General features: G+C 39.2%; 2 protein-coding genes and 1 long non-coding RNA gene across 8 annotated transcripts; 2 read left to right on the top strand and 1 right to left on the bottom strand.

The window, feature by feature from the left end:
• Positions 1–13,479: 13,479 nt before the first annotated feature.
• Positions 13,480–26,090, bottom strand: LOC104094716 (coatomer subunit alpha-1-like). Its single transcript, XM_009600694.4, has 3 exons — positions 25,631–26,090; positions 17,409–17,903; positions 13,480–16,681 (listed from the first exon to the last, which is right to left on the bottom strand). Exons 1-3 carry the CDS (start codon positions 25,836–25,838, stop codon positions 13,725–13,727), a joined length of 3,660 nt encoding a protein of 1,219 aa, XP_009598989.1. The 5' UTR covers positions 25,839–26,090; the 3' UTR covers positions 13,480–13,724.
• A 1,476-nt stretch (positions 26,091–27,566) lies between these two features.
• LOC104094717 (uncharacterized) lies at positions 27,567–33,045 on the top strand. Of its 6 annotated transcripts, none has more exons than XR_011412181.1 (5): positions 27,567–27,744; positions 30,934–31,079; positions 31,229–31,269; positions 32,434–32,677; positions 32,770–33,045. It is a non-coding gene; the product is annotated as an uncharacterized lncRNA (long non-coding RNA). The 6 variants fall into 6 exon arrangements; XR_011412179.1 differs by having other exon boundaries at positions 32,393–32,677; XR_011412182.1 differs by lacking the exon at positions 31,229–31,269.
• A 14,223-nt stretch (positions 33,046–47,268) lies between these two features.
• LOC138901581 (uncharacterized) lies at positions 47,269–48,994 on the top strand. The gene is made up of 2 exons (XM_070189354.1): positions 47,269–47,390; positions 48,658–48,994. Exons 1-2 carry the CDS (start codon positions 47,269–47,271, stop codon positions 48,992–48,994), a joined length of 459 nt encoding a protein of 152 aa, XP_070045455.1.
• The last annotated feature ends 23,095 nt before the right edge of the window (positions 48,995–72,089 follow it).

Raw genomic sequence — 72,089 nt, 5'->3', positions numbered from 1 at the left:
CACTGAATGTCCATAATAACCCTCTTCCTGATCACAAGGGTGAGGGAGTGAATGTGATAGAAACTGATGAAGAATAGGACCAATAAGGATCCATCAGGCTTATCCGAGAGGGAGACACTCCCAAAACATCTCCTATCACACTTTCGCCGATTGTGGTATAGACTAAGGCACCATTCGAGGTCGAGGTAGCTACGTCCTTTTGTCACACCCCAAACCTGGGGAAGCATGGCTGGCATCTGGTGTCGTACTGGCCTGAGCGAACCACTCTGTAACTCATGATTGTTCGACAAGAATGACTGCATAACTGATCAGTGTTAGCTGCCCAACCGGCCGTACCTCGGTGGTAAATGCATAACTGCCACACCGACCATAGCTCGGCGGTAAATACCTAACGTCCCAATCGGTCGTAGCTCGATGGTAAATACATGATTGCCTAACCGACCGTAGTTCGGTGGTAAATGCATGACTGCTCGATCGGCCGTAGCTCGGTGGTAAATGCATGACTGCCCGACCGGCTGTAGGTCGGTGGTAAAATATGTAACTGTCCAACCAGCCGTAGCTCAGTGGTAAATGCATGACTGTCTGACCGGCCGTAGCTCGTTGGTAAATGAAGATGCATGACTGCCTAACCGGCCGTAGCTCGGTGGTAAATAAAGATGCATATAACATTACACTATGAACATTAACATCTTTATCTTATGCCTCAATAGGGAATTAGAAACATACTTAGACATGCTTGAATATTATTTTACAGGAATGAATAATGTAGACATCCTTAACTTCTAAGAGTAGAACCACTTATAGAATAACATTACATTTTGTTACTTAGATCATGCCAAAAGAAGGAAGGATTAGCCTTAACATACCTTTATTATCAACTTCCTACTTGTATATGTGAACAATCTCCTATACGCCTCAATCTTGTATGCCAAAACTAGTCTTCTTCCACCTTACTTCACTACGAAGAAACCTCTAAATTGCTATCATCCGGAGGAAATCGATGTGGGTATAACATCTATGTCGTTCTTCACGTTTTGCTTCAGTGCAATGAGATATCTCTACCTCCACACCTTGTAGCTCAAATTTCTCAAGGGGACATGTTTCAAATCTATGTTGAGAAGAAGCAAATATGTATTTTCTCCATACTTGCTAAAATGTTGCTTGTGATAGCTATACATATATTTTCAAGACATAAGTGTATCCATCAAAAAGTAAATGTAATAGTTGTAGTTAGTGGACAGTGGGGTCCACCCTCATTTGCCACCACTTTGAAAATCATGATTTGTCCTATAGATGTCACCCCCTAATACATATTAGTCACCTAGTGCTTATGTTACCATTTCTGCGTTATGAACTGACACATTATGAATTATCATCTATTCCTTTAAGTAGGTTCCACATGAACGTAAGACTAATCTCTCTATTTGTAATTAGACACACTCCCTCCCGCGTAAATATTGTTAATTAATTACTTGTCCCTACACTACTTCAATATTAATCATTTTTAACACACATCCTTTACAAATTATCACCATCATATGGTATAACACTAGTCCATAAGCCCTGCACACCCCAGAATATTATTTTCAACCATCGTCGTCCCACTTTTAAGTCTAAAATCATTTCGGGACATTATATTCTTATACACCGTGCTCTTTATTTACATACTTGAATATGACCAAAATTCTTTGTGGCTCGGATCTTCTTACATATGTCGAGCGACTCAATCAATAGCCCGAAAGCATGGGGTATCATATTGACTTGATTTGTTGACCTCTAATCCTTACGACACTTCCTCAATACTTTCTAAACTTAGCATAACCATTTATAACCTCAAAAATAATCTTGTACTTGAATTTATGTCAATTATCTTAAGACAAATCCAACTTAGAAAAGTACGGGATCTAACACCTTCACTGTGATGGTAGCTTCACGTGAGTTATTCGTGCAATTATGAGGTTATTTTTAATTGTATTGGCACGTGTTGTCCGTGCAGTACGTGAGTTGTCCGTGCAGTTGTGATTGAAAGAGTAGGCACGAGATGCCATGTGATTATGATTCGTGATTTGGGACCTGTGATTTGTGATTATCGTATGTTAGTCTTGATACTTACAAGTTACCATTGTGGTGTACTAGTGATACGCTTCTACACATTTTTGTGCAGATCCAGGTACATTCGCCCGTGTCGGATGCCAGTGACAAACCAGCTATTTTGGAGACTTCAAGGCACACCTGCTTGATGCTCGCAGGCCTCAGGGTCACCTTCTGCTTTTAGCTGTATTACTGCTTATCTTGTGTTCAAAACATTATTGTATTTAGAGATTATTAGAGCACTCTCTGTAGTGCTTATGACTCGGTTCCACTAGGTTATGGGAAATTTTGACAGTTGTACTGTTTGGATTTTATTATGATAGATTAATAGTTTAATTTTATATCTAAGCTACACATCTTGTTAACTCTCATTGTATTGTTGGCTTACCTAGTCTTAAAGACTAGGTGGCATCACGACATCCTAAGGTGGGAATTCGGGGTCGTGACAGTTCTGTTACTACTGGATTTTGGGAGACTATGAGGTAGATGATATGCCGTCCGCAGACCTTGAAGTTCTCTTTTATTATTTCTACTATTGTTGTTTGCTATTTAGATAGTTGTATTGAGAATTTGTCCTTGTATTTTGATGCTCAATAGTGCTCATGTACTCGTCGACACTAGATCATTGGGATGGTTGTAGATGTATTGTTGTTGTTTTCATCAGTTATTTAGCATATTTCAGCTATTGAGTTTATTAAATTGTGTTTATTCAAACTCGTTCTTATTGTGTGATTGTTGGCTTGCTTAGCAAATAGTATTAGGCGCCGTAGTTGCTCCGCTGGGAGTTTGGTCAAGACAAGTTGGTATCAGAGCACTAGGTTGCTTAGGTCTCACGAGTCATGAGAAAGTTTAGCAGAGTCTTGCGGATTAGTACGGAGACGTCTGTATCTATCTTTCAGAGGCTATCAAATGAGCCGAAGAAGCCATAACCAACTCATAAAGGAGTCAAACTTGAACATAAACCAAGTCTGGACCAATACTGTGGAACGCGGACAGCGATAGAAAAGGGCGGCCACAAAATTATCATCGCTGAGACGGCCATTATCCCGCGGACCGCGAAATAGAGATTCAGAGAGGCTGTTTTGAGCACTAAAATTGAGCGCTGAGAGCGGCAGAAAGACGCGACCGCGAAGTGACTGGCGCGGCCACGGTTGGAATTTAGCGGACAGCATTTGTCGAGGTTCAGAGACTTTGCAAGATGGGCATAAATGAAGAAGGCGGTCCGCGTCCAAATTACGCAGCCGCGAATGAATCTCACGCGGACGCGGTGAACATTACGCAGTCCGCAAAACGAAGATCTACTCAGGCCCAGATATGAAGAAACGCGGACTGCGCTCACTATTACGCGGCCGCGAAAGCCCAAGCGCGGACACGGTCAGAATTACGCATCCGCGAAACCTCCATGGGGGCATTTTTGTCCGAAATTTTCGGCCTAGTATAAATAGATCCTTTTATCAATTTTAGGTTAAGTTTTGTTTAGTAGAGCATGTGAACGGCTGGTTTTTCCCTTTTTTGGGCAATTTTAGAATAGATTTATCTTCAAACTTAAGATTTTCATCTTGTACTTTAATATTATGGCTTATATTTTATCTTTATCTTTGATTTCTGGTGTTATTATGAGTAGCTAGACCCAATATCTAGGGTTGTGACCCAACCCTAGTGTGGGTATTTAATGGGTCTTAAATTTTAGGGCTTAATTGTTTATGGGTTAGTGATATTTAGCCTATTTCATGCTAAAATTATAAAATTAGTGGTTGCAAACACTAACTCATGCCTTTATGACTTAGGCTCTTCTTGAGAAAGAGGTACTAAGGCCTTATTTGTTTGCACTTAACGGAGGTCTGAATCTTAATCATTCAGATCTTACACATTAAGTGTGTTTGTTTTTAAAGCCTGAATCTTAATTATCCAGATCTTAATCATTAAGTGTGTTTGTTTTTTTAACTTCACAACCACTTAATGGATCTAAATAGGTTTGTATGATTAAGATCCATAATAGAGACTTAATTTCATTAAGAGGCTATCATCCATATTCATTATTAATTGTCGACACCGCCTACCATTATCAACTACCACCATGCCGCCACCACCATACTCAATTACCATCACCACCATCATCCTCAATCATAGCCTCCACCATAATCGACTACCACCACCCACCATCCGCACCACTCACACCACTATCATTCTCAACCACAAATACTCATCCACCTCAACTACCACAACTAACCACCCCATCAGCATCAACAATCATAACCAGCACTACCCATCATTATAAACTACCACCACCCACCACCTTCCTCAATCACAACTACCACCACCACCCGTCATTATTAACTATCACCACTCACCACTACCATCCTCAATCATAATCGCCACCACTACTAATCACCACTACCTACTACCCTGAACCACCACCATCAACCAAACCTACCACCAACTACCGCCTTTAGTCGGCATTCACAAGCACCACCGTTAGCCATCACTACCAACAACTACTATATTTTAAAGAAATTATATATTTATTGATAGAATATTAGATTATGTAGTATTTCATTTGAATTTTATGTTTATTAATTTTCAAATAAAGATAGATTTTATACATTCAGATATTAAAAATCAAATAGTTTTAATCATTTAGTATTCAGATCTTAATACACATCTTAATATTCAGATGTGTATTCAGATTTAGATGTCTTAATCTTAATACACATCTTGATATTCAAATGTGTATTCAGATTACGACGTCTTAATCTTTAAAAAAAACAAATGAGGCCTAAGTCTAGGAAAATTAGGCTAACAAGGAATTGGAGTGAACTCAAGAGATTGATAGCCCCAAGTAAAAGGTTAAACCTAGAGATAGTAATACCCGACTTGAGCCAATTTTACATGTATTGTATGAACACCCATTTAGGCTTGAGAAAGCCAAATCGGGCAAAGTCACTCAAACTACCAAGAGGTATAGAGTGAGCACTTATGTGTGATGGTTATATCACGACCCCAATCATAACAAGCTTGTCCTATATTCTTGATACCCATTAGATACTCACCTAGGCAGAAGTCACTTCCCTAGTGCCTTTTAACACTTGAAAGCTTTCACCAAAAATATTATACTTAGCTTACACTCAGCATACAATAGTATAAAATTAGAATAGAATCAATCACAACAATATTTGGAAGTGCAATTAGGAAGAACACGCACATCTAGATTAGTTAGATACCCAACTCCAAGCCAAATTAACTCCCTGTGGAAATCGATCCCGACCTCGTTGGGTAAAACTGCATCGACCATCCTCGCTGCTCTATAGTGGTGTAAGTTTGGCCTCGATCAAATCACACCCGGGTATGTACATGGTAAGGTTACACAGTGATTTGACGACTTTCGAACGACTCTTGGCATATTCGAGGACGAACGTATGTTTAAATGGGGGAGAATGTAACGACCCAATCGGTCGTTTTGAGCAGTTGCATTCCATTCAGCGGTTTGAAGTCTTTAGTAGCTTCATATGATATATTATGACTTGTAAATCGTCGGTTTTGGTTTTCAGGTGATTCGAGATTGATTTTGAAGAATGATTCTCAACTAAGAAGTTTTAAGTTGGAAGAGTTGGCCAAGTTTGATTTTTGTGTATTTGACCACAGATCGGAGTTTTGATGATTCTGTTAGGTTCGGATGGTGATTTTGGACTTGGGCGTATGCCCGAATTTACATTTGGATGTTTCTAGAAGGTTTCGGTACTATTTGGCGAAATTTGACAATTTGAAGTTTTGGAATGTTCATAAGTTTGACTGGGAGTTGACCTTGATGATATCGAATTTGGATTGTAGTTCCGGAAATTATAATAGCTTCGTTATGTCATTTGGGACTTTTGTGCAAAATTTGAGGTCATTCCGAGTTGATTTGATATGGTTCGGCACGAGTTTTTAAAGTTGAAAGTTCAAAAGTTCATTTAGTTTGATTTGAGGTGCGATTCATGGTTTTGATATTGTTATGTGTGATTTGAGGCCTCGAGTAGGTCCGTATTACGTTTTGAAACTTGTTGGTATGTTCGGACGGGGTCCTGAGGGGCTTGGGCGAGTTTCGGACGTGATTCGGATCAGTTCGGATGGTTTTGATATTGATGATTGCTGGTGTTTCTGTTGTTCTTCGCGATCGCGAAGTTGAGGACGCAATCGCGAAGTGACTCCTGGAGCTAGGTGTTTACTTCTTATTCGTGTTCACATCAGGATTAACGCGTTCGTGTAGAGTTAGGACTGATCTTCATCGCATTCGTATCTACTTCTATGCATTCACGTAGTGATTGGGCTGAGCTGGGCAAGATGATGGTTTCTTCTTCGCGTTCGCGACGTTGTTCCCGTGTTCGCATAGTTTTTTCAGCTTTGTGCATTGCGTTCGCGAGGATATTTCCGCGAACGCATAGTGTTAATTGCGGAAGCGTAATATTTGTGTATCGTGATCGCGAGGGTACTACGGCGATCGTGTAGAGTACCACTGGGCAGTGCATATAAGTACTCTATTTCGGACCTATGAGTTATTTTATCACATTTTGAGTTGGGGAGCTCGGATTTGGGCAATTATGGAGGTGATTTTCACCACATGGAATGAGGTAAATGTTTTATACTTGACTTTGGTTATATTTCGTGAGTCCATCTTCATTTTTGGCATTTAATTGATGATTTTAAAAGAGAAATTGGGGGGTTTTGTCTAAACTTTCCTAAAGTGAATTTTTGAGTTTTGAACATTGAGTCGGAGTCGGATTTGAGTGAAATTAGTTTGGTTGGACTCGTAATTGAATAGGTTTTCGGAATTTGTGAGTTTTGTCGGGTTCCGAGGTGTGAGCCCGGGTTTGACCTTTTGGTAGACTTTGAGTAAATGAGTAAAAATTCGACCTTTATCATTTGGGATTGTTTCCTTAGGAATTATTTGATATGTTTGAGATGCTTTTGGCTAGTTTCGATCCGTTCAGAGGTTGATACGCGCGGGATAGAATTTCTAGAGTGTTGTTTGGCTTTCTCGGTATTGGATTTGGTTTATTCAAGGTAAGTAACATATCTAAACTTGGAATTTAGGGTATGTTTCCTTGTGAAACGTGTTGTTTGTGTTGTGTTGGGGTGACACACATGCTAGGTGACGGGCGTGTGGGCGTGCACCGTGGTAAACATGAACCGGGTTGATTATTGTACCGAGCTGCTATCCGGTGTTGTTTTATCTGTGAAATTCCTACTTGTTAGAGTAATTGAGCTTTGATTCATGCTAAAAATCATGTTTAGGCTATGTGCTTATTTGGTTGAGACCTAATGAGGTTGTTTATGTTGTTTTGAGTTATCTACATTAACTGCAATTATATACTCAGTCATGGTTCAACATTTGCATATCATATCTCAGTCTCTATTTATCATTCATTATTACATCGTATGTTATCATTGTTTGGGCTGAGTGGTATGAGATTGTGAGCCCTTGAGAGTTGAGAGGTTGATGACTGAGGTAAGCCTGAGAGCCATGTTGTGAGTATTATTGTGGATCGGGCTGCACGCCGCAGCAGGCCTTAATGGCTTATTTATTATTGTGGATCGGGTTGCACGCTGCAGCAGGCCTATAGGCTTTTGATTAGCGCTTGGGCAGGATCCGCCCCTTCAAAGTCTGACATACCAGTAGTGAGCGCAGGCACGGTGATATATATATACACGTGCTTTGGTGAGGGGCTTATGAGCCAGGACCCGTACAGTGCTGAGTGATTGTGTGTGTGTGTGGTGAAGTGGGCATTTGAGATAGACAGCTTGAGTATGTTTGAGGGTGAGAGTACCCGGGAATATCATCGTGAAATCATTCATATGACATGCATACTTGGCATATAGGCATAGAGATGCATTTTTCTCATGTTATACGGTATTGTAACATTCATGATTTGACATGTAGGCATTGAGATGTATATTCCTCATCCTAGACAGTATATGGTAATTGATGACTTCACATGCATATTGACATGTAGGTATAGAGATGTACTTTCGTTATGCTTTCTAATAATGAAATATATTATCTGTTGTTGAAAGTTTGGGAAAATCACAGTTTTCTTATATACTCATATTTTGGTGATTCCGGTGAAAGATTTGGGTTTTACTGTTATACCTGACAAACGTATCTATTTTTCTATAACTGCGAATGAGCTGAGCATAATATCTTTTGAGTTATTACTTGTACTACTTTCATTATATTGTTACGAGTTATTTTTGGCTATTGGTGTTGGACTCTGACCATTTTTCGAGCTCGTCACTGCTTTCAACCTAAGGTTAGGTTTGTTACTTGTTGAGTGTATGGAGTCGGTTGTACTCATACTACTCTTCTGCACCTTGCATGCATATTTTGGAGCTAGTGTTGCTGTGTATGGCGGGAGTTGGCATTGAAGATGCACCTGTGCTCCGATATAGTTGCCTCTTGTTCTTAGTAGCTTTAGATTTATAAATCTATTTATGTATATTTCGAACAGATGATGTATTTATTTCATACTAGCTTTGTAAATTCTAAGTCTTAGAAGCTCATGACTTGTACTACCAATCCTTGGGATTTTGTATAGAAAGCTCAGTTATTTTATTTATTGATTCCTGTTATCCTATTCGAGTTGTGTTGTCTATCATTTGGCTTACCTAGCGGGTTGGGTTAGGTGCCATCGCGACTAGCTGGACTTTGGGTCGTGACAGTTATTGGTGTTGGAGTTGTAAAAGTCGTTTCACATTTGGGTGAAGTTGTTAATTGTTATGGTATCTTCCCTTGTTGAGTATCCCCCATTCATCTTGTTGCTATTGAGATTACTGTACATATTGTGACTGAGCCATGGGCTAATTGTTGTGAAAATATTGGTATTGTTAATTTTGGCAAGTCGTGGCATATGGGAACTCATGGTGCGAGTTGTTATTGTGTTGTGACATTGATACGCATGCGGTGGTATAAGGATAGGGGTTGATGCGCATGCAGTGAGAAAAGGTGGGAACTTATATGTGTGTTGTTAGTAAGGGAATTACTTGAAGTCACGTAGTGAGATAAGGGGGCTAAAACGCGTGTAGCTATTTCGAAAAAAATAATTTTCAAAACTAAATGTAAGGATCACGCGGTGATATAGGACAGATTGTGATTGAAGTCGTGGAATGTGGAAACGATGTGGTACCTCGATTGTGATTCTTGTTGTACACTCTATGTTAAAGAGGCTTGTTGGTTGCACTGTTTTGTTATTTCCTTATTTGTTTCACTTGTAATTGTCCGTATTGATTTCTTGATTTTCTTAACATGTGTTCATTCATTGTTACCTTTTTTGCTTTAGATTTCGTTGCTAGCTTACATTTCGGAACTACTTTATTGTCATTTATTTTCTCGACTTCGATTATTTGACTGTATACCTTGTTCATTGTCTTTTATCCTAGTAGGTGTCTTGACCTGGCCTCGTCACTACTCTACCGAGGTTAGGATTGATACTTACTGGGTGCCGTTGTGGTGTACTCATACTATGCTTCTGCATATTTTTGTGCAGATCCAGATACATCATCCCGTTCCAGACGCCAACGATTGATTAGCTACTTTCAGAGACTTCAAGGTATATTTGCTCGACGTTCGCAGGCCTCGAAATCACATTTTGTTTTTAGATGTTCTACTGTTTATTTCCTGTTCCAAAATAGTATTGTATTCGAGACTATTCGTACATCCTTGTAGAGCTTATGACTCGGTTCCACCAGGTTTTGGGGAGTTGTTGACAGTTGTACTGTTGAGTTTTATTGTAATAGTTTAATGGTTTTAATTGAGGTTTTATTATTGTTTCTGTTATTTCTCAATGTATGTTAGGCTTACCTAGTCTTAGAGACTAGGTGCCATCACGACATCCTAAGGTGAAAAATTGGGATCGTGACAACTAGTCTTGGATTTTCGATGAAAGATTTTTGTTCTCTGGTTAGAGGTTGTAATGAAGTGAAATCTGACGGTATTTTGTATGAGTTTTATATTATTGATATGGATTTTAAGCTATGGTCTGTATTCTTCCATAAAATAATTTTATGAGCCACATGTATCTTCACTCATAAATTGAGAATTTTGTGAGTAATAAATAGTTACCACTAAAGTGGTTTGTTTATTTGAACTCATGGTGTAATGACCCGGCCGGTCGTTTTGAGCATTTGCATTCCATTCAGTTGTTTGAAGTCTTGAGTAGCTCTGTATGATATATTATGACTTGTGTGAATCGTGGGTTTTGGTTTTCAAGTGATTCGGAATTGATTTGGAAGAATGAATCTCGTGTTAGAAGCTTTAAGTTGGAATAGTTGACCAAGTTTGACTTTTGTGTATTTGAGCCCGGATCAACGTTTTGATGGTTCTATTAGGTTTGGATGGTGATTTTAGACTTGGGCATATGCCCCAATTTGCATTTGGATGTTTCTTGAAGGTTTTGGCATTAATTGGCAAAAGTTGGCAATTTGAAGGTTTGAAAAGTTCATAGGTTTGATCGGGAGTTGACTTTGATGATATCGGGTTCTGATTGTAGTTTTGGGAATTGGAATGGCTTCGTTATGTCATATGGGACTTGTGTGCAAAATTTGAGGTCATTCTGGGTTGATTTGATATGGTCCGGCACGAGTTTTGGAAGTTGAAAGTTCAAAAGTTCATAAAGTTTGATTTGAGGTGTGATTCGTGATTAATGTTGTTATGTGTGATTTGAAGCCTCGAGTAGGTCTGTGTTATGTTTTGGAACTTGTTGGCATTTTTGGACGGGGTCCCGAGGGGCTCGGGTGAGTTTCGGATGGATTTCGGATCATTTCGGAGCTCCATGCATAGCTGGTTTACTGTTGTTATCTGGTGTCACAGTTATTCTTCGCGATCGCGAAGATATAGACGCGATCGGCGTAGGCTAAATCTGGAACTGGGCACTTTCTTCATCGCGTTCGCATCTAGGAGACTGCGTTTGCGTAAGTTGTGGGGACTTGAGAATCGCGTTTGCATCAGTGGAATCGCGGTCGCGTAGTATTGAGCTGGGCAGCTAGGAGCTGGTGAATCCTCTTTCGTGTTCGCGTGGAGTTGGTCACGTTCGCGGATCGGTGGCATCTGTGGGCATCGCGTTCGCATGAGTAGACTCGCAAACGCGTAGAGTGTATCAGGGTACTGTGAGTTTTTCTTCTTCGCGATCGTGATGGTATTTCCGCGATCGCGATTCATATATCTGAGCAGTGATTATAAGTGCTCTATTTCGGGCCCTTGAGTCATTTTATCATATTTTGAGCTATAGAGCTCAGATTTGGACGATTTTGGAGGCGATTTTCACCACATGGATTGGGGTAAGTGTTTAGTATTCGGTTTTGATTTTATTCCATGATTTCATCTTCGATTTTGGCATTTGATTGATGATTTCAAAAGAAAAATTGGGAGTTTTTGTCTAAACTCTCCTAAAGTGAATTTTTGGGTTTTGAACATCTATTCGGAGTCGGATTTGAGTGAAATTGGTATGGTTGGACTCGTAATTGAATAGGTTATCGAAATTTGTAAGTTTTATCAGGTTTTGAAGTGCGGGTCCTAGTTTGACTTTTTAGTTGACTTTGAGTAATTGATTAAAGATTCGATCTTTATTGTTTGGGTTTGTCTCCTATGGCATTATATGATGTTTTTCAGTTGCTTTTGGCTAGTTTCGGGCCGTTCGGAGGTCGATTTGTGCGGGATGGAGCTTATAGAGTATTGTTTGGCTTGCTCGGCATTTGATTTGGCTTGTGTGAGGTAAGTATCTTATCTAAACTTGGTTAAGGCACTAGTTGCCTGAATTATTTGTGATAGCTACGTGCTATGGGTGCGCATACGTGTGGGGTTTGAGCCCATGTGCGAGCACCGGGGTAATTATTCATGCTCAGGATAGTGCTTAGGCTATGATATCCCTAGAGTTGACTGTTAAGCTTTAAGCTGTAATGTTTATCATATTTGTATCATTTTTGTGAACTATTTGAGCTATGTTTGAGATCACAAGTGGCAAGCAATTAGTAGCTACAGAATGTAATTAGCTAAATTATAACTACGACTTGCAATAAGCGATCAAACAATAGTCATTTCTGAAAACTCTCCATCTTACAATAATTAGAACTTGAAGGTTAATTAGCAATTCAAGTTTGAAAGTGGGTCATGTGGCCAAACATCCCAAGTAACAATATAGCAAAGGGGCCTTGGTGATGGAGCACCTTTGCACGAGAGAGGGCGAAACATAAGCTAGAATGCTCCAGGAGCCCATATGTATAAGCTTGATTCATCTAACAAAATTGCCAAATTTTGTATAGAAACAAAACTAGAATGCATATGAATGAACATTGATAACTGAAAAAGGAAATTCAAATTCTTAAGAACCTTCACATTTATCTGATATCTTCATTTAAATTTCAGGCCAAAATAACAATGGCAATCAAAAAGTATTCCAGCTTCTAGGGGGGCATAATACCGGCCGAATCGAAAATTTCGATTTTTCGGTTTCGGTTATTCGGTCGGTATACGGTTTTAAAATTATTAAATTTCGATTTTCGGTACGGTTTACGGTTTTGGTGTTTCGGCCAAAGTTATGAGACACGAGTTGAGAAAATCAGAAATATGGCTCATACTCACAGGATATTAATATATTAAGTTTGAACATACCTTTGCACTTTCAACCATCTTCATCCGAATCAGCTGGTTAACGTTAATTAAAACTAAATCAGTAGCATATATTACATCTCACAATTTAATTTGGCTATGTTTTACCTGTTTCTTAAGAACATCCAAGCTCTTAGTATGCATAGGGGACTGTGGCAAGACACCATTTGAAGGAGGCAATCCAATCAAACCACATAGCAAAGTCTAAGGAGAAGTTTCAACACATGTCAATATTATTGCTCTTGATTATTAAAAGTTAAAACAGCAACAGAAAATGACGGATGATAGAGGATCCAATAATTAGCTGCTGCCTACTGAGGCGTAGAGTATGCAAGATTTCCAATGTTACAATGTAACAGAAAAGCAAGCAGTCTATGAGTCAACACATAAAAATTTTACACCGTAAATAACCGAAAAATTAAATCAAAAATAACCGAACCGAACTTTGAAAAAACCGCACCGAACCGTAAATACTTTGGTTTGGTTTGGTTATTAATATTATAAAACCGAAAAACGATAAACCGAACCCGAACCGTAAATACTTTGGTTTGGTTTGGTTATTAATATTATAAAACCGAAAACCGATAAACCTAACCGTACTTTCATATTAACTGACCGAACCGACCGACGCCCACCCCTACCAGCTTCTACCTGTGAAGGAAACCTGGAGCACGGGGCTATGGAAACATATAATGACTTGGTCAGCGTTCAGGTTTTGCAATTTATATACCTAGCATACTTGGTCACCACACTTCAAAAAATTGGTTGAAGTCAAAACCTTACATGTTTATTACAATAAAAAAATTTAGCCACAAAATAACTAAATAACGAAGGCAAAAGTCTGTAAAAACTGATTGCAAAACTATCGAAACAAATATAAACCACAGATACAATCGCATAGAAAGCATGTCCTTGATCACTCATGCCTAAACTTCTAAGACGTAGATTTGGAATCATCTAATGACATGGCCGAATATAACTGCACGAGAAGCTGAAATCACCTTATCTGTGCTGGCGAGCAAAGCAAGCCAGACGCATCTGCTCCAACAACTGCAAGATCACAAACAGTACAAAGCTGCCCTTGCTGGGACGGTACAAAATGAGTACCACAGTAAGGACAAGTGACATCCTTCTGGCCCCGGTATATCGGGACATATGTTGCCCCACAGACGACAAAAGGATTTCTGAAATCATAATTTAACTGTGAAATATCTCGCATATTCTTCTCAGCTGCCTGCAGAACCTGGCGGGCTGTTCTGGCTTGGCTTTCATTGGTTGGATTTGTCTCCAAGAGTCTCCTAGCAAAGTTGGAGGCTGAGCTAAGATTTCCTGCCTTGTAGCAGATAGACATAGCATTCTGTAATGCGAGTCTCAAGTGAGGAATCTGCAGATTACAGTGTGTGAAATAGGCAGCCAGCTCCTGCTGACGAATGGGATTATCTTTCAATTCCTTTCTCTTAAGCTCCATTTGCAAACCCAAAACATACTCCTTCACTATGACAATCAGTTCCTTGACCTCATCCACTTCCCGCCTCGACTCAACCACAATCAGAGGAATGGTGTGAAGGATGCTCAGGAATAGTCTAAGAGCATCAGAAAATTTCCCACCAGTTGTCGCCTTATAAGCAGCTTTAAGTTTTTCCTCCAACTGAGAAAAATTGAATATAAGAGCAGGTGGACCTCGAACATTAGGACTAGCTGACTCGCTCCAGCCTCTCTCAATCGCCACAGAGATGACTGGCATTGAGGAGAAGGCAAGCAGATGAGTGTGGCTTCCCACATGAAGATCAATAAACGATGCTTTTAAAGGTGAGAAATTCCTAATCCCTAGTTGTCGGCTCAGCAACCGCATAGCAGTGTCAAAATTGCCAGCAGCTGCATGTTCAGCAGCTAGAGATGATTTTTGGACCCAAATCTGGCTCACAGGCATGCCAGGTGTTGGGGTGACAAACACAGAAGAGCGAGCATTGGAAGTAGTCTTTGGTGTGTCGGTATCAGGTGGCAGATCCAGATCCTCAAGATCCCATCCTACCTCCTCATCATCATTTCCTTCTTGCCCTTCCTCATCACCAAGCACCATACTGATGTCCCCATTCTGAAGATTTTCCACCTCACCAATGTCCAATGACTCACCCCAGTCTGCATCTGCAGCCTCTTCATATTCCTCTTGTCCTCCCCTGCCTGCAATGTCCAGACCACCTTCAAATATCCCTTTCGTCACCATCAACAAGGGCCAGTCACCACCACCCAAGATGGGAGTTGGGGGCAGCAATAGTGAAGCTTTCTTCCCCTTTGGCAATGATGGAACATTATCTCCCAGTTCCTCTGCAAGATGCTCAGCAGTATCATTGAGCCCGTGGGCAGTAGCTGTGATGTATGCAAGGGGCAGATGACCAGCATTTTCCAAAATTTTAACACGCTCACGGACATCACCAAGGTACAAGGCATCATGGAACTGACCCATTACTTCATTTTTTACCTCAGCAATTTTCATCATTTTAGATAACTTTTCCAAGTTTCCTGTTATTAGATATAGGAAAGACAACCTCTCAAAATTTTTCGTCTTCTGGTAGGCATATTCAACAATACCTGCATTACCCTGCCGAAGGGCTTCCACGCCAAGCCTATACCAATGATCTTTTTCATCAATCTTTTTGGCAGATTCAAGAGCTATCTCAATATTCCCACTTTCAAGTGCTAAGTTGAAACGAGTGCGCTCATCCTTCACAAAATGAAGAGCAACTTCTGGAAAACCCTTCTGCTGCAAATATGCAATCATGGCTTGACCGCAGAGCTCCGAGTTCCTTATCATACTCATAACTTGGTCGTATCTCTTTCTAAGCAGACACAACTTGAAAACATATTCAGTTGAATCAATAATAATAGGACAGTTTTTGCCATCTCGATCCAAGCAAAAGATAGTGTTCCCATATATTTTTGTAATATAGACAGGGACATCCAGGGTTTTGATGATTCCACAATCCCCGTTGGGAAGGCAGTACTTAATGTGGGTAAGTGTTGTATATATGAATACACCATTGTCATCCCAGCCACCGCTCTTGACACGAATAGTCTCATGAAGGGTGCAGCGGTGCACAAGCGTCTTATCAGCTATAACTATGGAATGCTTGCTAAGCAAAGCGACACTTTCCATATCAGGTGACCAAACAACATACCTGACAAAAGAAGTCTGAAGTTCCCCAAGAATAATTCTCTGCTGGAGATCAAAAATGACAACTCTATCCTCTGCCCTGCATAGTAAGTTTCCGGTGCCAGCATAAAATATTGCATCAGTAGCCATAGGAAGAAGGCTTTTCTTGACAATTTCATTTTTGAGATTCTTGACCAGCACTTGATTAGTGCTCTTCTCAAGCACCGCAAACCTGTTTCGGGCAACAAATACAGCTGACCCTCCGCTTCCTCTTTTTGCATCTTGAACAGTATCACCCCTACCATAACTATCTTTAGGTACAACATAAAGTTCATAGGAACCGCCATCCGTGTCTGAACATATCAAGATAGCATTTTCTGTAGGACTGTATGAAAGTGTTCGTGGACCTTGGTTCACACTGTTTGAACCGGGCCTTCTAATTGGTATCAACTGTGTGTCCTTCTGAGTTGAATACTCATACACTCGGAGAAAGCGATCCTTTACATAAAACAAAGAATCACTACTCACAGAAAAAGCAGGACGTTCTCTCTCCAACTTGAATACTATCATCCCACTATCATGACCAGCCGCTAGAAGATTCATCTCAGGATGACATGCAAGGATCCAAAACCTATCATGCTCCCTGCGGAAAGTCTGAAGACCAGTCCTTTTTGTAGCATCCCATACTCGAATGCTCTTATCCTCTGAATTTGAAACAATAATATCTTGCCTTGGATGAAACAAAACACATGAAACATTGTTCATGTGGCCTCTCAATGTGTCCACCTCCCAAGCCTTTGTATCTAGGAACAACAAGGCACACTAGCAATCAGAAAACACTTAAAATGTAAGATTCCTTCAACAAAATAAGCAGTCTTTCAACCAGCAAGACTCTGTTCAACAATTCTGCTACCAAGAATAAATAGTTTTACAAGCTGAACCAGCAACTTTAATCCAGTTATTGCTTCAAGGTGGAAAAAAACCATTCTTGCTCTGAAGAAGTATTTAAAGTTAAAAATATGGTTCTTCCGGGGATAGGGAAACTTTTGCCTCATTATAGATAGTAAGACACTGAACTGCAGTACAACGCAAATCAGCTTCAGAAAGGTTTTACCCCCCCCCCCCAAACCCAAAAAAAGAGGGGGGGGGGGCGATGAACAGAATGCAGCTTTTCATTGTAACATCTTCAGATGTACACAGTATAGAAAGATGCAGGTAACAGCATTTATATACTATAGTAGTGATATCACCGTCTCAGATTTTCAAGATAACAACCAATTTCCAGTGATTAGGAGATCCTAATGGATGATTTCTGAATATAAGCTGAATGGAAGACATAACATACTCCTACTTCTAAGGGACAAATGAACAGCACAAAAGCCTGTCTTGCAGCTAGACTGATGTATAACTGAAAAATATGCAAATAGCATGAATTTTGCAAAGTATCGTTTGACAGGACACGAAAACTGAATGTGGAATAAAGCAAAGTAAAGATGGCAATCAAGTACATCAAGAATTTCAGGAGCATACCATTCATGCGCCAAATTTTCACTTGGCGATCATCTGCACCAGAAACTATAAGGGGGAGTGTAGGATGAAACGATGCCCAGTTAACCCCTCTATCATGACCCTCCAAGACATACTTCACCACAGCATCCACTCCACCAAAGAAATCAGTATTCATCTGACTTAACCGCAAGATATCATCAGCAGGAGAAACGGTTTTCTTTCTTAGAGCACCAATATCCCAGACACGAACAGTCTGATCCAAAGAAGCAGAGACAACCAAGTCCTCTTTGTGATGAAATGAGGCGCACATTACATAATGATTGTGGCCAGTCAAGACGGATATACAAGTACGAGACTGCCAGTTCCATATCCGGATGGTCTGGTCGTCACTTGCACTAACAATCCAGGGATATTCATGGTGAAATTGAACAGTTCGGATATAATCAAGATGTCCTAGTAGGGTAAACAGGCAGCGATGCAGCTTATAGTTCCAAACCTTAATCTTGTAATCATCTCCTGCAGTAACAAGAATTTAAATACACAAAAGGAAACAGTTCTTAGTCGATTTGCATTATGCATGCGTAAAGCAACATATACTCTAAGAAATGTTACCAGTAAACCAAGACAATAAAGTGTCGCAATAATGGACTATAGGAAAGCAGCCTTCATAGTTTAGAAATTAAAAAAACAGATAACATAACAGAAACTACCCATTATATTTGCCATGATCGTGCAAAGTTAACAAATATGTGTCCCCAAAAGTACGTTATTTAGACACCAAAACTGAGGCTTCTGATAATGCAATATTAGCAATATGCCCTGATTTCTATAATAAATTCAATAATGGACAAATTAAAGAAGAAACTACACTAAATTAAAGAAGAAATATGCCCCCCAGCCCCAACCCCCCTTGGTCTAGTGGTAAGAGTGCAGCGCATGTGTGGGCTAGGCACATGTCACGGGTTTGAATCCTACTGCAGATGAGCAATATCTTAAGTGGAGAAGGGTAGAGGGGCAGGCACATTATCCAAGGAGTTCTGAACCATGCGCCACTGGCCTCATGGATTTCGTGTTTATCAAAAAAAAAGAAAAAATCACACTACATTAATCTACGAATCAAAACTCACTCAACAGATCTTTGATAAACTATCAAAAAGAGAACGAAAACATGAGTAGAATCATACCCATGCTTCAAAGCTTCGGAGGCAAAGAGAAATAACGGAAACCACAGCTAACAAAGTGCATCAACAATTATAGAGAACCAACAAAGTTAAAAGGGGAAAAAGAGGTTTTAGTCCCTAATTTATTGTTTTATTCCATTTGTCCCTATGTTATTCAATTTAACACATTTAATTTCAATAAAACCAAACATTCAATTATGTTCCAATTGCATTGTTGCACATATTAACTGGAACTATCATTCAGAAGATGAATAACAAAAGTAACTTCACAAATTCATGGATCACACATATACTCATCCACATACTTTAGCAGATTCAGAATACATCACACTGTGTGGACAAGAGTGGGTTGCTCTAGTGGTGAGCACCCTCCACTTCCAACCAAGAGGTTGTGAGTTCGAGCCACCCCAAGAGCAAGGTGGGAGTTCTTGGAGGGAGGGAGCCGAGGATCTATCGGAAACAGCCTCTCTACCCCAGGGTAGGGGTAAGGTCTGCGTACACACTTGACACTACCCTCCCCAGACCCCACTAGTGGGATTATACTAGGTTGTTGTTGTTGTTGTTGTTGTTGTTGTAGAATACATCACACTGCGATGCAAATAGAATTTTAGTCCCTAAATAATCTTCTATTAAGGTTTTGGTTCCTCCAATATTCAACATAGCACATTTAAGTATTTCAACTTCAGTTAAAACAACTATGTTCTTATGTTTGAATTACCCATACAAAGTGAGACTATCATTCAGAAGATAAAAGCGAAAGTACTTCCTAAATTCACAGATCACACAAAGCCTCATCCATTGTTTACGCCAAGGAATTTAAGATTTTGTGACGCCGAGGTAGACTAATGTGCACGAAGGTTGTAGAGCTCGCCGCGGCACGAACTTTTTGTGGTTGAAGAATGCATGGAGGAGTTGGTGGAAATTTTTGGCAGAAGAAGGCAATTATGCGGTCAGTTTCGTGACCGCAGATCTGTTCCGCGGGCCGCATATCCATCGCGGAGTTGAGCAGAAAATAGTTGAATTTTTAAGGTTGTTTTGCGGTCCATTATGCGAACGCATACCTGTTTCGCGGTCCGCACTTCTGTCGCAGAGTTAGCATGAGGAATTTCGTTGGGCCATTCTACGGTCCATTCTGCGGCCGCATAAGTGGTATGCGGACCGCAGACCGGTCCAGGCCATCCTAGTTTTTGGCATCGCTTTCGCGGTCCATTTTGCAGGCCGCATATCTGTTCTGCGATCCATTCTGCGACCGCAGACTTGAGTTCGGAGGGTCCATTTTTCTATTTTTATAACCCGACCCTATTTTGATAAATAACCTTTGGGGCTCATTTTGAAGCGAACGTCTGATGCTTTTAGAGAAAAGTAAGAGTATTTTAGAGAGAGAAGGAGAAGACCTAGCATTCTAATCACCCATTCTTGCACCAATCTTAAAGAATTATAGAAGTCACTCAGTAGACCACCATCTATCCGGGTAAGTTCTTGTCCTACATCACTCATGCAAGTTTGTTTAGTGTCTCTAAGTAGATTGTGGAGTTGGAGATAGGTCATGCATGTGCCAATAGGTGGTAGAATGTGAGGTTGTTGAACTATTTTGGGTAGTATCTTGTTGAAATTGGTTGGGGGAGGAAGGGATTACCATTGTAGAGCTTTGTAATCGATTTTGCGTATTAGGTGTGACAAGATTCCTAAGAGAGTTACACAATGAGAACCCTTCTAATTATTGTCGTGTTTCCGCTATCTTGCTATAGATTAATATTTCTAGAAGTGTTGGGACGTTGTAGTAACTTAAAGAAAGCTCAAACAAGGTATGAAGGCTAACCTCTTTTTCTAGTATCGGAATTCCCGTATTCTTACAAAGCTCCATCACGTGTTGTTCAAACTTGAAACGCTACTGATGTGGGATATTCAAGCTAGTAAATTGATCCCCGAATTGCATAACGTGTCAGAACCCTCATGTGTTAATGATTCTCTATTTTGACTTAATTATGTTATAACCCTTTGGCCCCTTTTGGGAAGAAAGTTTTGTACGAAATCAATGTGATCAAATTCTTATTTCTCATATGATTGAAATCTTATGAACTTATATTTGTTAAGGCCAAGGGTGCCAAAGGGTTTGATTTGAAAGGAAATCTTTTGTACAAAATATTCTCGTTTGGAGAATCCATATTGTGGCATTGTGATTACACCTCCACCCGCACACATTGGGATGAGGTGGCGGGGCCACTTTGTGTAGAGGTGGCTACAGAGGATCCCCAACTTGAAATTTATAAATGTTATTGAAAGCTTTTAATGAATTTGCTATGGTTTTAACGGCTATTTAAGCTCTTTTATTGCTTCCATGATTCGTCACATTCATGTTGTAATTCCAATTCTTGAAGGGGTGTTTGGTTTTCATACTAGTACTATTCCATATGTACTAACGTCCCTTTTGTCGGGGGCGCTGCATCTTCACTGCATGCAGGTGGTTCGTCAGCGGGCAGCTTTGGTCCTTGTTAGCAATTACTCTCTATTCAGCAGGTTTTGGTGAGCCCTACTCTGTTCCGGGCCTGATTTCACTTGATGTTGTACTTTGTGTTTTGAGGTATAGCCGGGGCCTTGTCGTCGGCACTTCCATATTACTCTTCCGTTGTATTTAGAGTCTCCGTAGACAGGTTGTGGGTAGTGTTTGATGTTGGGAATTAAACTAAAAGTGTTGGTATTGGACAAATATGTTTTTTATCATATCTATAAACTAGTAATATTTTGAAAATCATAAATGATTATCCTTTGAGTAATGGAAAAAGAATGTGGAACACACCTTTCTCATGTCTATCACTTGTACTGATTCTTATATTGTTAATAGACAAGGCTGGGTAGAAGGCATCTAGCAGACTTGCTAAACCGGGGTATCTCGGTTGAGCGCCAGTCGCGCTCCCCGAGGTCGGGGCGTGACATCCATATTATTATTAGATCCACGCTCTGTCATACTGTTATACAAATGGCAACTTAGTCCCTGAATTATTGCTTAATTCCATTTTTGGTCCCTGTATTATTCAACTTAGCACTTTTTTTTTGAGAAGGTAACATTTGTTGTATATATATTAACTGCACCAAAGCTAGTGCAATCATTCATAGTTACAAAAGGTGGAACAAAAGGGTATTAAACCTTAACCTACTTACAATGATCCTAAAACATCAACAAAAGACTCTAGATCTTCCATGTATTAATATTATTGCTTACACCAAAAATAGAAAAGGGATAAACATTGCATTTTCAACTTAGCACATTTAAACTTCAATAAAACAAATAACTATTATTATGGTCCAATCACGCATACAAACTAGAAATATCATTCAGAAGATTTTTTCCTTTTTTATATAGGATTCAGAGACCCTTTTTTCTATAAAAGCGCTAAGATAAAAAACAATAAAAGCAGCCTTCTCAAGTAATAGACCACACACATGCTCATCCACATACACCAGTAGATCCAATTCCAATACTCATCCCAACAGACCAGTATATTCATATTCCATCATATTTTGATGCAAATAGCATTTTGGTCCCTGAATTATCATTTTATTTCGGGTTTTGTTCCTTCTATTATTCAAATTAACACATTTAACCAAATGTGCGTTTGTGGTCCAATTGAATATACAAACTGGAACTATCATTCAGAAGATAAGCTAGATCATCCTTCTCAAAATAAGCCTTTGTCATATCAAGTAAATGAATCCTATAGCAAGGGGGCCTTCACTCGGCAAAGCTAGATCATCCTCCTCAAAGTAAGCCTTTGTCATATCTGGTAGATGCTCTAGAGCAAAGAGCTTTTAAAAAAACCAACAAAAAAATTAAAATACTGAAATAAAAAGAGTCGTACAAAGCATAAATAACAATTACTTACCTGGATCAGCAAATGACTCAGATTTGTGCCTCCCTCCTTTTGCAACCCAAATAGAGAGTAGGTTCAAACTGCTGACCCCCATGCAAAATCATTTACTTTTCTATATCCTCCAATGCATATAAAAAATCTACCATTACAGCATCATTTGAGGACACGGGGCAGATTACAATGCCTAGGATGTAGAGGTAGTACGCCTTAATAAATGGGTCTAAATTATCGCAAGGTTTAGATACCAAAGAGAAATTTTCATATAACCAGTCTAAACTTAAAAAAGTACTCACAAAGTTCTCATCACCATCTGAGTTATCCGATAGTCGAACTCGGTGTAACAAATCTCGACATTTCTGAAAAGAAATTGTTGGTTACTACCTATTCAAAGTCGGCGAAACCAACAAAATTGTTCAAAAATGCCGAGATTTGTTACACCGAGTTCAGCTACCTAATAACTCAGATGGTGATGAGAACTTAGTGAGTACTTTTTTAAGTTTAGATTAGTTATATGAAAATGTCGGAACCGTGTCATTTATTAGGGCATACTATCTCTACATCCTAGGCATTGTAATATGTCCCGTGTCCTCAAAAGATGTTGTAATGACAGATTTTTTATATGCGTTAGAGGATATAGAAAAAGTAAATGATTTTGTGTGGGGGTCATCAGTTTGGACCCTCTCTATTTGGTTTGCAAAAGGAGGGAGGCACTAATCTTAGTCATTTGCTGGTCAAGGTAAGAAATTGTTTTTTATGCTTTATATGTCTCATTTTTGTTTCAATGTTTTAACTTTTTTATTGGCTTTTCTTTACCGTTCTTTGTTCTAGAGAATCTACCAGATATGAAAATTTATTTTTATTGTGGTCCAATCACGCTTACAAACTGGAACTATCATTCAAAAGATCTTTTTCCTAATTATATAGGAGAGACTCTTTTTGTATAAATGTATTAAGGTAAAATAATAAAAGCAGCCTTCTCAAGTAATAGACCACACACATACTCATACACATACACCAGTAGATCCAATTCCAATACTCATCCACATAGACCAGTATATCCATATTTCATCACATTTTGATGCAAATAGCATTTTAGTCCCTAAATTATTATTTTAATTCAGGTTTTAATCCTTCTATTATTCAAATTAACACATTTCACCTTCACTAGAACCAAAAGTGCAATTGTGGTCCAACTGAATATACAAATTGGAACTATCATTCAGAAGATAAGCTAGATCGCTCTTCTCAAATAAGCCTTTGTCATATTAGATAGATGAATCCTATAGCAAGGGGGCTTCACTCGACAAAGCTAGATCATCCTTCGCAAAATAAGCCTTTGTCACATTTGGTAGATGCTCTAGAGCAAAGAGCTTTAAAGAAAAACCAACAAAAAAGTTAAAATATTGAAATAAAAAAGAGACGTACAAAGCATAAAAAATAATTTCTTACATAGGGTGCAAATGACTAAGATTACTGTCTCCATCCTTTTGCAATCTAAATAGAGAGTGGGCTCAAACTGCTGACCCCATGCAAAATCATTTATTTTTTTTATATACTCCAATGCATATAAGAAATCTGTCATTACATCAATCTTTTGAAGACACGGGGCAGACTATAATACTTAGGATGTAGAGGTAGTACGCCTTAATAAATATGTCTAAATTATCGCAAGGTTCAGGGACCAGAGAGATATTTTCATACAACCAGTCTAAACTTTAAAAAGTACTCACTAAATTCTCATCACCATCTGAGTAATCTTTTAGTTGAACTCAATGTAATAAATTTCAGCATTTCTAACAATTTTGTCAATTCTGCCGACTACTAGTTTAACCTTAATAGGTAGTCATGTTAGACTAGTAGTCAGCAAAAATTTCTATTAAGGGTAAACTAGTCGGCAAGATCGAAAAAATTGTTCAGAAATACTGAGATTTGTTACACCGAGTACCAGTACCGGTAACTCGAATGGTGATGATAACTTAGTGAATACTTTTTTAAGTTTAGACTTGTTGTATGAAAATTTCACTTTGGTCCCTGAATCTTGCGATAATTTAGACTTATTTATTAGGGTGTACTACTTCGACACCCTATGCACTGTAATCTGCCCCGTATCCTAAAAAGATGTTGTAATGGCAGTTTTTTTATATGCATTGGAGGATGTAGTAAAAGTAAATAATTTTGCGTGGGGGTTAACAGTTTTGGCCCACACTCTATTTGGTTTGCAAAAGGAGGGCGGCACTAATCTTAGTCATTTGTTGATCCAGGTAAGAAATTGTTTCTTATGCTTTTTATATCTCTTTTTTAAAGCTCTTTGCTCTAGAGCATCTACCAAATATGTCAAATTTTATTATAGCCCACTCACGCATACAAACTGGAACTATCATTATTCAAAAGATTTTTTTCTTTTTATATAGGATTCAAAGACCCTTTTTCTATAAAAGGGTAAGATAAAATAATAAAAGCAGCCTTCTCAAGTAATTGACCGCACACATACTCATCCATATACACCAGTAGATCCAATTCCAATACTCAACCACATAGACCAGTATATCCATATTTCATCACATTTTGATGCAAATAGCATTTTAGTGCCTCAATTATCATTTTAATTTGGGTTTTGATACCTTCTATTTTCAAATTAACAAGTTTAACCTTCAATTGAACCAAATGTGCGGTTGTGGTCCAATTGAATACAAACTAGAACTATCATTAGAAGATAAACTAGCAAAAGTACTTGTAACTTTCTAAATCATGGGTCACAACACATACTCATCCAGACACATCAGTAGATCCACACTCCATAACATTGATATAAATAGAATTTAGTCCCTATATTGCTGTTTTCTTCGAGTTCTGACAATGTATTATTAAAGTTCGCTCATTTAACCTCATAAAACTGATTTTCCCATTCAGAAGCATGGATCACACATATAGTCATCAACATACATCAATAGATCCACGTTCCATCACATTGTGATGCAAATAGAGTTTTACCCCCTGAATTATCATTTTATTCTGGTTTAGTCCCTACTGTTAATTTAAAACAAATGTGCCGCTACAGTCCAATCACACTTAAATGAAACAAAAGTAAATGTAAAGCCATGGATCACACACATACACTCACCCAGATACATCAATAGATCCACACTCCATTACCACAAATTCTTATACCAAACAAAGGAGAAGAAGATCGAACCTCCGGAAACAAAGAGAGGCTGAGATTTATGAAAATGGACGCCGCGAACGGGGCCATCGTGCTCATCAAATCGATCAATGAGAGTTCCCATACGGTAATCCCACAGCTGGATCACGCCGCTGTGTAGACTGGCTAAGATCCATGGCCTTTTGCTGTGAAAACTCAAACCTTTCACTCTATTACTCTTCGTCTCAAACTTTGTCAACATCTTATCTATGCACACACACTACAGAGAGTGAGTAAAAAAAATTTGATTGGAATCTGAAACCCTTAATGGATTGTGAGATCGATTTTGAATCAGATCTGAGATGGAATGTGCATTTTTTTAAAGATTGAAGGAAAGCGGTGAGTGGGGTGCGTAGGTTAAGCGCAAAGTGTGTGCGCAAAAATAGATTGAGCTTTGAGAGAGAGAGAGAGAGAGAGAGAGAGAGAGATAATGGGAATTAGAAAGAGAAGAGCTGCTGCTGCTGTTTTCTGGATCAACTTGATATGTAATTGGAGAGACGAACCCGACTTCATATTAAGACCCGTTTTTATTAATTCAAAGAAGATACTACAACCCTTTGCAGATTTTATTATCTTGACTTCCATGCTACCTAAGATAGGGTTGTGCGAATTACCATATCGAAATTGAATTTGGTATATATTTTTTTTTGATGATCGAGAAATTCATTTGGGGCCAATTCTTTGGACTAAACGTAATCTTCGAAACTAGATGGATAATGGACTCGTCCCTCTACCCTTCTCCACTTAAATACCAGGCTTTGCTTTGCATGGTGTGGGGGCTTGAACGTGTGACCTAAGACACAAATCCACCACCATTTGCCACTTGAGCTAGGCCCTAGTGGCAACGAATTTAGTATATAGTATTCATATTTTGATATTTGGTATGGTATTTGATTTAAATTTTTAAAATAATTTGGTATTAGGTATGATATTTGGTATTTAAAAAAATAGTACCGAAATATATACTAAATTACACGTTACAGATATTATTGATTAACATACTAAGTTACACAATACTTTTCTTTGGCATTCATGTTGAGGTTGGTAGTGAAGCTCATGTACTTTTTTAGGAAAATAGAGTAACAAGGTAGGATGCAGATTTTAATTCTTACTCTATAGGTTGTCAGGCAGTAACGTAATATTTCAACGATTTTGGGGTGTTTCTTACTCCGTTACTCTTGTATTATTGTTGCATATGTTGGATTAGTCCTTGTCGTATTCTCTAATTTCAACAACTAACTTTAAACAAGTAACATGATATTTTCAATGATTAAATGTATTCCTTTATGTACCTTTTTTCTCTTAGTTGATACTTGATGGTTTTGGACAAAACTTTTGTCAACACTTAGGTGAGTTTGTTTAGAACGTTTTCATTGAGTACTTTAATTAAGAATATTACAGTTTTTGGCTATATGGACTAGTTAATATTCAAGTCGAATAAACCGAAATTATCGAACCAAATAAACCGAAACCGGAAGGAGAAAAACTGAACCATAGCGAATGTAATTAGGTATGGTATTGGTATAGCATTTAAGAAATCGAATACCAAAAATACCAAATTGAAATGACTAAATATTATACCGTATCGTACCGACGGACGAACACTCCTAGCCTAAGGCCCTCCCTCTCTTTTTTTCCTTATTTTTTATTTTTTTCACCTTTTTTTGTCTTTTTCATTTTCTTTTATTTTTTCCATTTTATTATTATTTTTCACTTTATTTTTTCTTTCTAATTAAGCACATGTATGTTGTTCCTTATTTATAGCAACTAAAAAGATTATGAGTAAATCTATTATATTCCTACTATTAATAAGCGGGAATGAGACATGCATCCGGTTAAAAAAATGGTTAGAAAACAAGTCAGGAAGGTTTATTGTAATTTAATCAAAATAACTAATGTTGTAGTTCGACACGTGCTGTTCCAGGTTTGACACGTTGTTACCTAGCAAGATGTGAAATTATTCTCATCGGCTTCTTCTGTTTTGTTTGTGCAAAACTTTGATAATTTTTCATGTTCCTTCTCTTCTTTGCTCCGTCTTTCAGTTTGTCGTTGCACATATGTGCACTAGCTATTCCAAGTTTTTGCTATTTGGCTCATACACAGTAAAGGTATGAATACCACCATTATTTAGATTTAAGATTCAGATGGGTTTTAATCTGAACAATATTTTCTTCTCATGTTTTGAATACGGGTTTGCATTAGAAGTGTCTGTGAAATTGCCCGAAAGAAACTACGATTGACCTAAATTTTTTTTAATTTGCTGTTTCGAGAAATCTTGACTCACACCTTCAAATGTTTTAAACGTGTGTTTTACCTTTACAAAATCAGCTTTTCCTGTCAGTTCTTGCGATCAATTTGATAACCCTATTTCTTTAAAATTTAAACTTTTTGCTTTTTGGGTCTTTCTTTTTTGGTTGAAGTAGCTTTATGTCAAAACTAATTAATTGGTGCATGAATATTGATTGACGAGTGTCTGAAACCATGAAGACAAATAGCATATGAATATTTGATATTCCATTAATAGAGTATAATTTAGTTGATGATAAGTGATTAGTTGGCAATCGCATGGAATTGTTTACATGTTCCCCCCTGATCTTCAATGGGGTTGAGTTCGTTGTTTGCAAGAAAATTATGTGTTTGAAACATCTCTGATATATGTGTGTATGGACTATGGAACGAGAATGTGACTTGTTCATTCAAGGAAGAATTTTATGTAGTTAGCCATAATATGTTTTTGTTCATCATGTTTAATCTAAATTAGAAGGATAAACGAGCGAAAGAGAGACAGAGTTTGTGACTATAGGTATCTATATATTTCTGTGTGTGTAATTATACTTCCCAGACCCCACTTGTGGGATTACAGTGGGTTTGTTGTTGTTGTTGTTGTTGTTGTTATTGTAATTACAAAATTGTTCCTTTACAACAAGGATTCCATAAGCATCTTCTACAATATTTGGATGCTTATGCAATACAAGACAAGAGTTGTACTATCTTCATTGGCAAGAGACAACATTCACAAGTGTGCTCCTTGATCTGATCAAGCACCTAAAGATATTGTCCAGGCCATCCTCAATGCATTCAGAATGAGCTTGCAGATTTTTCAATCTGTTCTGTGCAAACTGGATTGAAGATTTAGATTACTTTTGTCTAAAATATTAAGTTAAATGGTGATATTAGTAGAAGTGTTTGCAAAAGATATCCAGAGCAGTAACATCAAATTTTGATATCCTTTAAAATATTTCGAATATCGACATCATGCTAAAAAAGTGTTCAATATTGTGAAAAGTTCACATTAGAATGTGGTTCAAGGGATAAAACTTATTGCAAGTTTTAACTATTAAATGGAAGAAGTAGGATAAAAGGGAATTGGAGATGAGATTTGAATCCTTTTTAATAATTATGAAGCAATTCCCTAACTTTTTTTAAAATTTGTTGAATGAGGATTTTCAATATAGGCTGTGTTAAGCATACTTCTTTGACAGAAATATAAAGGAGAAGACTGGCCTTGTAAATTGCTAATTAGCTTAGAATGTTATTCCTGATACCCTTGTAGCTCTTCTCTAATGATGAAGAGTACCTAAATTTTTATTTACTATCATTTTTAGATGCAAATTATGAAATTTTCTAGGTATATGTTGAATGCTTTCGGAATATATATAACACAACAAGAAAGACTAAGAATTAAAACGGAGATGATGGTAATTTGGAAGTTCTAGATAGTAAAATCGATTCAAGAATTTTTGTCATACAATAAATTTTTACCGGTGAAAATAATATTTCCCTTCCACTTTCTGACTATTGTTTCCTTAAACTTCAGAAGACATCTATGGGATTATTTATCTTTGCAAGATAATTACTTATGTCTAATTCTCACTACTTAACAGACACACAATCACTCTGTCTCTGATGTTAGTTCATTCGTTAATTTGTATTTGACCACTGCGCACCATTGGTTAAAGCAGCTTATTAGATAGACAACTCTTTTGAATTACATGGCTTGGTATACGTTGATATCTTCATTTACGCTCAGTTGTTGTTTGTACTATGATATCCTATTTTACAATGTAAAATAGCTCTGCTTTCACTGATTGTTACTTAATTGTTGCTTCCTCAGCATCTTTTTCTATTTGGCAAAGAAAATTTAATTGTAATGTTGCAGAAAAACGTGTAGGCCCCTAGAGTATTGACATTGTGAAAAAATACATTAATGAATAGTCGACAGTCAAAAAAAGGTCCTCGCTCGGTGTAGGAAGTTGATGATAAAAATGCCAAAGGAGGAGAGGCACTTGAAATATAATTGCTATTCTTTTCTAAGGCTTGGCGTACATAGAAATCACGATATTTAGACGCACTTACCCCAAAATAAAAATAGAGACATTCATATGGATCTTTAGCTTTCCTATGACGTGGTGTCGATTAAACGAAAAATTTAATAGTTTACCTGTTATTCGACATCAATAGTTATTGCAAAGGAGAAATAGGTGAATTTTTTCAGTTGTTCTAGGTAAAATGATATTTTGTTTAGAGCTCAACTAACTAAATTCTTGTAGGGATTGAGTGTAGGATATTTATTACCAAGGACAAGAGCTGAAGGACTGTCCAACCCCAGTTGGGTATCAGTTTTTCCTGGAGTGTTATGTAGACATATTTTTTACATTATCATCGTATAATTAGAAAGCTTTATCTACTATTTGACATTATAGCACTGGAGGTGCTCACTATAGTAGCAAGATAGTTTTCTTCGCCAAAATTTTATTTAAAAGAGCAAGCCAGAGAAAAGAAGCGTTTAGATAATACCTTTTATCCTACTCTTATCTATTGAAAAAGGGAGCCCATTGATCACCTGAAGAGATTTTTAGGCAGAATTGGCATAATTATTTCTGTGAGGATTGAGCTGCCAAAAGAGATTATCCTCCTTTGGGCTGGAAGAGAAGATTTATGCAGTCCATAGAAAAATAAAAAGAATAAAGTATTCTGAAGCCAAATGCTCTTGGATGGGTAGTTTCTTGGATGGGTAGTTGAATAGGAAAAAAGGCGCAAAATATGGGTAGTACGTATTTCACCGTTGAGCTTCCTTTAAATGATTCCTACATGTATTTAAGGAAGTTTATATTGGGGGAATTATTTAGTTTACAAATATTCGTTGAAGCTTTAGATTAATTCAGTTTTATTTAAGCATTTAATCAAAATATGGGTAGTACGTATTTCGCTGTTGAGTTTTGGATTGAGGCACAATTTAATGATTTGATTGATTCCTGATATTGTGTATATTAACAATTTCACCTCTTAATCTCTAGGCAGGAGTAGCTGCAGTAGGAAGGACTGAATTAACGCAGATACATCGGAGTCGAGAAGTTAGTCAATCATATGTTACCTCCATTGGACGACATTTATTGCTTTGGCGCATGCGTTCTGGTTGATGATCAAGATTAGACTCAAAGTGGTAAAAAACAAACTTAGTTCATATTACTTTCTCGGAAACCCCCTCTCCCAACACAACTTTTTTGCATCTCCAGATTCTTTTTTCCTTTTAAGATCCTGCTTAACTTATTTATATATTTTTGATATCCCATATCTTGTGCAACGGCCCAGGAACATGTACTCCAATATGTCTAATTGCCTTCTTTTTTAAGGTTCGTATTTTAGGGAGTGATATTTCTGTTTTCCTTTTTCGATTTGCCTCAGTATGACTGAATTGCATGATAAAAAATGCTTGATCCAAATCCCAATAAGTTTGAGGTTACACATGGATCATATCTGTTACTATATTTCTGATTTGGGATATCAGCTCATCAGAGCTTGATTCAGAATGCATCTCACTTAGCTTTTAATTGTACAGAGGCGATAAAAGTGTGCATTAATCGTTGGACCATTTCTATATTTCTTTTGGGGCATTATGGTAGGTGCTATTAGGAACTCTATTTACCAATAGTCGAGCTTATTTTAAGAATCCTATCATATTCCTACACCATTGGCCCTTCCTTCAAATTAAAATTAATAATAAAAGAAAACTAAATAAGAACAAATAGATGAAAAAGGAGAGAAAAAAGTTAATAAACTTAGCGAGAAATAAGATTTGGTAAAGCTACTTGATTTTTTTATGTGGAAAGCATTTTAAGAATCACGACACTTTCTTTGAGTGGTTTGCTTCTTTACAAGCTACGCATGGTTGATCAGTTATTTGTCCAATGGCCACTCATTGTGTGGGTTCTCTTATGTAAATAGAGTCGTTTCCAAGGCACCACTCATAGTCAACCTCCTTTGTGCGATCGGAGGAACTTAATAGTATAATATTAGGCCCTACTTCTCTTAGATATTGCTGATATGCGCAAGATTTGCTGGGTGGTGTTGTATTTACCATAGGTATAATTGATATAGTGGTTTTGCCAATTAACATGGGTACACACACTATACCTGATGTAACCTTATGTTCTCATAGCCAAAGGAACCTATATTTATAATTATCATTCACTTTTAAACTTTTACATTTAATGTTGCAATGATTTATGTCACCCTTTCTTTAAATGAAAATCACATTTGTTCAAGAACTTTTAGAAAAACTTAAAACAGATCAAAAGCTCAAAGGTGAACTGCAATGGTCCATAGGTAAGGGAGATATCCTATTGACTGCCAAAATCGACTTAATATTGTAAATTCTTGGCCGCCTAACCGAATTATATTAGTGATGTAGAATGGGGTTGATGATAACTAATGTGTATATTTTTGTTTTGATACAAACTTCTTTGGTGGGTTGAGGGCACGAGTATATGATTTTGAGATGACGAAATGAGGTTCAGGAACTGGAATTGAAGCTATTGGGAACAAACTTCTGAACTCTTTCGACGGACCCCCGATTTTTGAGCAACCAAAAATGACTATTGAGAAGCTCCTTGAGTATGGTAACATGCTCAAGAACAAGAGAATGTGAAGAGAATTCAGTTGGCAGACATGCATCTTAAAGAGGAGCACTTAGAGATGCAAATGTTGATAGCATTAATACTGAAAACTTATAATGTCATCAATCTAAAGTCTAAATAAGAGGTTTTGATTTCCTATTTCAAAAGCTTTGATTAATAATAAGTTTGATGATTAGAAAAGAATTTTGAAAATTTTGCATTACTGTATGGATGCAGGGAAGAAAGGACAACAATCTAATTGTCCTGTTGCTGAAGTTTCTATTGAATCAAGTACTAAAAAACTTGATTCAACTTTCAAGAGTGATGATAAAACTTATATCTTCAGTTCTTTGAGATATTTTGCGAGGGTAGCTATAGAATGTGACTATAACTTTGTAATATATAAAATCAGTTGCATTCCATTCATATCCGAGTACAAACTCCAAATAATCTTTTGATTCAGTTACAATCGAAAGGATAACAGTGTATAATAAAACAATATACCTTTATTCATGTTGACCCCGGGCTAAGCCCGGGCTACCCCCACTAGTACCTTATATATATATATATATATATTCAGCTCTTTTTATGGAATTTTTTCTTTTCCAAAAAGTTATGCACATAAGCACACATATTTTCTCCTTATTTATAGCAACATAAAGATTTTGAGAAAATATATTATATACTTTATATATATATATATATATGGATGGTTGCACCTTACATATAGTTCATTGCAAACAAAATCTTTATCAAACTTACTCTAAGGCCGAAAAGGCTACACACGTTAATTATATCAGCGATATTGGGTACCAAAATGAGTTGGAATTTGAAGGTTTGAATTGTGAGATTATATCACGTTCCAGAACATGAAAAACCAAACAACATTTTCTCACCTGAATTACTTATTCAAGATGAAAAGGTTAATGTTCTTTTATGTACTATTATTCTTTTCGGTATTTCGGCTAAAATCTTCTTCTTTTTATTTGTACTAGGGATTTGGAGGTTCAAGTTGTATTGTATTTTCATCAAATAATGCGTGTGTGCAAGTGTTTTTGTGTTGGAAATAGAACTAAAAGAGCTTTACTGGGTTTTCACGTTTTTTCCTTTTAGTTCAAAACAAAAAAATAGTTTAAAAAAAATTTAACAAGAAGAGTTAACGGATAAATAAATAACATACATACTGATTGGGCATGGGAAGAGAAAGATATCAAGATGTATTAAAACCATCACACAAATAGAAAGGTTTGTGTGATGGAGTCAATCAATACATGTATGGTTTTACTAAATCATAGTGCTTAATTTTTTATGGACTACAAGCTGATGTAAAAAATAAGGAGAATGAATACGGCAATGATCTGTTGATGCTTAGGCTTCGAACTTGCTGTATATATATTTGTGAAGCAGTTTTTTATAGTGTAATAGATTTTGTGCTCCTTTAATCTTGTGTTCTTATATTATGGGGTTTTCCTTCAATTTATGTGTTTTCTATTCCGTATATTTCAAATGATAATTTTATTTATTTATTTATTGAGTGATAAAAGCTAATTTGTGATACACTTGACCATGCAGAGTTATTCCTGGTGTTGCTAAAAAAGCAGGACCTGAGTATATGATTTAAAGACCCGTATCAAGAGGAGTAGATCGTATAATGGAGCATCAATGTCACGACTCACATCTCCCACTTTAGGATGTCGTGATAATACATAATCTCTAAAACTAGGTAATCCTAACATACATTGAAAAACAATAGAAATAATAAAACCTCAATTTAACCATTAAACTATCACAATAAAACTCAACAGTACAGTTGTCAACAACTTCTCAAAACCTGGCGGAACAGAGTCATAAGCTCTACAGGAATGTACTAATAGTCTCGGAATACAACACCGTTTCGAAACAAGAAATAAATAGTAGAATATCCAAAAACAGAAGGTGACTTAGAGGCTTGCGAATGTCGGGCAAGTATACCTTGAAGTCTCCAAAAGTAGCTAATCAATCACTAGCGTCCAGCACGGGCAGATGCATCTGGATCTGCACAAAAATGTGCAGAAGTGTAGTATGAGTACACCACAACGGTACTCAGTAAGTATCAAGCCTAACCTCGGTAGAGTAGTGACGAGGTCACGTCAAGACACTTACTAGGAGAAAAGAAACTACGCAGAGTATAACATAATCTAAATATGGGAAACGAGGAAGTAAATAATAAGTAAACAGTTCAATAATGTGAGCTAACAACGGAATTTAAGCAGTAAAGGAAACTAGGAGTAAACACATGATGAAACAACAAGAAGACAAATACGGATAATTACAAGTAAAACAATGAAGAAATAACAAAAACTGTTCAACCAACAAACCCTTTTCAACATGGAATGTATAACAAGAATCACAACCGAGGTACCGCCTCGTATTCACATTTCACGATTTTAATCACAATCTTTCCTTATATCACCGTGTGAGCCTTGCATTTAGTTTTAAAAATTATTTTTCCGAAATAGCTACACGCATTTTAGCCCATCTTATCTTACTACGTGGCTTCAAGTAATTCTCTTACTAGCAACATGCATATCAACCCCATATTATCTCACCGCATGCGTATCAACCCCTATCCTTATACCACCGCATGCGTATCAATTTTTTAACACAATAACAACTCGCACCACAAGTGCTCGTATACCGCAACTTGCCAAATCAATAATACCAATATTTCCACAACAATAAGCCCACGGCTAAATCGCAATATGTATAAGAATCTCAATAATGACAAAATGAATGAGAAATGCTCAACAAGGAAAGATATCTCAAAATCAACAACTTCAACCTCAATGTGATAATAGCTTTCACAACTTCAACGTCAATAATCCAACAAGAAGATAAATCCCACGAAATAATAACTACAAGTAAGAGTAATGCAACAATAAGGAAGTAACAAGACAATAAGTAAGGTAGCAATTTCAACTAAAGCATATGAGAGCAAATATAACAAGTAAGAGATAGAACAAGTGCTAACAATCAATAAAGCATGTCAGAGTAGATTAACACATGTAAGAGTAGATTAACAATGAAAGATATAACATGTTATGACAATTCAATTAAAGGCATGGAAAGAGTCTAAATAACCTAAACCGGTCAAAAACCACATATAGCCTGTGTACGCACTCGTCACCTCGTGTACACGTCTTTCACATAACACAAATAGCACGATCAACCCAAATCCTATGGGGTAGTTCCCCCACACAAAGTTAGACAAGATACTTATCTCAACTAGGCCAAATCAACCCTCAAAAATAGCTTTTCCACTAAAGTTCACCTACACACGGCTCAAATCTAATAAAAATGACTTAATATCATCAAATAATGCAAGGAAAATCAATTATAATAGATAAAGTTATGATATTTACACTTTTTCCAAAAAGTTAACAAAAGTCAACCCGGGATCCGCCTAGTCAAAATTCGGATCCAAGGGTAGATTCCGACTACTCATAACCCCACGAGTCTATATATGTGTTTTGTTTTCAAATCCGAGCCCAAATAGACTCTCAAAACTCAAATCTTCATTTTTCAAAACATTGACAAAAATTTCCAATTTTCCTCTTTGATTCTCATAAATTTGATGTTAAATCTAAGATATAATCATGAAATATTGTTGGAAATTGATTAGAATCACTTACCCAAAGTTTGTAGGTGAAAACTCCCTCTTCAAATCACCTCCTACCGAGTCTAGGATTCTAAAATGAGAGAAAATGAAAAATCCCGACTCCCAACCCCTTTGTTCAGTTGCAGATGCCGCATTTGCGATACTAGGTTCGCATTTGCGAAACCTCGCAAATGCGGAATAGGGATCGCAATTGCGAACCCTGACAAACTCTTCAGAAGTAGCAATTGCGACAAAGGCTTTGCAATTGCGAAGCTGACATCCCTCGCAAAAGCGATCAAGTGATCGCAAATGCAACCCTAGTCCAGGCCTACTGACTTCACAAATGTGAAGGGAAAAAGTCGCATTTGAGACATCTGACCATCCCTGCCCACTTCACAATTGTGAGGATGTTGCTCGTAATTGCGACATCAGAGCGCCAGCACACCAGCAATCCTATTTTAGTCCAAAACCATTTACGACACGTCTGAAACTCATCCGAGCCCCCGGGACTCCAAACCAAATATCCACACAAGTCCAAAAATATCATACGAACTCTTTCGCATGATTAAAACACAAAAATAATATCTAGAACTAATGAATCAGACATCAAAACACATGGATTTTAAAGAAAAGTTCAAGAACCTCTAGAATTGCGACCAAGCATCCGAATCATATCAAATCAACACCAATTGACACTAAATTTTGCAGACAAGTTCTAAATAGCATAACAGACCTATTCCAAGTCCCAAAACCAAATTCTGAACCCGATAGTCAAAAGTCAACCTACGATCAAACTTCTAAACCTCAAATTGACAATTTCGGCAAAATAACACAAATCAACCTACGGACCTCCGAATTCGATTCCGGGCATACGCCCAAGTCTAAAATCACAATACGAACCTATCAGAACCATCAAAACACCATTCCGAGGTTGTTTTTACAAAATTGGTCAACATAATCAACTTAGGCTTCTAAGCCAAGAATCAAAGGGTCCAAATCAACCCGAAATCTTTCCGGAACGAAACTAACCAATCCCGCAAGTCATAAAACTATGCACATGTGTGAAGAATCAAAAGGGAAAACAGGGTGCAAATACACAAAACGGTCGGTCTGGTCGTCACATTCTCCCCCTTTTAAAATAAAAGTTCATCCTCGAACGTGCATAGAGACATACCTGAAGTGATGAAAAGGTGAGGATAACGACTCCGTATGTCGTACTCGGTCTCCTAGGTCGCCTCCTAGACCGGATGACCCCTTCATTGAACCTTCACTGAAGCGATGTTCTTTGATCTCAACTTCCGGACCTATCTGTCCAACATAGCCACCGGCTCCTTAACATAAGTCAAATCCTTATCCAATTGGACTGAGCTGAAATGTAATACATGGGACGGGTCACCATAATACTTCCGGAGCATGGAAACATGGAACACCAGGTGAACTGCCGATAAGTTGGGTGACAATCCAAGCTTATAGGCCACCTCACAAACTCTCTCAAGGATCTCAAAAGGATCAATGTACCTAGGGATCAACTTGCCCTTCTTTCCGAACCTTATCACACCTTCATAGGTGAAACCTTGAGCAAAAACCTCTCTCCAACCATAAATGCTACATCACGGACCCTCCGATTAACATAACTCTTCTGCCTAGACTGGGCTGTACGAAACCGATCCTGAATCAACTTGACTTTCTCCAAGGCATCTCGAATCAAATCCGTGCCCAACGATCTAGCCTCACCCGGCTCAAACCAACCAATTGGAGAACTACACCATCTCCCATATAGGGCCTCATAAAGAGCCATCTGAATACTCGATTGGTAGTTGTTATTATAGGCAAACTCTGCGAGTGGCAAGAACTGATCCCAAGAACCCCGAAGTCCATAACGCATGCACGTAGCATATCCTCTAAGATCTGAATAGTGTGCTCGGACTGTCCATCCCTCTGGGGGTGAAATGTTGTACTCAACTGCACCCATATGCCTAACTCATGCTTCACGGCTCTCCAGAAATGCGATATGAACTGTGTGCCTCGATCAGAGATAATGGACACCGACATACCATGGAGACGAACAATCTCACGGATATAGATCTAAGCCAATTGCTCGGAAGAATAGGTAGTTTCCACTTGAATGAAATGTGCCGACTTGGTCAGCCTATCCACAATCACCCATACTACGTCAAATTTCTTCAAAGTCCATAGGAGCCCAACAACGAGATCCATGGTAACACGTTCCCATTTCCACTCGGGAATCTCAAGTCTCTAAAGTAGCCCGCTCAGCCTCTGATGCTCGTACTTCACCTGCTGACAGTCCAGGCACCAAGCCACATACTCCACTATATCTTTCTTCATTCTACTCCACCAATAGTGCTGCCTCAAATCCTGGTACATCTTAGCGGCACCCGGATGAATGGAGTACCGCGAACTATGGGCCTCATCAAGAATCAACTCACACAACCTATCTACATTGGGCGAACATATCCGTCCTTGTATCCACAACACCCTGTCATCTCCAATAGAAACCTCCTTGGCATCGTCGTGCCGTACTGTGTCCTTAAGGACAAAAAAATGGGGGTCGTCATACTAACGCTCTTTGATGCTCTCAAACAAGGAACACCGAGAAACCATGCAGGCAAGAACTTGGCTGGGCTCCAAAACATCCAATCTCACGAACTGGTTGACCAAGGCCTGAACATTCATGGCTAGTGGCCTCTCTGCTGCCGGTAGATATGCCAAACTGCCCATACTCTCCACTTTTATACTCAAGGCATCGGCCACCACATTGGACTTCCCGAGATGATACATAATAGTGACATCATAGTCTTTCAGCAACTCTAACCATCTCCGCTGCCGCAAGTTAATATCTTTCTACTTGAACAGATGCTGGAGACTCCGGTGGTCGGTATAGACCTCACATGGGACACCGTACAAATAATGCCTCCAAATCTTCAATGCACGAACAATAGCTGCCAATTCCAAGTCGTGGACAGAATAATTTTTCTCATAAATCTTCAGCTGCCATGACGCGTAGGCAATTACCTTACTGTCTTGCATCAATACCGTTCCAAGCCCAATATGCGATGTGTTACAATACACAGTGTAAGACCCCGAACCCGTAGGCGATACTAACACTGGGGCTATAGTCAAAGCAGTCTTGAGCTTTTGAAAGCTCGCCTCACACTCCTTGGACCATCTGAAAGGAGCACCCTTCTGGGTCAATCTAGTCAAAGGTGTAGCAATTGATGAGAAACCCTCTATGAAACGGTGATAATACCCGACCAAACAAAGGAAACTCAGAATCTCAGTAGCTGAAGACGGTCTGGCTAACTCTGAACTGCTTCAATCTTCTTTGGATCTACCTTAATCCCCTCACTCGACACCACATGACCCAAAAATGCCGTGGAATCAAGCCAGAATTCACACTTGGAGAACTTTGATATAACTTCTTCTCCCTCAATGTCTGAAGCACGATCCTCAAATGTTGCTCATGATCCTCTCGACTGTGGGAGTACACCAAGATGTCGTCAATAAACACAATGACAAATGAGTCAAGATATGGCTGGAATACACTGTTCATCAGATGCATAAATACTGTTGGGGCATTGGTCTACCCAAATGACATCATTAGAAACTCGTAGTGACCATATCGAGTCCTGAAAGCAGTCTTAAGAATATCCGGATCCTGAATCTTCAGTTGATGATATCCTAACCTCAAATCAATCTTCGAGAACACTCTGGCACCCTGAAGCTGGTCGAATAAGTCATCAATATGCGGTAATGGGTACCTGTTCTTCACTGTAATATTGTTCAGCTGTCTATAATCAATACGCATCTGCATGGAACCACCCTTCTTCTTCATAAACAAAACTGGAGCACCTCACGACGAAACATTCGGCCGGATGAAACCCTTATCAAGCAACTCCTAAAGTTTTTCCTTTAACTCCTTCAACTCCGTTGGTGCCATACGATATGGTGGAATAGAAATGGGCTGAGTGCTCGACAACAAGTCAATACCAAAATCGATATCTTTATCGGGTGGCATGCCCGGAAGATCCGCTGGGAATACATCTAGGAAGTCTCTCACTACAGGAACTGACTTAACGGTAGGAGTATCAGCACTGGCATCTCTCACAAAGTCTGGATATGCTTCGCACCCTTTCTAAACCATCCGTTGCGCCTTCAAAAAGGACACAACTCTATTAGAAATATAATCCAATGTACCCCTCCACTCCAAACGTGGCATAGCAATGCCACAGTCTTGGAGTGATAATCCAGAATAGCATGATAGGGTGACAACCAGTTCATGCCCAAGATCACATCAAAGTCTACCATATTGAGTAGCAATAGATCAACTTTGGTCTCAAAACCACCAATAATAACAACTAAACATGACCAATACACACAGTCTATAACAATAGAATCTCCCACAGGCGTGGACACATGTTGATACCCAATTTTGCCCTCATATTTTATAATGTATTCCGTATACTTTCAAAATATCATTTTTGCACTTACAAGGGTCATATAAGTATTTTCTATAATTTTTCATAATTTTTAAAAGGTTTTAAAATTGATTTTCTTACACTCAAATTGTTCAAATATTTATTAATTACTCTTTAAAATTATTTTGTGGTGACTTAATCATCCGAATTTATTGTTTATACCAGTATATATGCCTTATAATATTTTACTTCATTTTATATAATTATATTTGCATTTTTATGCTAATTGCATAATTTTGCAATAATAGCCTATACTTTTCAATTAATTGTATTTGTCATTTATTTAAGGTCAAAATAATTTTTTTATAATCTTCAATTAATGTTTTAAGCATTAAGTTTCATAAATAACATTTTTATATTTTTATTTAACTATTTTATTAAATTATTTTCCCTTAATTCCTTGTATTTAAAATATAGCCCAAGTTATGCCAATTTTCTGACCACATCAGTGGCCCCAAACACCCCAAATCCCTGGCCCAATTTTTCCAGCACAAACCAGACGACCCCTTTAATTTTTAACCCGGCCGGGACTCATTTTCCAACTCGCCCCGCCTCTCATTCAATCCTGGCCGTTGATCTCAAAGGATCAACGGCCCATAGCCTCTCCCTCACTTTTAATTACTCCAACCCATGAAACCTTAACCCATTTCCCCTCAAATGGCCGCCCCAAAACACTCTCAACTCCCACTTTCTTTAAAGAAACCCTAGCAGCCGCCTCTCCTAATTCCCTCCCTTATTCCCGTTGATAATGGGATTCCCTAGCAGCCGCCTCTCCTAATTCCCTCCCTTATTCCCGTTGATAATGGGATTCCACTATTATTTGCTTACCATATCAATGTTTCTTCGCAACTGGTCATACGTTTATGGTATTACTTAGGTACTTGCTCAATTATGGCAAGTGCGATCTCTATATCAAGCTGGAATCAACCTCAATCTTGGAGATTTGAACAATATTCCGTCCATATACATGAAGGAAGACCTGATTCTTTATACCAATTGGCCGAGTTTTGAGTACCGAACCCTAACTAGGATTTGGAGTTTGATTTCTTTCCTTTTCGGTTACTCTACTGATTGCATGTGACTTTTTACTCGTTCTTGTTTGTGTTTGCTTGATTTATTTCCTTATTTACTCCCTAGATTCAACACTATATAAACCCCATCCTCTAATTCCTTTGATAGAATTTTACAATCACTGCATTATTCTCTCATTCTCACTTATTATACTCTAAAACTTGAGACCTTGGTCGGCTGAAAGCCAAGGCCATTCGAATTCAATTGTGTTCTTTCTCAGTGCGAGCACTGCCCGGGGTTTATTTGAAACCCTTGGGAACTCTGACGCACTGAGATTTTGGGGATTCTAATGTTCTTTGCTACTGCTAATCGAATTGCTGCTGGAAACTGTTCTTCTCATTTGTTTGTTCGTTAATTTGTAACTGGTAAGTGCATTTGACTCTCGCAATTTCATTTTCGATGAACCAATATGCTACTATATTGTCTCTGTTTGTAGTCCTCTTTGCTTTGAAGTTATCCTGTAGCCTTGTGCTCCCTAGCATCAGAACTTGCCTAAAGCTCTAAAATTTTGATGCACGCCCATGACCTCTGACTATCTTAAACTGACTTAGCCTAATGTATTTATGTATGGCTGAATACTATCCTGCTGCTTGTCAGGAGTTTATCTCCCTGCTTGTTTTAGATTCTTGTGATAGATTAATTCACGCCCAGAATTTGTACTAATGCATTACTTCCTATTGAGTCATTCCTGTACAACTTGTTAACTTCTTTATGGTTGATCTATGCATGTAACTTCCAAATGCTAGTGTTGCCTGAACTCTTGAACCAACATGACATGTTTTCTTGCTACTTGTAAAGTATAATGTATGCTCCTCATTTGTTCAAGTCTGTGTTCTTCAAATATTCCTAAGATTTCAGTACATAGCCTTTTCTTCTATGTTTAATTGGTCTAAGTCTTGATGCCTACCTATCCTGTTAATCTTGGTAATGTCCCTGAACTTTGGTATTATGATCGATGCCCAGCATGTTAAGTTTTCTCATGTTCAACTAGGTGATTGCTTGTCAACTATTGTAGACTATGCCCACTAGCCTATTTGTCATGCTCGTATCATCACTAGGCTCCCATTTGTTCCTATCCTTGATTCTGCTAGACCCTCATGTCAAAACTTTAATGTCTAAAGTCCTTTAGGCTAATTCTGGATCATGCTTACTTTGCAATTCTCTTTGGAATGGTTCATTATCCTATAGTGGTCAATCCTGTCGCTCTTAAACTTTCTCTCTGGAATTACAAGCCTCAACTTGCCTCATATGTATCTTGTGTTCCTTAACTAGATATGTTGTTAGCTATAGCTTTAAGAATTAAGTGTTTAAGCTGTCTAGTTAAATTCTATAAATAGTTTGTCACTTCTATGGCTGAATTTGGCATCCATTTGGGTAAGTAAGTCATTCGTTTGGGCATGGTATGTTGGACCTGCTATGGTACGGAAGTCTAGAATGCACTGTTCGCCTTGGAGTTTGGGCATGCGGTCCATATGAAGTCCTAAGCCTATTTGAAGGACCAGATGTGTTACTGGGTTATTCTGTATTCGTATTTGGGTCTATAATCATTCAATATGGTCTGTAATAATTTGTAATAACGAATGATGGGGAGATTAATGAAAGGGGCTGGGGTATTCTAATACTAGAATGAAAGGGTAGAAAACATGCATATAAGGTCTATGTGTTCTATTTGCTATTACGTCTAGCATGCCTTATTTGTTATTTTGTTTAGTGTGTGTTGCATACTAATAAGAACCATGCCTATATGAATCATGCACACACTTCACTTAACCTGTCAAAAATATGTCGACTCAAGTAATTACTACTCTGTTTCCAGGTCTACTACTCAGCGCTTTTAGATAATATGCCTATAGGATACAATAATGCCATGCCTTTGCTAATCTAGATATCATGACTATAAGGTTTTAATGATTGATCAACTGCTTTCTGTTACTTTTTACTGCCACACTTAGATGACATGCCTATAGGGATAAAGTGTTATAAAATCAAGTCAAATTGTCAACTATTAGAAATCCTGCCTATAGGATATTTATCGACGCTGCTAATCCTGTGTTTTCAAGCAACTTCACTGCCTTGTTATGCAACTATTAGAAATTATGCCTATAGGATATTATCACCTGCCTAAGATGCATATCTATAAAAATCAGTACTGGTAATTCAGAGTTCTGGGTTTGTTTTCACTACCTTATCACGCAAACAAATTAGAAATCATGCCTATGGGACTTGTAACGCTTTGATCCACCTATACGTTAGTCCAGAAATTGTAGCACTGCCTGTATAATACTGGAATCATATAGAAAGCATTCCTATAGGACTTAATGATTCAAATACTCCTTAAATATTCTACCGCATAACCAGAAATCTAATCGCATGCTTTTGTGCTTATGTGTGGAGGTCAACTTGAGCCTTTCATTACTATTATGTGCAATCCTATCTGTTTTGAATGTCGCCTAGTTTTATCATTTTGAGCAACCTAAGTAAAGTCTAGAACCATCTAGTAGTAGGTCCAAAGCTTCCCGGACCATAGGCATGGGACAGGTAGTACACGCATAGGATACGGTTTAGAATTGAATTAGAGCGCCTTTAAGTAATAACTTCAACATAGTGATTAGGTAACAGGAGATGATGGTCTGTGCCCGCTGAATAATATGAGCAACCCTTACCCTAAGGGAGTTGCGAAGTATTATTTATGTTGCACGGGGTGATCCTTTAGGCTAAAAAACTTAGGTCCCCATCCTTTTATATACTTGTCGTTCACACTTAGTCATATATCAACGCAATTGTATTTCTTGTGATTTCGTAAGACTTGTATCAATTAGTCATATAGTTAATTCTTATGTTATAATAGAGTTTTCAACTCCTACATCTTTCTTTGTTTATTTGATCACCTAGCTTAATTCTCTAATCCACATAGTTTAAATTTTGGCCAGGTACCACAGTTGTGGACCTCGAAAAGTGCCTAACACCTTATATTTGAAGTAATTGGAGCCCTTACCCGATCTTTGGTGGTGTTGACTAGTCAAATAGAGTTATTTACAAATAGGTGCCCTAACGCACCTTAAAACCCGTTAGGTGGCGACTTTCTTTTAATACCCATGTACGCGACAACATGGCGACTCTGCTGGGGATATACTTAGGCTCTTACCATAACGAAATTGAATTATGTGGATTATTTCCCTTATTCTTTTATATTTGTCTAAGTTGCTATGACATACACATCCCTTCTCTTATTTTCCTTTATTTGTCTAAATTTCTATGACATGTACATCCCTCCCCTTATTTTCCTTTATTTGTCTAAATTGCTATGACATGCACATCCCTTCTCTGTTTTTCCTTTATTTGTCTAAATTGCTATAACATGAACATCCCACCTCCGTTTTCCTTTATTACTATGACATGTACGCCCTCCCCCGCTTCTTTCATCTTGTCTAAGATTGCTATATCATGACTCTTCCGTCCCTATTTCCCTATTTGCTTCATTACGTTCTCGAACATTTTCATAAGTTAACTGACTTCTCTCTTTTGCCTTTCTTTTCTTTTATCTTCTTTTCCTTCTCCTGTTCATCTTTACCATATTATTTACTGTTTTATGCACTTTTATCATGCAAATACTTGACAACATGTTACTATTTCTTCATAAAGCATGCTCCACATCATACTCCACTCATGCTTATTATCAACAGAGCGGCGCTTGATGAGTGTCTGCGCTTTACTGAAAACACCCTTTTAAACCAGAAAGGCTTATTTGCGGTAGACTAGTCGATCATCGGTGCAACTAATGGTCCCGTGCCTTTCCCTCTCAATTTGTCCACTTGAGAGTACCAGTCTAGACCCTTTTAGAAACCCCACTCTAATTTGAAATATACATGCATCATACTAAACCTAGTACGGATTGAGGCGTCATTGACGTAACAACCCGCTTAGATAAACTTTTTTCAAAGTCCGACGGGATTTCCATAATCCCAAAGGACACCATCATGTTATGTGCATTACTTGGAGAAAATATGCCAATATGTTGATCACTATTGTGTAAGTAGTCGAATCAGGAGGGGGAAAGGCTAACCTTTGTTTGTTTGTAGAAAATGAAGCATGAAATCCCCAGTTCGGTATGGTAAAAAATATCCTGCCTTTGCTAATTGACTGGTGGAAAGACCTTGCACCTTGTGATAAAAATCATGTGAGGAGAGTACTTGGTGACCTGCCATCTTTTCTCAACATTCGACCAAATAGGGAACTGATCGAGGATGCTACCATGTTTTGGGATGAGAAAAGAGCTGTTTTTCGATTTGGCAATATAGAAATTACTCCTCTCCTGGAAGAAATAGGGGGTTTCGCCAAGTTACCATGGGTTAGTCCGGGATTACTGGTGCCAGAAAATCGCACTCCCCTCGGTTTTCTGAAAATGTTGGGTGTTAAGAAGAATGATGAACTGCTATATCTAAAGAAATCATACATCCCTTTTGGGTTTCTCTACGAGCGTTATGGGCATAGAAAATCGTATCGCCTTCATCATGATAAACTAGCTATTACCTCTTTGGGATGAGTGCACCGTCGACTTTATGTTTTCATTGTCTGCTTCTTGGGATTGTTGATATTTCCAATGCAAGGAGGAAGGATTCATACTCGCTTAGCCATGGTTGCCAGGACCTTAATGGATGGCATCAAAGGACAGACTTACACTATCATCCCCATGATCCTAGCTGAGATGTACCGTGCTCTGGATCGGTGCAAGCATGGGTTCATACACTTTGATCTATTGCTACAAGTTTGGCTGCTGGAACACTTTTAGAGGGGAGAATATCATCAAGAGCTTCTATAAAGGCCACTGAATGACTACATAGCCAACTATCACCCAAAGAAAATGACGTTCATTCCAGACAGGCTTGCAAAGCCTGGAAATGTTGTAGGCTGGGTGCGTTTCTTCAGCAAACTGACAGACGAGCAAGTACATTGGATGTTTGAATGGTTTCCTAGTAGTGAGTTCATCATCAGATCAAAAGAAACTACTCACTTAGTACTGATCGGGCTGTGAGCCATCTACCCTTACGTTCCTATAAGGGTAATGAGGCAAGCTGGAAGAAAACAAGTCATACCTCGGGTTTCCAACATGGTTCAGTACAAGGCAGATTTCAAGGGAGATGTCATCCCATTCAAGTTCGAAGCGCAACACATGTGGAACCAAAAGATCATCATGGAAGGAGAAACTATTGAGCCAGACAGGTATCACGTCGGCTATATGTACTACTATCTATCATGGTTAGAAGACGATATAGTTGGGGACGTCAAACCAGGAGTCAATCTGAAGGATAGGATCATAGATGAAGTGGCTGAGGCACATGTGAAGTACAAGAGGCTACGTAAAGGGTGTTCGAGTCCGAAGCTAAGCATCTGAAACAACATAAAGTGAACATGGAGGCGATAAGAGAATGGAAAGAGATTGCCACTAAGTCGACAGAAAAGTTCGAATACTTGGAGCAAGGACTGATGGAGCTAGAAGGGAAGATGAGAAAGAGACTTTGGGATTGTTAAGGCATGGACAACGATGAAGGAGGAAAGCTGGCAAAGCCTTACTTATTACTGGACATGCGCGATCTGGGAAACATGATTGATGGGGTCAAGAGAGCCAAGCATGGAGAAGGTCCTTCAGGGACCAAGTAGATTAGGAGTGATGTTCTTTACTACTTTCTAGTTTAGATTAGATTCTGATGTAATAAGGCTTAATGCCATTAGTGATTTTATTATTATTATTGGATTGTTTTGGCTTGTTTCCACACTAATGAGATGAAGCAAACGTTAGCATCAATTTTCTCCAAGTCTATGTGTTGCTTAGGCCTACCTCAGGCACAATGAGGTCCCCCAAATTAGGACATGAATTATTGCATGACATTTGTGAAACATGTTTAAATATTGCAAACACTCTTTTATTTCACATTAGTGACTTAGTTACCTTTATGTTTTTTATTTTTTTTATTTATTCCCATTTCCAAAGGTTGGTTCGTGCATACTAGCATCATCAGCATACCACACTAGATCCAGAGTCCTCCACCTCCTCCTCGACCTAGCGACCCGAAAAGTAAAGGCAAGGGCAAAGGGAAGATGAATGACTTAAGTGGTATCCGGAAAGATAATGCTACTACGGTAGAAAATGTTGAAACTTCAGATGGTAGAAGCACTCTAGAACAGAATGAGTTGGTCTTACGTTTGGAGCAGAAAATCCTGGAGCTACAGGGTGAGCTTGAACAAGTCTAAAATCTGGCAAACCTTTCCCTTATCTCAATGTTCCCAACATCAACCAGCAAAACCCAACCACTCAAAACCAAACACCACCACAAAACACACAAAACCAGAATCCACCACCCATAGCTCTGAATCCTCCCGCACCGCACCAGTATCATAATTTTGCGCCTCCCCAAAATCTTAACCCACCACCAGTGCAAACCCCTAAACACCACCACCATTACCCAATTCAATACCCGCAAACCACTACTTATCACACTCCCCAAAATGCACCACAACCTACTCCAAATCCCCAAAACTCAACCAATAATCACCTACATACCCAAGTTCCAGGAACTAATCAAAACAATCTGATATATGTGGAAATCTTACCCTATACCCTGCAGCAAATCCTATACATACCCGATCCAACTGAGAAGGACCTGCTCATTCGAAACATGGCAGAGGAACTCAAGAAACTTACAGGAAGAGTCCAGAGTGTTGAAGGTGGTAAAGGCGTTGAAGGTTTAAACTATGAAGATTTGTGTATTCAGCCAGATGTAGAACTGCCAGAAGGTTACAAACCTCCCAAGTTCAAAATGTTCGATGGCACTGGTGATCCGAAGGTGCATCTGAGAACCTATTACGACAAGCTCGTAGGAGTGGGTAAGAATGAACAAATTCGCATGAACTGTTCATGCGCAGCCTTACAGAAGACACTTTGTCTTGGTATATCAGTCAAAACCCAAAGAAATGGGCAAATTGGGTAAGTATGGCATCAGATTTTATGGATAGATTCAGGTTCAATACAGAGAATGCGCCAGATGTTTTCTATATTCAAAACCTCAAGAAGAAGCCGACAGAAACCTTCCGCGAGTATGCTACTCGTTGGAGATTAGAGGCCGCAAAGGTAAGGCCAGCACTTGAAGAAGAACAATTGAATAAGTTCTTTGTTAGAGCTCAAGATCCACAGTATTATGAGAGGTTGATGGTCATCGAGAATTACAAGTTCTCAGACATCATCAAGTTGGGGAAAGAATAGAAAAGGAATCAAGAATGGGATTGTGACTAATTTCGAGGCGCTGCAAGCCACAAATAAAGCCTTGCAATCAGGAGAAATTTCAAAGAAGAAAGAAGTGGGTGTTGTGATGGTAGTCGAGGGTCCTAAGTCTCCCCTCACATACCAAAAACCTCCACCCACATACCAATCCTCACCCCCAAAATACCAATACCCTACCACCAACTACCATACCTATAACACTCAACCTGCATACTACCATTCACCTCCACCCGCCCACCAAAATTACCCAAAGCCATGCCCAAACTTTGACCACAGAACTCCCAGACAATACACCCAAATTGCTGAGGCTATAGCCCAACTGTATGAAAGACTGAAGGCTGCTGGTTACGTCACCCATATTCCTGCTGTTGCTGTCGAGAACCATTCCCAGTGGATCAATCCCAACAAAACTTGTACCTATCATTCAGGCATAAAGGGTCATACAATTGAGGAGTGCCGCATGTTAAAAGACAAGATCAGGCATTGATCAACACTAAGGTTATACAAGCAAAGGAAGACGCACTAAATATCCGTAATAACCCTCTCCCAGATCATAGGGGTGAGAGAGTGAACATGATATAAACTAATGAGGAGTGGGATCAGGAAGGATCCATCGGACTCATTCGAGAGGGAGATACTCCTAAAATATCTTCAGTCACCCTCACACCAGTTGTGGTACAAACCCAGGCACCATTTGAGGTCGAGGTAGCTATACCTTTCATTGTCATGGTAACTCCCACACCATCTTACAAGTCTGATGCCGTCTCATGGGATTATGTTGTGGAAGCGAAAAGAAAGGGAAAATCCAAGATGGAAGAGACAGGTTCAGTGCAAGGTGTGACCAAAACTGGCACAGTTTACACACCTGAGAATCTGAGAGGAACGAGCAAAAAAGCTGCATCTAAGTCGCCTGTTGTTGAGACAAGCACTGACGATCTTTGGAGGAAGATAAAAGTAAGGGAATACTCTGTTTTTGACCACCTGAACAAGACTCCGTGCAGATATCCATTTTATCACTGTTGCAAAATTCAGACGCACACAAGAATGCCTTGATGAAAGTGTTAAGTAAAGCTTATGTACCCGCCGGCATCACTAGTGGAGAGATGGCTAACATAGTCGGACATGTACTGGAGAGTCACAAAATTACTTTCCATAAGGATGAGTTACCACCAGAAAGGTTGAATCACAACAAAGCATTACACATCACAGTGCAATTTGAGGACAAGTTCATTGTCAAGGTCCTGATAGACAGTGGTTCGAGCCTGAACATATGCCTACTGACCACTCTGAAAAGATTAGGTAAAGTCCTGCATGAGATACAGATGAGAAGCATGAATGTGAAAGCATTCGATGGATCTCAGAGAACCACTATCGGAGAAATCAACCTTGATTTACAGATGGGTCCGACTTGGTTTGATGTCGAATTCCAAGTACTAGATATATCTGCTACTTACAACCTATTGTTGGGACGACAATGGATATATGCAGCTGGGGCAGTGGCTTCTACTCTGTACCAGGCAATGAAGTTCGAGTGGAATCCTCAGGAGGTGATCATTCATGGAGACGGAAACAACCCTATCTGCACCAACCAGACCGTTCCAGTCATCGAAAACAGGAGGAAGTTGGGCGGAGAAACATATCACCGCATTGAGCGGGTTAACGCAATTGAAAATGATCGATGGTGGAGCAATAAGATAGAAAGTATATTGTTGTGGACGAGATATGGACCAGGCAAGGGTCTTGGCCGAAAGCTTCAAGGGATCACAAAACCCATACAACCACAATATCATGGCACGACCTTTGGACTCAGATATGAATATACCATGCAAGAGTATCAGGATTGGATATCGCCATGGCACACCAATTATTATCCGCTGGAACAACCCATACCACCTTTGCACCAGACATTCCGTCAAGCTGACATGATGTGGGGATCCGAAGAAGATGAGATTTTGGCCGGTATGAGGAAGCTGTTTCTGGATGAGGAAGACATGGACTGCAGTGTAATTGTGGGGAAGGAGAAGGAGCTATTCTCAAGAACTGGACCACTGCACCATCCCGGGCTCGCCGAGTACCTGGGTAGCCTGGCAAAATTAGGATGACTTGTTTTAAAAATTGTCTTGAGCATTTAAGACATTTTCAATATTTTGTTTCAAAATAATCACTCGAGCCATCGAGTCGTACTTGTTGACAATTTTAAGCTTTATTAATGCATTGTCGCTTTTCGTATTTATTATTATCTTTCTACATTCTTTTCAGCGTAATTATTACATATCCTGATGAACCTATGACTGTGACATATAATGAGATAACGTAACATAAGGACAGTGATTCAGAAGATCTGGAAGATGATATAATACCTGAGGAAATTGTCAAAGAAGTAGAGGATTTTGAAAACAAACCAAAGTCTAATTTGGAGGAAACTGAGGCCGTTAACTTAGGGGATTCTGAAACAGTCAAGGAAACTCGTATAAGCATTTATCTATCGCTGGCAGAGAAGGAAGAGTATATCAAGTTTCTAAAGGAATATGAAGATATTTTCGCATGGTCCTATGATGATATGACTGGGTTAAGCACATCCATAGTAGCTCACAAGCTACCTACCAATCCCATGTGTCCACCGGTAAAGTAGAAACTCAGAAAGTTCAAGCCAGATATGAGTCTGAAGGAGGAGGTCACCAAGCAAATCAAAGCGAAGGTTCTTCGAGTGGTCGAATATCCGACCTGGTTAGCCAACCTTGTGCCGGTTCCGAAGAAAGATGGAAAAGTTAGAGTATGTGTTGTTTACCGAGATTTGAACAGAGCAAGTCCTAAGGATGATTTTCCATTGCCTAACATGCACATATTGATTGATAGCTGCACCAAGCATGAACTCCAATCCTTTGTGGATTGCTTCGCAAGATATCACCAGATTTGGATGGACGAAGAGGATGCCGAAAAGATAGCCTTTATCACACCATGGGGAATATATTGTTACAAAATGATGCCGTTTGGTTTGAAGAATGCTGGTGCCACCTACATGAGGGCCCTGACGACTATATTCCACAACATGATACACAAGGAAATAGAGGTGTACATGGATGATGTTATCATTAAATCCAAAAAGAGTCGGATCACATAGCAGACTTGAAAAAGATTTTCGACCGACTTCGAAAATATAGTTTGAAGTTGAACCCCGCAAAATGTGCCTTCGGAGTCCCTGCTGGAAAGCTGCTAGGTTTCTTCGTCAGCCGCCAAGGTATTGAGTTAGACCCGTCAAAAATCAAAGCTATCCATGACTTGCCACCGCCAAAGAACAAGAAAAATGTGATGAGTTTTCTTGGACGCCTCAATTATATCAACCGCTTTATAGAAAAATCAACGGTGATATGTGAGCCGATCTTCAAGATGCTGAGGAAAGATACTGCAACAAGCTGGACTAAAGAATGCCAGAAAGCCTTCAACAAAATCCAGGAGTATCTATCTAAACCACCCGTGTTGGTCCCGCTAGAACCAGGAAGACCTCTGCTGCTTTATCTATCCGTGTTGTATGGAGCCTTTGGCTGCGTTTGGGACAACATGACTAAATTGGGAGGAAAGAGCAAGTGATATATTATCTGATCAAGAAGTTCACACCTTACGAGGCCCGATATTCTCTGTTGGGACGCACCTGCTGTGCTTTGACATGGATAGCCCAAAAGTTGAGACATTATTTCTGTGTGTACACTATATATCTCATATCAAGGATGGATCCACTAAAATACATCTTTCAACAACCCATGCCAACGGGTAAGTTAGCAAAGTGGCAGATATTGCTAAGTGAATTCGACATCATCTATGTGACTCAGAAGGCAATCAAGGGGCAAGCATTGGCTGATCACTTGGCAGAGAATCCCGTAGACGGAGAATACCAACCACCGAAGATGTATTTTCCCGACGAGGAAGTGTCATTTGTAGAAGAAGCTATTACTGAAGCATACGACGGTTGGTGGGTATCAGAGCTATTTTAGTGTCAGAAACCGATCAACATTACCCGGTATCCGCAAAACTCATGTTCCTGTGCACCAACAATATGCCGGAATATGAGGCCTGCATCTTGGGACTCAAGTTGGCCATCGACATGAACGTTCAAGAGTTGCTGGTAAATAGAGATTCTGATCTGTTAGTACAACAGGTACTAGGAGAATGCGCTACCAAAAACGCTAAAATATTGCCATACTTGCACTGTGTACAAGAACTGATCAAGACGTTCACAAAGATAGAATTCAAACATGTTCCAAGAATTCAGAATGAGTTCGCAGATGCATTAGCTACCTTGTCTTCCATGATACAACATCCAGACAAGAATTTCATCGATGCTATCCCAATAGGAATTCACAAGTAGCCAGCTTATTGTGCTCATGTTGAAGAAGAGTTTGACGGAAATCCATGTCTCCACGATATCAAGGAATAATTGGAAAAGGGAGAATACCCAGAAAATGCTACACACACTCAGAAGCGCACACTTCGAAGATTGGCCAACCATTTCTTTCAAAGCGGAGAAATTCTGTATAGAAGGACTCCTGATTTGGGATTATTGCGATGTGTCGATGCCAAGGAAGCATCTATATTGCTCAAAGAAATACATGGCGGAACTTGCGAACCTCACATGAACGGTTTTGTTTTGGCCAAAAAGATATTAAGAGCAGGATATTTCTGGATGACTATGGAGACAGACTGCATCAAATATGTTCGAAAGTGTCACCAATGCCAGATACATGCTGATATGATACGAGTGCCGCCCAACGAACACAATGTAACGAGTTCACCCTGGCCTTTCTCTGCTTAGGGCATGGATGTCATCAGACCAATTGAACCCGCTGCTTCAAACGGACACAGGTCCATTTTGGTGGCCATAGACTACTTTACAAAATGGGTTGAAGCCGCGTCCTTTAAGGCTGTGACTAAGAAGGTCGTAGCAGATTTTGTCCGGGATCGCATTGTTTGTCGATTTCGAGTGCCTGAGTCAATCATTACTGACAATGTCACCAATCTCAAAAGTGACCTGATGAAAGCTATGTGTGAAACATTCAAGATCAAGCATTAAAATTCTATAGCATACAGGCCACAGATGAATGGAGTCGTAGAGGCCGCCATCAAGAACATCAAGAAGATATTGAAGAAAATGGTGGACAACTACAAACAATGGCACGAGAAGCTACCATTTGCTTTACTCGGATACCGCACCACAGTTCGTACATAAACTGGGGCAACCCCCTATCTACTGGTCTATGGTACCGAAGCCGTTATCCGTGTCGAAGTGGAGATTCCTTCCTTAAAGATCATACAAGAGGCCGAGCTCAGCGACGCAGAATAAATACAAAATCGATATGAATAACTGTCTCTCATTGATGGTAAAAGAATGAACGCAGTGTGTCATGGTCAACTCTACCAGAATAGAATGGCAAGGGCTTTCAACAAAAATGTTTAGATTAAGGCAATTCACAACGGGGCAATTAGTATTGAAACGAATCTTCCCACATCAGGATGAAGCAAAGGGGAAATTCTCACCCAACTGGAAAGGCCCTTACATGATTAACCGATTACTGACAGGAGGAGTGCTTATACTTGCAGAAATGGATGTAGAGATATGGCCAAAACCTATCAACTCGGACTCAGTCAAGAGATATTATGTCTAAAATTATGTTTGCACTTTCTATTTGATGTAACCTGAACTATGCTTAACCTGATTTCCGTTTAAGAGGGGATACGTAGGCAACCCTATGGGTTCGGTCACATCATATAAGATCTTTATTCCCCATATGGCCAGAAACTGGGACAAGATTCCGAGTTTGTCAATGTCATCATGCCAAGAATCGCCAAGGAATGTATCGCCAGAAGTATGCATTTAAACTGGGGCAGAATTTTGAGGAGGGTAATCAAAATTCCAAGTCAAGGAGGTTGCAATGTCTCAAAACGTGTCACAGTCTCCGATCTGAACATTATTTGCTTTTATACATTATCATATATTTTGAATATATAAACGATTTATCACAAATGCATATTTTTCAAAAATTTTATTTTTCTGTAGTATCCAAACTTTACCCAGGGTGACTTAAACAAGACCTCAAGATAGGGAGCAAAGACAAAATGAAGAATCAAAGGCACGAACCAACCTCCCCCTCCACAACTCACAATTTTTCTTTGGATGCAGGCAGAATGGACATAACAAGCACATCCGCAAATATATACATACAATAAGATCAATATCTTCACACCAACAGAAGTCGCCAAGCACAAACGTGTCGAGCTAAGGACCACTCTTCCTCTCACATTTAATCGTTTCTTTTCCTGCATAGGGCTAAGTACTACCCTCATTAAATTGCATAGGGCTAAGCGCTGCCCTTATCATTGCATAAGGCTACGCTGCCTTTCTCTGCGTGAGACTAAACGTTGGCTCCATTACATTACATAGGGTTAAGCGATGCCCCCATCATTGCATAAGGCTAAACGTTGCCTTTCTCTGCATGAGACTAAACATTGTCTCCATTATATTGCATGAAGCTAAGCACTGCCTCCATAATGCATAAGGCTAAATATCGCCTTCCTTTGCATAAGACTAAGCATTGTCTCCACTCCTTGCATAAGGCTAAATGCTGCCCTCACCATTGCATAAGGCTAAGCACTGCCTTTCCTTGCATGAGACTAAGCAATGTCTCCTTTCCTTGCATGGGATTAAGCATTGTCTCCACTCCTTGCATAGGGATAAACACTGCACTCATCATTGCATAAAGCTAAGCACTACCTTTCCTTGCATGAGACTAAGCATTGTCTCCACTCTTTGCATCGGGCTAAGCAATGCCCTCATCTCATACAAGACTAAGCCTTGTCTCGTCTCGTTCTCGCATATGACTAAGCATTACATGTTTCCTCTATCAAACGATCATTATCACAACATCTTTGCATTGCATGGGCTAAAACTTCACCACATTGTCCGAAGGCGTCATAGTCTGAGGGCATTATCCCCATAGCCTGAAGAAATCATGACATGGCCGGAGGATCTCTCGAAATTGCATATCATTATTCAAAGGCGTCATAGTCCAGAGGCACCATCATCATGGCCTGAGGACACCATTTCATGGCCTGCGAATCCCTTATCATACGCTTCATGGCCCAGGACGTCATCGTCTAAGGACATCATCCTCATCGTCCAAAGATAACTCTCATGGTCCGAAGGGAATTTGCATCATGTTTAAATTTTTGCAATAACCCCATATATATATTCGTGTGCATCGTGTTTTAAGTTTTTGCAGGTAACTCGGGAGATAACTGTTATACAAACAGGAGCAATTCTCGCTCTGGTTTCCATTCACAATGTTCACATCTTTCAATCATCTCGAACATAACCGATGATCAATAATTGATTACTCTTTGTCCCGTAAACCGCTCACATACTTGCCTTAGACATCCGTAACATTCAAATTCGCATTCATAGCTCCACCTGAAATTATCCGTTACTCACGACACTATCACATCCAAAAGATCTTCTTCGAAATACACGACCACTCCAATAACAACTCCATCGGTTTTGTTTGCCGTTGGATCCAGAAATACATACGGCCTGATTCCCGTAACACCAGGGATATGTAGGCAACTCAAGAACCAGGGTTCGACCCCCATTTTTCAAAGTGCATCATCTCCACTCATTTCAGACAAAATTGGTCATCACTTTCTTTACCCGACAACTCTTTCATCCTTCCCAGGTACAGAAGGGCAGCTATTGATACCTAATTTTGCCCTCATATTTTATAATGTATTCCGTATACTTTCAAAATATCATTTTTGCACTTACAAGGGTCATATTAGTATTTTCTATAATTTTTCATAATTTTTAAAAAGGTTTTAAAATTGATTTTCTTGCACTCAAATTGTTCAAATATTTATTAATTACTCCTTAAAATTATTATTTGGTGACTTAATCATCCAAATTTATTGTGTATACCACTACTAGGGGCAAAGGCCGAGGTCGAGGCCAAGCTAGGGGCCGAAGCAGAGGCAGAGGCAGATCTCATCCTAGAGCTCATGCAGCAACACCCAATGTGGAGCCTTAGATTGATCATGAGGAGGAGATCACAGTTCGAACCGCACCAGTCGGACCCTTAGGTCCCGGAGGGATTTGTAGCCACTTACGTGCTTCAAGACGCTCTAGTCTATTTAGTGGTCCTTATGGAGATTGTGGCCCAGACCGGTACATTTCAGGTGGCACCAACTGTCTCTCAGGCTGGGGAAGGGCACAGACTCCCGCTACTCACACTCCGGAGCAGATAGCTCCCATATATCAGACTCTAGCAATTCTGCCAGTTAGGTTAGTTCAGCCTGTTGTTGCTACACAGATTGAGGAGAGGCCCCCTATATCTTCTGATGGATTGATGAGGTTGGATAAGTTCACAAAGCTCTTCCCTATTCACTTCAGTGGTGCACCTTCTAAGGACCCACAAGATTATTTGGACCATTGCTATGAGGTGCTGAGCAACACGGATATTGTTGAGTCCAATGGAGTAGACTTTGCAGTGTTTCAGATGACCGGTTCGGCCAAGAGATTATGTCAGGGTCATGTGCGGAGCAGACCAGCCGGTTCACTGCCACACACTTGGGATCAGTTTTCGTAGTTATATTTGGAGAAGTTTATTCCTTTCACTTTGGGAGAGGAGTACCGTAGGCAATTTGAGCGCCTTCAATAGGGTAGCATGACTGTTACCCAGTATGATACCCGATTTGTGGACCTAGCTCGCCATGCAGTAATCTTACTCCCTACTGAGAGGGAGAGAGTAAGGAGATTCATTGATGGACTTACTTTCTGTAACAATCCGACTGGTCGTTTTGAACTCTAGTGCATCGTTCAGAGATTTGAGGCCTTGAGTAGCTTCACTTCATGTTCTATGACTTGTACACGCAGTCAGAATTTAATTTTGAGAAGTTCGGAGTTGACTTGGAAAGAAAATTCTTACTTTAAAAGCTTTAAGTTGGAAGAATTGACTAAAGTTAGACTTTTGAGTAAAAAAAACTCGGAATCGAGATTTGAAGGTTTCAATAGGTTCGCATGACGATTTCGGACTTGGTCATATGTTCGGGTTGAGTATTGGATCACCCGGGAGCATTTCGACGCTTATTATGGAAAGTTGGCATTTTTGAAAGTTTTAGAATTTTATAAGTGTGGTGTGAATTGGATTTTGATATTATCGATGTCCGTTTGAGGTTCCGAGCCTTGGAATAGGTTCGTATGGTAATTTGTGACTTGAGCATAAAATTTGAAGTCATTCCGTATCGATTTGGCACGTTTCGGCACAAGATATAGAATTTGGAAATTTGAAAATTTATAAGTTGATTTGAGGCGCGATTCATAATTTCAGCATTGTTTGGCGTGATTTGAGTCCTCAACTAAGTTTGTATTGCATTTTGGGATGTGTTGGTATATTTGGTTAAGGTCCCGAGGGCCTCGGGTGGATTTCGGATGGTTAACGGATCGATTTTGGACTAAGGAAATGCTGGGATTGTTTTGGTTGCTGGTGCGATCGCTTCTGCGGAAGATGGGTCGCAGAAGCGACATCACAAAAGCGAGGATTGCATCGCAGAAGTGAGGAAGGCTGGCCGGGGAAAGCTTCACAGAAGTGGAAAAAGGAACGCTTCTGCGGCTTCGCAGAAGCGATAGAGTGGTCGCATAAGCGAGCTGGAGTGTAGATGCGGCTATGGCTTCGCACCTGCGGTTGCGGAGAAGCAGAGAGGAGCCCGCAGGTGCAATGAGACTGCTGACCAGTGGACTCCGCATTTGTGGTTGCTGAAGTGACTTCGCAGATGCGATGATTTTGTCTGTAGAAGCGAAAACTGGGCAGAACATAAGGGATCGAACTTGGTCATTTCGTCATTTTCATTTGGGCTTTTTGGAGCGCGGTTTTTGGGAGATTTTGAGGAGTTTTCATCATGCAACACAAGGTATGTAATTTACTACTTGTTCTGAGCTAAATGTAAGGTTTATATGTGGATTTAAGGAGGAAAATTTAGGAAAATTTTGGGATTTTGATAGAAAGCCTAGAATTGATAATTTTGTATTTTGACCACAATTTTGGAAATGGAAGTAGGAATAAATTATATATTTGAGTTTGTTATGTTATTGGTAAGATTTATCTTCAAAAATATTTGGAATCCAGGCGCGTGGGCCCGAGGGTTGACTTTATCGACTTTTCGGGCGGAGTTGGGAATTGTTATAAATTGACTAATTATGGGTAGAGGAGTATATATTTATGGATTTTCACATTGTTTGACTAGTTTTGGAGAGACGGGAATCGGTTTGAGGTGTTGGAGTGGCATCAGAGCCAGCTATGGAACTTCGTAGCGAGGTAAGTCTTATGTCTAACTCTGTGAGGGGAAAACTACCCCTAGGTAATGTATTTATTATGTGATACTTGTTGGGGGGCTACGTACGCACGAGGTGACGAGAGTCCGTACGTAGCTAGATTCATGTTATGTCAGGGTAGACTTAGGTTCCCGTCATGCTATAACTGTACTATTTGAGTTGTCTCTTGCTTATTACATTCCTTTATTTTACGTTGCGACTTGAGACTAGACTTGTGTAGAGTGATAGACTTGCTATTGTAGCGATTCGACGGGCTTTATGATTAGCCGCGAAATAATTATACTCCTCTTATGAATTTCTTTCGCGTTATATGTTTTCATCGAAAGGTTTCCCTTAAAAATTTATAACTCATACGTCTATTTGTGAGTGGGGTCAAGGACCCGTCAAAGCTTCTTATTCTAATGGGTTCGGGCCGTTCGCCTCGATAGTATAATAGATACATCTATGGTTTGTGCCGTTTGACCCTCGGCAGTGCGCACATTATGATGGGATCGGGTCGTTCGCCTCGGCAGGATTATGTATCACACTCTCATGGGAGCGGGCTGTTCACCTCGGCAATACAATGGATGTATCTCTGGTTCGGCAATATCATGATGGATTGGGCCGTATGCCTTGACATTTCTATAAAATACTCTTATGAAATCGTGCGTAATAATTGATAAGGAGCTAGTATATCTGTGAGCTTTCCCGATTTGAACTGTGATGACCTATCTGTTGAGGTCCACTATATATACTCCGATTGGGTGAGGGGGTAACTACTAGCTGAGATCTTGAGCTATTGCTGAGAGGAGAATTGTACCATGTATTTATACTTGTTATTTTATTTATTTACTCTGACTCACATCTGTTTAATTCTACTACATCTATCTTATTCGACCACTAGTAAGTATTGATGTCGACCCCTCGTCACTACTTCTATGGGGTTAGGCTAGATACTTACTTGGTACGCATTGATTTACGTACTCATGCTACACTTGCTACACTTGTTGTGCAGGTACATATATGTCTGGTGGTCTTTTGGGCGCAACCACGAGGCTATTGTGGGGACTTTTACCGTGAGCTGCATTCCACGTTATGATCGGCAACCTGCAGAGTCTCCATCAGAGTTATTTATATCCTCCTGTCTAATTTGTATTCCAGACAGATGTTGTATTTTATTATATTTCCTAGTTGATGCTCATTCACTTGTGACACCGGGTTTTGGGGGTTCCTACGGGTTGTTCGTTATTGTAGTTCATGTAGTTATTATCATTTTACCATGTAAATTCTATTTTATACTATTTATGTAATGGAGATTATGATTTTGAAAGTGGTAGAATGAGTAAATAAATCGATAAATCAATGTTGGCTTGTCTGATGGCGGTATTAGGCACCATCATGACCTATAGTGGATTTTGGGTCGTGACACTTTCAGTATCAGGCTACAGATGGCCAAGGAGAACATAGATGATAATTCTTTTCAGAGGGCCATAGATATTGCTAGACAGATCGAGATGGTTCGTAGTCAGGATAGAGGGGCGGTATCTGAGAAGAGGCCTCGTCATTTCAGTGGTTTCAGTGGTGCCTCATCTGGAGGTAGAGGTTCATTTGGTAGAGGCTATCCTCCTAGTCCGATTCAGTCAGTGCTTCAGGCATCCTACTGTGCTTCGGGTAGTCGTGGTTCTTATGGGTCTCATTCTGAGCAGCTAGCCTACAGCGCACTATCAGCTCATATTAGTGCACCTCCGATCCAGAGTTATCAGGGTGGTTATCCAGATCGATAGGGCCAGTTCCAGGGTCAGCACTCACAGTAGCCGAGGGCTTGTTATATCTGTGGAGATCTGAGGCACGTTGCTAGATTTTGCCCTAGTTCACAGGGCGACATGCCACAACAGAGTTATGGTTCCGGCACCGGTTGCTTCACCGCCCGCTCAGCCAGCTAGAGGCAGGGGTCAGGCTGCTAGAGGTGGAGGTCAGGCCATTAGCGGTGGAGGCCAGCCAGCTAGAGGCCATCCGAGAGGCGAAGGATAGAGTGGTGGGGCCCAGCCCCCTTTTTATGCATTTCCAGCTAGGCCTGAGACAGAGTCATCTGACGCCGTCATCACAGGTATTGTTCATGTTTTCCATAGAGATGCTTCAGTTCTATTTGATCCGGGCTCTACTTATTCCTACATGTCATCCTATTTTGCTTCATATCTGGTTATGCCTTGTGCTTCTTTAAGTGCTCCTCTATATGTGTCCACGCCTGTGAGAGACTCTATTATTGTAGATCGTGTTTATCGCTCGTGTGTGGTTCTATCAGGAGCCTTGAGACTAGTGTAGATCTTCTACTTCTTGATATGGCGGACTTTGATGTTATTTTGGGCATGGATTGGCTGTCACCGTATCATGCTATATTGGATTGTCACGCCAAGACGGTGACCTTAGCCATGCCGAGATTGCCTCGATTAGAGTGGAGGGAGACTCCTGGCCATTCTACTAGCAGAGTTATTTCTTATGTGAAGGCTCGACATATGGTCGAGAAGGGATGTCTAGCATATTTGGCCTATATTCGTGATCCTAGTGCGGAGGTTCCTTCCATGGATTCAGTACCGGTTGTGTGTGAGTTTTCAGAGGTATTTCCTGTAGATTTTTTGGGGATGCCACCCGACAGAGATATCGACTTCTGTATTGAATTGGCTCCGTGCACTTAGCCCATTTATATTCCACCATACCGTACGACCCCAACTGAGTTGAAGGAACTGAAGGAGAAGTTGCAGGATTTGCTTGATAAGGGATTCATTAGACCTAGTGTCTCTCTCTGGGGTGCACCAGTGTTGTTCATGAAGAATAAAGATAGTACGATGAGGATGCGTATCGATTATCGGCAGTTGAATAAAGTCACTATCAAGAACAAATATCCTTTTTCGAGGATTGATGACTTATTTTATCAACTTCACGGTGCCAAAGTATTTTTGAAGATTGATTTGAGATCTGGCTACCATCAGTTGAAGATTAGGGCATCGAATGTCCCTAAGATGACTTTTCGAACTTGGTATGTGCATTATGAGTTCCTAGTGATGTCATTTGGCTAGACAAATGCCCCAGCAACATTTATGGATTTGATGAACTGGGTATTCAAGCCCTATTTGGATTCTTTTGTGATCGTCTTCATTGATGATATTTTGGTATACTCCCACAATCAAGAGGAGCATGAGCAGCATTCTTCGAATTGTACTTCAGACTTTGAGGGATAGTCAGTTATATGCCAAGGGGAATGTGGTATCTTCCGAGGGCATTAAAGTGGATCCTAAGAAGATTGAGGCAGTTCAGAACTGGTCTATACCTACTTCCGCTACAGAGATTCGGAGTTTTCTAGGTTTGGCAGGTTATTATCGTTGGTACGTGGATGAGTTTTTATCTATCACAGCCTCATTGACTAATTGATCTAGAAGGAGGCTTCATTCAGGTAGTCTGATGAGTGTGAGTTGAGCTTTCAGAAGCTCAAGACTGCTTTGAATACAGCTACGGTATTGGTATTGCCTACAGGTTCAGCATCCTACACCGTGTATTGTGATGCATCGCTTATTGGGCTTGGTGCAATATTGATCCAGGATAGCAGGGTGATTGCATAGGCATCTCGGCAGTTAAAGGTTCATGAGAAGAATTACCTTGTTCACGACTTAGAGTTGGCAGCTATTGTTCATGCATTGAAGATTTGGAGGCATTACCTCTACGGCGTGTCGTGTGAGGTATTCGCAGATCATCAAACTCTACAACACTTGTTTAAGCAAAATGATCTAAATTTGAGATAGCGGAGGTGGTTAGAGCTGTTAAAAGACTATGATATCACCATTTTGTATCATCCCGAGAAGGCCAATGTAGTGGCCGATGCCTTGAGTAGAAAGGCTGTGAGTATGGGTAGTCTTGCATATATTCCAGTTGGTGAGAGACCAATATCATCAGATGTTCAGGCCTTAGCTAATCAGTTCGTGAGGTTAGATATTTCGAAGCCTAGCCGGGTTCTTGCTTGCACGATTTTTCGGTCTTCTTTGTATGAGCGCATTAGAGAGCGTCAGTGTGATGACCCCCATTTTCTTGTCCTTAAGGACACAGTGTAGCACGACAATGCCAAGGAGGATTCTTTTAGAGATGATGGGGTGTTGCGGATGCAGGGTCGGATTTGTGTGCCTAATGTGGATGGGCTGCATGAGTTGATTTTTTAGGGGGCCTACAGTTTACGGTATTCCATTCATCTGGGTGCCGCCCAGATGTACCAGGATTTGAGGCAGCATTATTGGTAGAGAATAATGAAGAAAGATATAGTAGAGTATGTGGCTCGGTGTTTGAACTTCCAGCAGGTGAAGTATGAGCATCAGAGGCCTGGCGGTTTGCTCCAGAGACTTGAGATTCCCGAGTGGAAGTGGGAGCGTATTACCATGGATTTCGTTATTGGGATTCCCCGGACTTTGAAGAAATTTGACGCAGTATGGGTCATTGTGGATAGGTTGACAAAGTCGGCGCACTTCATTCCGGTGGCGGCTAACTATTTTTCAGAGCAGCTGGCGGAGAACTATATCTGCAAGATTGTTCGTCTTCACGGTGTGCCAGTGTCCATTATTTCTGATCGGGCGCACAATTCACATCGCATTTCTATAGGGCCGTACAAGGTGAGTTAGGCACATGGGTTGAGTTGAGTATAACATTTCACCCCTAGATGGATGGGCAGTCCGAGTGCACCATTCAGATCTTAGAGGATATGCTTTGTGCCTGTGTTATGGATTTCGGGGGTTCTTGGGATCAGTTCTTGCTATTTGCGGAGTTTGCCTACAACACCAGCTACAATTAGAGTATTCAGATGGCTCTATATGAGGCCTTGTGTGGGAGGTGGTGTCGTTCTCCAGTTAGTAGGTTTTTGCCGGGAGAGGCTTGGTTGCTGGGTACTGATTTGGTTCGGGATGCATTGAAAAAGGTCAAGATGATTCAGGATCGGCTTCATACAACATAGTCTAGGCAGAAGAGTTACGCCGATCAGAGAGTTCGTAGTGTTGCATTCATGGTCGGAGAGAGGGTTTTGCTCCAGGTTTCACCCATGAAGGTTGTGATAAGGTTCGGGAAGAAAGGCTAGTTGAGCCCTAGGTATATTGGTCCTTTTAAGATCCTCGAGAGAGTCGGGGAGGTGGCCTACAAGCTTGCATTACCACCTAGCTTATCAGTAGTTCACCCGGTGTTCCATGTTTCCATGCTCCGGAAGTATCATAGTGATCTGTCCTATGTATTAGATTTCAGCTAAGTCTAATCGGACAAGGATTTGACTTATGAGGAGGAACCGGTGGCTATTTTAGCATGGTAGGTCCGGAATTTGAGGTCTAAGAGTTATCCTTCTGTTAGAGTGCAATGGAGAGGTCAACCGGTCGAGGCAGCTATGTGGGAGCCAGAGTCTGATATGCGGAGTAGATACCCCCACCTTTTCACCAGTCCAGGTACTTTTCTATGTTCATTCGAGTACGAATATTTCTTTTAGAGGTGGAGAAAGTGACCACCCGATATGTCATTTTGAGTTCTATCCCTTATTTTCATGTTCCGAGATCTCTATTAGATCCATTTAGTATTTCTTGATTTGCGTGTGCAGTCCGTGTCTTTTTCCAAAAAGATTTTATGTGAACATTTGAAGAAAACATAATTTTTGGCTTTAGAAAGAACTTGAGTTGACTACAGTCAACATTTTGTGTAATCGCTCTCGGATCGGTATTTTGACGATTCCGGTGGGTCCATATCGTGATTTTAGACTTGGGCGTATGCCCGAAATTGAATTCGGAAATCCCTAACTTAATTTGACTTGATTTGTCGAAAACTAGTAACTTGAAGGTTTAAAGATTTCCTAGGTTTGACCGTAGGTTGATTTTATGGCTATCGGGTTTAGATTTTGGTTCCGCGACTCAGTATGGGTTCATTTTTCAATTTGAAACTTTTTCTGCAAAATTTGGTGCAAATCAGAGTTGATTTGATAGGATTCGGATGCTCGGTTGTAAATTTGGAAGTTCTTGAGTTTCTTTAAAAATTTCATGCATTTTGATGTCCGATTTGTAGTTCTAGGTGTTATTTTAGTTTTTTTAATCGCGCGAGCGAGTTTGTATGATATTATTACACTTGTGTACATATTTGGTTTAAAGCCCAAGGGGATCGGGTGAGTTTCGAATAGGCTACAGACCATTTTAACTTAGAAAATGTCTGGTTTTTGACTGTTTCTGATGTCTGGTGTATTGTGCTTTGCGATCGCGAAGCTACTCTCGCGATCGCGAAAATTGGGACTGGGGTGGAGGTTTTCTTCACGAATGCGAGGAACTGGTCGCAAACGCGAAGCAGTGGAGGGCTTACCCTTCGCGAACGCGACCGTTCTCACGCGAACACGAAGGTTTAGGGTATTCTAGGGGGAGGCAGGTAGTTACCCTAAGCGAACGCGGGCGTTTGCTCGCGAACCCGAAGGTAGGTGGGAGCAAGCCTACTCGAATGCAGAGGGTGGCTCGCGAACGCGAATTCTTTCTTGGCCGTTATGCTCGAACACGAAGAGCACCTGACGCCCATTGATTTAAACACTCTAAAATCAGGATTCTCTTCATTTTTCACTATTTTTAAGTTTGAGCTCGGCGTAGTGGTAATTTGGAAGAGGTTTTTCATCCCAACTTCATAGGTTAGTAGATTTTAACTTGTTTTATTACATTTTCATAAACACCCATTGATTTTAACCTTTAATCTGTGCTTCTTCATGGTAGAAATTAGGGATTTAGGTAGAAATTGGAGATTTTGGAGAAATTGAGATTTAGACCTCAAATTGAGGTTTAGATTACGAAACTAATCACATAAACGGGCTCGGGGGTGAATGGTTAATTGGTTGGTCCGAATCTCGGGTTTTGACCAAGCGGGCCTGGGGTTTACTTTTGTTGACTTTTTTCAAAATTATAAAGATTGAATCTTTTTCACTCGTGGGTAGTTTCTAAAGCCTATTTTGAATTGTTTGAACTATATTTGGTTAGATTTGATTGGTTTGGAGGCTAATTGTATAGGAAACTCCGCGGTTGAGCATTGATTTGGTTGCGGAGTGAGGTAAGTACCGTGGTTAACCTTGACTTGAGGGATTAGGACTTATTGGTTTATTGGCAACGTGAATTATATGTGAGAATGACGTAAATGTGGGGTGACAAGTACATATGCGTTGTTATTGGGTTAAAACATGTGAGTGAGAATGTTTTCTTTGTTCTAAGTTGTGTATTTGACTTTGTTCTCCATGCTTAGGTTAGATTATTACTTTTAAGTATTCGTATCATGTTTATTGTTTATTTTGAAGGTGTTGGGAATTTCTGAAAGTTGAGGTTGATATCATGGCACTGTAATTGAAGTAAAATTATTTTCCGCCTTGCATTTATTATTTGGATTTATGTTGTTGATTGGTGAGGGAGAGTGAAAAGAACGAAGGGTATTGTCGTACCTTATTTGCATTTATTATCATATATTGAGAGATTTTGAGAGTAAAGAACGAACGGTGATACTGTGCCGACGAGTAAAAGCACGAAAGGTGATGCCGTGCCTTTTTATTGTGATATTACATGGTGAGGACGAGAGTAAAAGCACAAAGGGTGATGCTGTGCCATCCTTATTTCATTATCTTATTTGATTTTCGGTTTTGGTGATTTACTTGGTTATATTGTTTCTTATTTCGGAAGATGTTATTTCGTGATTTCATACTTCCCGTTTTTATGATATTTTCCCTTCCGCATGTCCCCTCCCAGTTAATATTTTATCGATCTACTTGTTATTTTATTGTTTTATATATATATCTGTACAAGATCTTACATAGATGTCTTGTCATAGCCTCGTTACTACCTCGTCAAGGTTAGGCTCGACACTTACGGAGTACATTGGGTTGGTTGTACTTACACTATACGTTTGCACTTCTTGTGTAGATATTGGTATTGGTCCCAGCGGTGTTTAGAGATGCGTCTGCTCGGATCATATTCACTTCGGAGACTTGAGGTAGAGCTGATGGCATTCGCAGACCTTGAAGTTCCCTTCATTTTCTATCTTTACTGTTTATCTCATTCGAACAATTGTATTTATTTCAAAGTATGCTTGTAGACTTCTAGTTATTCATGTACTTGTGACTCCAATTTTCTATGAGTAGTTAGCATCGCGTTACTTTTATTCACTATGTTAAATTTGGAGTTTATTTCTCGTTTAACGTCATTACTTGGTATTAATTATTAAAAATTGGTTAATTACTTTATTAACGTCGGCTTGCCTAGCAAGTAGATGTTAGGCGCTATCACAATCCCAAGGTTGGAAATTTCGGATCGTGACACAATGTGTACAAGAATCTCAATAATAACAAAATGAATGAGAAATGCTCAACAAGGAAAGATATCTCAAAATCAACAACTTCAACCTTAATGTGATAATAGCTTTCACAAGTCACAACTTCAACGCCAATAATCCAACAAGAAGATAAATCCCACAAAATAACAACTTCAAGTAAGAGTAATGGAACAATAAGGACATAACAAGAAAATAAGGGAGGTAGCAACTTCAACTAAAGCATATGAGAGCAAATATAATAAGTAAGAGATGGAATAATTGCTAACAACATCAAAAGCATGTAAGACTAGATTAATACATGTAAGAGTAGATTAATAATGAAATATATAACATGTTATGACAATTCAATTAAAGACATGGAAAGAATCTAAATAATCTAAATCGGTCAAATACCACATATAGCCCGTGTACGCACTTGTCACCTCGCGTACATTTCTTTCACATAACACGAAGAGCACGATCAACCCAAATCCTAAGGGGTAGTTCCTCCAAACAAATTTAGATAAGATACTTACCTCAACTAGGCTAAATCAACCCTCGAAAATAGCTTTCCCCCTAAACTTTGCCTCCACATGGCTCAAATCTAACAAAATATGACTTAATATCATCAAATAATACATGGGAAACCAATTATAATAGATAAAGCTATGATCTTTATACTTTTCCCAAAAGTCAATAAAAGTCAACCCCGGGGTTGCCCGTTCAAAACTCGGGACCAAGGGTAGATTTCGATTACCCATAACCCCACGAGTCCATATATGTATTTTGTTTTTAAATCCGAGCCCAAAATCGACTATCAAAACTCAAATCTTCATTTTTCAAAACATTTACAAAAACTCCCAATTTTCCTCTTTGATTCTTATAAATTTGATGTTAAATCTAAGATATAATCATGAAATATACTTGAAAATTGATTAGATACTAACCCAAAGTTTGTAGATGAAAATCCTTTCTCCAAATTGCCTCCTACCGAGTCTAGGGTTCTAAAATGAGAGAAGATGATGAAAAATTCCGACTCCCACCCCTTTTGTTCAGCTACAGATGTCGCATTTACAGCACTGGATTCGCATTTGCAAACCCTCGCAATTGCGGAACAGGGATCACAAATGCGAACCCTGACAACCTCTTCAGAAGTCGCAATTGTGACAAAGGCTTCGCAATTGCAAAGCTGACATCCCTCGCAAAAGCAACCAAGTGGTCGCAAATGCGACCTCAGCCCAGGCCTACTGACTTCGCAAATGCGAAGGGAAAAAGTTGCATTTGCGACATCTGACCACCCCTGCCCACTTTTGCGAGGCTGGTGCTCGCAATTGCGACATCAGAGCACTAGCACACCATCAATCCTATTTAAGTCCAAAACCATTCCACAACACGTCCGAAACTCATCCGAGCCTCTGGGGCTCCAAACCAAACATCCACACAAGTCCAAAAATATTATACAAATTTGCTCGCGCGATAAAAATACAAAAATAATATATAGAATTATAAATCGGACATCAAAACGCATGAATTTCAAAGAAAAGTTCAAGAACCTCAAGAATTGCGACCAAGCGTCCGAATCCTACCAAATCAACTCCAATTGACACTAAATTTTGCATACAAGTTCTAAATAGCATAACAGACCTATTCCAAGTCCCAAAATATAATTTTGTACCCTATAGGCAAAAGTCAACCTACGGTCAAATTTCTAAATCTCAAATTACCAATTTTCGGCAAAACAACACAAATCAATCTACGGACTTCCGTATTCGATTCCAGGCATATATCCAAGTCCAAAATCACGATACGAACCTATCAGAGCCATCAAAATACCATTCCGGGATTGTTTTCACAAAAGGCAAATATTGGTCAACATAATCAACTTAGGCTTCTAAGCCAAGAATCAAAGAGTCCAAATCAACCCGAAATCTTTCCGGAACGAAACTAACCAACCCCGCAAATCATTAAACTACAAATGCACATGTGTGAAGCATCAAAAGTAAAAATGGGACGCAAATACACAAAATGACCGATCGAATCGTCACAATTAGTTACAAAGTTGTTGACGATCTGAATGCACAACTCTCTAGCCACAAGACCAAGAGAGTACTCAAAATAGAGGAATATTCATGAGTTGCTGAATTTAAACGAGATATATTTACTCAAATGCATAGTTTAAATTCTATCAAGCAATTTTGGTATGAACCAGATGTGTTAATTCCCTATAAGCCAGATATTACTGGTATGAAATAGTTTCATAATGACAATTTATCCTCATGAAATAGCAGGATATGTCAACTGAGGCAGAATAAAGAAATCTATGTGACTTTTAAAAACATGTGCATCTTAGTAATATTCTTATGGATCAATTCACCTTTTCAAATGATTGCCAACATAGCAGCTATAACATGGGGACGGTTGATCCGTTGTTGCACAGTCAAGTACGGTGTGAATGAGATTGTTGTTGTTGGAAGTTTTGTCATTGACATGCATTTTAAATGTGGGCAACTGAAGGAAGCTGGAATTCTGTTTGAATAGTTCCTTGAGAACAGTACATGTTAATTAATTCCTCAAGTAACTCAAATACTTACGAGAATTGAGAATCTTTTGTTCTATTTTGTACATTTTCTAATCTTTTCTCAACTTTTTTTTTTTGCGGGTATGTATTCTAAGGAATGGGCAAATGATGTTGAATCAAAGCTAAGGTATCGACTATAGTACTATCAACAATAAACTTAAATTCCAAAATATGCTAAAGACGTAGCATATTCAAGAAGGGTGAACAAGGGCATAATGCGAAATCAAAGAAGTATCCTCCGCCTTTAAACTGATTTTACTTGAGGAAAAGATTGATATTCCCTCAAGCAGAGGCTCCATATCAAATCAGATTGTACAATTGTCACGATCCCGAATGCTTACCTTTGCATGTCGTGATGACACCTAATCTCTAATACTAGGTAAGCCTAATGCATAAATGGATCTAAAAGAAATAACCAATTCAACTATATAAACATTAAACTGATAAATAAAATAACGTAACTAAAGTTGAACAATAGTTATACAATCCCCAGAACTGGTAGTACAGAGTCATAAGCTCTACTGAGATATACTAGAACTATCTAAGTATAATACTGCTTTGGAACTAAGATAAACAGTAGCAAAGATAATATCAGGAGGTAACTCCAAGGCCTGTGAACGAAACGGCAGGTATATCTTGAAGTCCCCAACCGCATAAGCACAACTCTTAAATCCAACACGATCTGAAGTACCTGGATTTGCACAAAAATGTACAGAAGCGTAGCATGAGTACACCACAACGGTACCCAATAAGTATCAAGCCTAACCTCGGAAGAGTAGTGATGAGGCCAGGTCAAGACACCTACTAGACATAGAAAGCTATGCAAGATATTAACATAAAGCTAACAATGGAAAGAACATAAATGTAAGTCTAACAACGGAAAGATTACTGATATGCAACCAACAATGGAATAATAGAAACACAAATGGCAACAAGAAGTAAACGGGTAATAAAGCAGCAACATAATCAGAATATAAAATATGAATGAACTTAATTAAGGGAGCAAATGACAATTCAAGTAACCAAATCATTCTCAACGCATGACTTACAACAAGAATTACCCCGAGGCACCACACCTCGTAATCACAAATCATGAGCCTCAACTTCCAGTCTTACATGTATGGCACCTCGTGCCCACAATAACAATCACCTTCGTACGACAAGCCCGCTTGCTACCATGTACATTACAACCGTGCCGAATATCAGTTAAAATGATTGAGAGATATATTTAAATACCATAAAGTATAATAACAATCTTGAATAAGGTATGGCATCAAATGAGATAATGAGTTTAATTTAGAAACCAAATAAAATAAAATAAAGTATAATTTATACAAAATAGAGTATTGGATGGGTTTAGTTTAGAAATCAATAAAATAGAGTAAAAATATCATATTTAAACAAAGCAAAACACCAGTTAAATTAACGAGTTAAATTTAGAATTTGTTAAAAGAAAATGTGATAATAATATTAAGTAAAGTAAACATCAAATAAGGTGATGGGTATAATTTGAGAATCCAACTAAAGTAAAAATGCGATAACTATTTAAAATAGTAAAGCACAGAGTGAGATAATGAGTTCTATCTTAAGAGACACATAGAATAAAGTATGTCGATAATTCTTTTATTTAAACCGTTATGTTACCAACAATTCAACAGAATATGAGAGAATGACTCCACGCAAAATAAATTCACATTGACAATCAATTTACCAAGTAATAATGGAGGCACGGATTGGCGTGTTAAAGCAATACAACAATCACGTAGAATGCATGACTCACACAAGAAGCCACAATCGTTCCAACAATAAGATAACAACGAATA

This window comes from Nicotiana tomentosiformis, chromosome 11 (genome assembly GCF_000390325.3).
Source record: "Nicotiana tomentosiformis chromosome 11, ASM39032v3, whole genome shotgun sequence".
NCBI lineage: Eukaryota > Viridiplantae > Streptophyta > Magnoliopsida > Solanales > Solanaceae > Nicotiana > Nicotiana tomentosiformis.
This window is presented reverse-complemented; position numbering and strand designations above follow the sequence as displayed.

Excerpts from the sequence above, each read along its gene's own strand:
- LOC104094716 (XM_009600694.4), bottom strand. The coding sequence starts at position 25,838 with ATGTTGACAAAGTTTGAGACGAAGAGTAATAGAGTGAAAGGTTTGAGT. Across the intron at positions 17,904-25,630 it reads GCCTCTCTTTGTTTCCGGAG|GAGATGATTACAAGATTAAG; the intron begins GTTCGATCTTCT and ends TTGTTACTGCAG. Across the intron at positions 16,682-17,408 it reads GAAAATTTGGCGCATGAATG|ATACAAAGGCTTGGGAGGTG; the intron begins GTATGCTCCTGA and ends TGTTGTTCCTAG.
- LOC138901581 (XM_070189354.1), top strand. The coding sequence starts at position 47,269 with ATGGACAACGATGAAGGAGGAAAGCTGGCAAAGCCTTACTTATTACTG. Across the intron at positions 47,391-48,657 it reads GAAGGTCCTTCAGGGACCAA|CCTTACAGAAGACACTTTGT; the intron begins GTAGATTAGGAG and ends GTTCATGCGCAG.